The following is a 72,089-nucleotide window of genomic DNA, read 5'->3' as shown; positions in this document are numbered from 1 at the left end:
TCAATAAACTTGATTATCCAAAAAAATTGGGTTAGTCCTAACTTATCCATATATATGGTGTAGAAAGTACACCCAGGGCCTGGATGCTAAATGTAAGTGTGGGCTGAAAATCCGTTCCGCTCGCGAAATGAGCGATTTTTTGGCAATTTCGCGGTCCGCGAATCGCGGGAATTTGTCAAAAATTCGCAAGCTGGTGGATTTTTTTGCTTGGTCGCGCTTCAAAAATACAATCTTGCGCGCGCAGCGTTGACTTACCGTTATTCTGAGTTTGCCGAGTTGTTTTTCCTCCCGGTTTGCCTGCGCTGCGCCATTTTGGATCTAGCAGCGTGATTGTGCAAGACTTTTCGACCGCGAGTACGTCATAGCGGCCCGCCATCTTGCACTGCGAGAATTTGAGAACGCGACTACGTCATAAGGGCCCGCGATCACACATCACGGGAGTAAACAATTGCGAACACGTAGATGCGACGTGCAGCTGACTTCCGGCGGGAGATTTGAACAGCTCACTTTCCCGAACTTGCAAAAATTGCAATTCTTCAAAAGAAATCTACTGCAGGCAGCATAAACTTTCTGAAAATGATGATTTGGATCAGAATAACTCCTTAGATTGACATTTGGCTGCACTTTGTTGTGCAAGGATCCCATTTTTGGGGGAGTGGGAGGAAGGAAGTGACCCAGAGTCTCCAATTTCCTGTTCCTGTCCAGCAGGCTCCTCCCAGTGCTTTGTCCATGTCCTGGTCACTTTTCATTTGGATCTGGAGCTGGAAGGATTACTTTTTGTGGCTGCTGCTGGATTTGTGTTTGAGGACTTTTTGTTTGGATCACTTTTGGATTACTTTTGGATTTGAGATTTTACAAGTAAGTTGGTGTTGTTTGTTTGGGGCATTGCAGTTGCTGCAACTACAATTTTTAAACTTTTTTACAACTTAAAAAAATATATATTGTGGATAGGCACAGTATCCAGTAGGCCCAGGGTTAGTCATGGGTGCATGATACAACTGTTTCTGTGAGTTTTGTTGCACGTAAATATCATTTATGTCATGGAATTGAATAGCTCACTGTTATATGTGGATTTTTAAAAAACAATTTGGGGTGCGTGTAAAGCCGCACTAGCCAGGAGGCCCAGGGGTAGTCACCCAGTGGTGCATGGACCAAGTCTTTCTGTGGGGTCTCTTGACTTTAAACATCATTTAGGGCATGGATGGCATTGGATCGTGGTGATTTATGTGTGTTTTTCAACTTTTTGGGGTGTTGTTGGGGCCTGGCCATGTGGGTGTGGGCCATTTTGAGGCCTGGCCCAGGCAGGGCCTGGCCATGTGGGTCAAGGGGCCATTTTGAAGCCAGGCAGTGTGCTTTGTGCCATAGGCCGGCACCCAGTCTGCCTTGCTTTCACCCATTATGCCCAGGGGTACTCAGTGGTGCATGGACCAAGTCTTTCTGTGGGGTCTCTTGTATTTAAACATCATTTAGGGCATGGATGGCATTGGATTGTGGTTGTTTTTGTGTGTTTTTCAATATTTTAGGGTGCTGTTGGGGCCTGGCCATGTGGGTGGGGGCCATTTTTGATTAGAAATAATTGCAATTTTTGTTTTTGGTCCTTCTGTTTTTGGGAGTGTTGTAATAATAATAAATGCCTAGTTACAAATATTAATTGAAGCACGACATATGCAACATTTATTAAACTGATGTTCCTCTGGCTTCCTTTGCTTTTAGGTGCACAAAGAGAACCACAAAACATCCTCATCATTCATCATCAGTGCAAGGAAGAAGTCCTGCTGCGGTGTGTGCAGCACAACGTCACGTGACGTCACGTGTGGCCACAGACAACTGTGCAACTCGTGCAACTGCCGCCTGTTGTTCTGACATCTGAAGAAGATGGGCCCAAAAAAAGGTGGCCGTAGCTCCTCTACCAAGAAAGATGCCAGTGCCACTGCCAGTAAGAAGGAGCAGAAGAAGCAAGCAGCGCCACTTACCAAGGAGACAGGTGTGCCCACAGACACTTCTTTGGGGAAAAAAAACTACACCTGCAGCAGCGGTGCCCGCAGGGGACCAAGCTGGGAGCAGCACCTCAGCTTCATTGGTCTCAGAGCCATCACGCCAAGTTAGGCCCAAGGCCATGAGTGCCTCAGAGGCAGCCACTTTCATTGCTCAATCACCATCTACCAGTGATGTTGGCGTTGACTCATCGCAAGAAAGTAGCATCCAATCAATGCAGGGTTTAACTCATCTGACGAGTGTTCAACCACAGCCGCAACCACAACCACAGGTGCAACAAGGAGAGGTGGAAGGAGAGGCGGAAGGAGATGCGCAAGGAGAGGCGCAAGGGGAGGCGCAAGGAGTGACACAAGGAGTGGCGCAAGGAGTGGCGCAAGTAGCAGTGCAAGGAGTGGCGCAAGTAGAGGCGCAAGTAGAGCCGCATGGAGAGGCGCATGGAGAAGAGCATGGAGAGGCACAACTGCCCACAATGCTGTTCCTCCAGAAGTAGGGGCACATCAGGAAATCGAGATTCAAGCGGAGGTATCATCCAAGCAAGCCACTCCTCCTGATGAACCATTGTCTTTCAGATCCCCAGCAAGAAAAAGGTCAAGGAGGGCTAGTACAAGTTCTTCTTCAAGCCCCCTTCCTTCTGATGATCTAGATCAAGATTGGAACCCACCAATGCAGCCTGAGAGGGAGGCACGTCATGAGCCCACAAAGGTAGCTAAGCCTTTAAGGAAGGTTCCCGCAAGGCTTTCAATTATGGGTGATGACGACGAACAAGAAGTAGAAGTGGTGTATTCTGCTGCTGATAAACAGTCTGACGATGACGACCCAGTCATCACAGTCGTCACTCCAGCCCCAGCGGGCATGCAGCAGACAGACATTTTTACCCTATCCCGAATTGCTGCTGAGCGGGATGTGGGCGGAGTGGCACTGTACCACCACCAAAACAGGTAACCACTACACCAACATGACCTACAGCTGCCATATTTTCTCTTCAGAAGGGCCGGCAGGGACCTCCATCCACCTCGACCTCCGTTTCCTCAAGTAGTGGTGCTGTAACTGTAAGTGCACAGCAGGGTCAAATTCAGCCACTTCATCTGGCATTGAAAGTAGCAACTCCATCATCACCACCAGAAATCTTAACTCCCCAGTTTGGGACTTCTTTAGTATTAGCAAAAAGGCAGAAAACCTAGTTGTTTGTTTGATTTGTAAAACTATAGTTAGTCGGGGTAAGCTTGGTACCAACTATGGTACCGGAGGCCAGAGAGGTCATCTCCAAAAACACCACACTATCCAGTGGGAGGCGCACCTAAGATCCTGGAAGCCAAAAGTACAACAAATCCAAATGTATCCATTGATATTGCATCTCATGATGACGAGGGGTTGATCGTGCAGGGGGGAGGTGAAGCAGCGACAGACATTTCTTCACAGTACCCCTGGCAGCAGCACTGCCATGGTAGCACCCACACCCTCTACTCCAGCAACATCTATGAGGCACACTAAGAGTCTGGGAGAGAGACCAATGTAAAAAAGTACATCAATGAGCCTAACTGGGTTGAAGAAGTCCGGATCATCATCATCATCATGTATGAAAACAGTCCAGACCACCATTAAAAGCATGTTTTGGTCGGAGGCGCCATTTGTACACAACCACCCAACGGCACGTCTTTATAATGTAGTACTGGCTACAATGTTAGCACTGGGCCTTCTCCCTTTTTCTTTCGTGGAAGGGGTGGGTTTTCTAGAATTTGTGGCAACAGTCTGCCCTAAATGGAAGATTCCTAGCTGGTCCTATTTTGCCAGAGTTGCGGTTCCAGCAGGACATCAAGATGTGCTGGAGGTGATTGGGGCAGCTTTGCAGAAGAGTGCTGTTCACACTATCCACCTGACCAAAGACATGTGGACCAGTTGCCAAGCCCTTGATTACATGCGCATCACTGCACACTGGGTCTCTTTTGCAGGGGTTAGAGACAAGTTATATGCAGGTGTTGACAGTGACACAGTTTTTCAAGCTAGTCGGAAACATGCAACAGTAGCCATGTTTGCCATGGAGAAATCTCATACTGCAGTAAACATTTTGGAGGAGTTTAACAGTAAGGTCTTTGAATGGCTGCATCATAGAAATCGCATGATTGGTTATGTTTCCACAGATAATTGCAGTAATATAGTTAGGGCCATGAATGATGGTGGCTATTTAAGAGTGCCGTGTTTGGCGCACAGAATTAACATTGTTGAAAAAAGAAAACAAAGTCAGCAAGCTACTGACCACCTGCCGAAGAATCTGCACACATTTCAGCCATTCTTTTAAGGCCCGGAAGCTGCTGAAGCTCATTCAACATGTCCATAGAGTGCGAGTCAAATGACTCATCCAGGAGGTGGCAACACGTTGGAACTCAACCTTCTACATGCTTGAGCGTCTGACTGAGCAGTGTTTGGTCATCAATGAGTATGTCTTTGAACTGGGTTCTACTATGAAAGACATGAGGTTAGAGTTGGAGGAATGGGACCTAGTTAAAAGCCTGACAGATATGCTTCGTCCTTTTGAGGTCTTCAAGCGTGAAGTCAGCAGGGAGGACTGTATTTTGGGCAAAGCTATCCCATTGTTGCGCATGATAGAGCACCAACTGAACGCGGTGTCTTCAACGTTCAAAGGTGATACTGACAAGCAAGACGCATATCAGTTGGCGGAGAGCTTATTATCCCGCCTAGTTAACAATGAAAGGCTTAATAAAATACATACAGAACAACATTACATTTGTGCCACTATTCTGGATCCACGGTACAAAAAGGCAGTGGCCAGCAAAGCATTCCTTTTAATGAAGCAGATGTTTCAAAGTACAAACATTGGCTAGCTCTGTCTGCCACTTGGTTCGAAAAAGAGCGGCAGGAAATTGAAGGAACCGGCAGAAGTACTACTGAATCAGCAGACTATCCGGCGTCAAGGTCCACTTCTGTGGCCAAAAGCAGTCACTTTCCCTCACAGCTGTTACCAACACCAGCAACCATATCATCATCCTCACCTGCACCAGGCCCAGCCATAATATTGTCGGAAGCGGATTGGATAACTCATCAAGGGTTTGCTCGTTCCACTGTTGATGCAAAGGCCACAGATGGTACGCAAAGTGGAGCACCCCTGGAGGACCTTGAGTGCATGGGGCAGGTCTATCTGGATGACCCAACAGAGGTCTTCTTTAATCAGAACCCATTGCTGTATTGGTATGGGAAAAGGGCTCAATGGCCACTGATCAGCAAGCTGGCTCTAAATTATTTGTCTTGCCCACTCGCAAGTGTGTCTTCTGAACGTGTTTTCAATGCTGCTGGTGCCATTGTAACTTCAAAAAGGACCCGTCTCTTGCCCAAAAATGTGGAGAGGTTAATAATGATCAAGATGAATCAGCACTTCATACCACCAGATTACAAAATATGTGAATCCACGCAGAAAGAAGAGGATACCGACTTAGGTGACGGAAGTTCTTCTTTGTTAGCTGACCTACTCCCGTCTCAATTCACAGAGTTTGAGGATGAGCTCTACTTCCCTGACACCTAGGCCTGAACTGACTTCCTCTTTTTTTCATCCTGACTCCTTATTCACATTTACTCCTGTGTGTCTTTCTTTGATTTGCAACTTTTACCACAACAAAACTCAAATCACAACAAATCCATCAGCAGCACTGTCTTCGTCTTATTTCCTTATTGAAGGTGCCGCTGTCTGCAAACCTAAAGTTCAAAGTTCACACTCAGTCATGCGCCTCTATCCTCCTCCTCCTCCAGACTCCCCCTATGCATTTGCCTCAAGGCAGATGGCTTGATTACGCAGAATGAAGAAACTGTCGCTTCGTAGAAGAGTCGCCTCAAAAGAAGTGGGACTGGAATTACCGACTATATGCTTATTTCTGACAGTTACTTCTGAAATTGACACGAGAGGCTGCCCTGCAGGCCTTCACTTTAAGAACAGGATGCGGCTAAAAAGTGGAACAGTTAATGAATAATGAGATGGCATGCAGTGGACAGCACTGGCTGGCTGGCTCTGCTGAAAGCAATTGCTGTTTGTTTGTTGTGCATGAAATGAATCATATGTCTTCTGTTATAATTTAACCTTTTACACACTAAATGTAACTCAAGTCTACTCTGTTTTTTTACCTTGTTTAATTCAAGTTGTACTTCTACTGCAGGGGCCACTACGTTGCATTTTTTAATATGCAAAATGTCCTTGGACTCACTGTGTGTGTAGACTGCGACTGCATGAACAACATTGAGTTTGCCAATATACAATGATGATGATGAGTCTTGATGATCAAAGTTACATAATATATTTTTTCTTTACAGTCACTCACTGGGATGGATCATCAACGTCGGTTTACGGAAGAACTATGGCCATTTTGTGAGTGGCAAAAAGGTAAACCAGTCAATAACAACTACAGCAGAACTACATGTCTGTCTAGTCATGGTATGGAGTGGTCGAGCCAGTGTAGTGTTGTTATGCCAGAGTCCAGACAGCAGTTCATGTAAAAATGTGGCTATGTGGCTTGCTGCATACAATTAGATATGCTTTGTCGGTCTGTGTCAAAGAGGTATGCTACATCAGGTTGCTTCACTCAGTGGTACCTGCCTTGACCCTCTGCAAGGTCCTGGCCTGCTGTGTGCTAAATTTACTATCCTTGAAAAGGAGACTCAGAGTACGCACTCTAGAAATGATGTATGTATGTAATACTGTCGCCTTTGAAACGGAAAGTGTTATTTATGCACTACACACCGTACCTTATATTTTTTTCTCTGTGGTGTTTTAATATCACTTCCTGTTTTTCCATCAACAATTACAGGCCGGCTTTTACCCTGTACGATGGGAAAAACGATTAACTCAGGCTTACCATTACCGATCCGCAATTCCACATCCGCCAGGCAGGCAGTGGACAGTATGTCTGTCTGGTCACCAAGATTGATCGACGGAGCGTCAGATGGAATGGAGGAGTACCGCGAATAAGAGGAATAGCTGGATGCATGCAACTTCTCAAATTGAACAGGACAACGACAACATACAATTACAGTATCCTCTTCACTTCTCCTTATCTTTTAAATAATGTTATTGTTGTGAACTTCTATGAGTGTGACTTTGTTTGCTCTCTGCTTCAAATTCATCCCTCCAGCTATTTGATAAGTTTCTTTGCTATTTTTAAAACTAATTTAATGTACTAATAAGTGTTTATTTTCTCTGAGGGCAGATAGGCAAGTGAAATTGCGTAATTACTGCAGCCCTGTAATGTCAAATTGTTTCTTCATAGTAAGTGGTAGTAAGTACTACTTTTCAGTAACCTAACCATCCATTTAGCAAACAACTTCATGCATGCAGTAGTGCACTTCCTTTGTGTCCCTTAAAAGATTTATGGATATCTTCGTATCCAAAGATTTGGTTTTCTTCATTTGTTGTTTGTCTATGCTGTGTTTTTTTTCCTCTCTCCACAAAACTTTCCCAAAACCCCCATTCCCATCCAATTTTCAAACCCCCTAACCCTCTTCCCCCGGGCTGTGTGGTTTTCATTGAGGTGTGACTAAATGACAACAATAATTACACACACTTGCTGGGGAGGATAAGGTCAAAGCAACAGAAAAACAATTTCAAGGCTGGTGAAGGAATCCGAGGATATATTCTTATTCTGCTTGACACACACCCATGAGTAACAATTTGCAAATCAAATCAGAATTTCTTGTGCGCCATCAAGTGGATTGATCATCAACAACATCCTCCTCCTACTTGTGACGAATCGAATGCTTACGCTGCTGTGTCCTTCACCTTCAGTACTCTTTCTTGTAGTAGCCATACTCCACACAACTAGAACTTACATTTTGAATACTTTAGCATTGCTTAGGCTACAATGGCACTGTTCTTGTGTACTGTACTATCTATCGTACTGTTCTAATGCTACGCTCAGGCCACTCAATGTTTCATTTCCTTTTTTTAAAATGCTGCTACTGCCAGTGTGTACCACTACTACTACCACCACAACTATGCCATTTCATCCGTCCAGGATTCCATTGCCAACCTTAATCGCCATTTGCCATGCAGCCAGCCCTGTGCCTAGCCCTATTCTCAAACACTAATGACAAGTAAGATAAGCATTTTGTGGGAGGAAGAATAATGGAGTAGGAGGATAGGAGAGACTGACAGTAGTACTAGTAAAGTAGTAGGGCAATTGAATTCACTAACTCTGTCAGTGGCAATTTTGTAGAAATGTGGGCGATTACTTAGACAATTAGAATCAAGCAGCCAGTTAAGTTTCAGGAAAACAAATGTACAGTTGAGTTAACCTCAGCCTGCCTCCCCCACAAAACATAAAATGCGTATGCTATGTTTCAGTAGAAAATAAATATTTATTTTGTCCCTAACAAAAATAAACTATCCCGCAAGACCAAACCCACCCCCTCCCTAACCCCAACCAATGTCCATGAAATCAAATGTCTCAAAATTAAAAAATCCCAAAGCCCGATTCCCACCCCCCCAAAAGTCTTTAAAAAAGGGGCAAGGGACAGTCTCTCTATCTACTTTGGCCGGCGGTGTCCTGTGGCCAGGTGGTCGTGAAGCTCCCGATGGAGGGCCTTGAACTGGGCTTTCTGCTTCGACAGTTGGGCCACCTGCTGCTCAAGGTAGGCCACTCTCAGGGAGAAAGGGTGCATCCTTGCAGGCACTGTGGGGGGCAGCTGTTGTTGTCGTTGCTCGGCGGCTGCGGGTGTCTGCCAGACCACGGCGCCGTACCGTTGGAGTATTGCGCTGACCGTATGACCCAGGGGTAGCGGAGGAGGATGCAGCTGTTGTCGATGTCGACTGTGATTCCTCCTCCTCCTGGGCCACCAGCCGCCAACATTCTGCGACAATTGCCTCCAGCTTCCCCCGCCTGGCCCGGATAGCCAACTCCTACCGAGATAGTTTAGAAGAAGGAGTATCTAATTGAAGAAAAAGAAAAATACTGTAACCAAGTCCAATACACTTTAAGATTAACACAAAATAATTCAACAGAAAGTTGTGTCAGAGTAGCACTAGCAACTTGCAAGCACAGTACATAACATTTGTGTGGCATGTATCTATCGAACCTCCAACTTCGTCGGCCTCTGCTCTAACATTAGTGGGAGTTTCAGGAATTCTACTAGCACTATATGGACTCACTACATTATTAGACTCAGACAGTACACCAGTCTTCTTCTTCTCTCTTGTTTAGCAAAATTGGTACTTAAACTTGTGGAAGCCGGCAGAATGCCAGCGTAGTCAACTTGCACCCGAAAAAAACAGACGCAAGCCAAGATGACACAGACTTGCGTTACTGTTACCAGTCCAGTAAATGCAGGTGGTGAAGCTCTTACTTTTCTATTATGGGTGGCGCTGGCCATACTCTGTTACAAGGGCTACAGCTCAATTAATTTAGCTTTCACCCTGCCCTGCCCCTGACTACTACAAATGGAAAATGAAGAAGATAATATGATCATCTATCCCTTCACAGGATATTTGCTTATATAAGGGATGACTTTACGTGCTTTGTTTTTATTGATTGAGTGAACACCGATAGGCCACACATGAATGACAGAGTTGAAAAAAATTATTAACAGAGGTAGTGAGTGGTCCCCGTAATCGCCGGAGGAAGGCACTTGTGACTTGACTTGATAATGCGAACTATACACTCGAGATACACAATATATGCTGTGCTTGCAAACTACTGTTAGTCAAGGGAGTATGCTGAAAAATTACAACTTCTACTTTCCTCGGCTTTGCTACTCTGGCATGGACGTGCGGTGTTACATGCTCTTTAAAGTAACACTCTTCTTAGTCTTCATCCAGTGACCGTCTACTCTGTCTACTCTACATACACCTATGCTATCTATGAGGAAGATACCATCCAGGCATCCATCCATTCAAAGTAAATTTCAATCATTCTTCTTAATAGACAACCCTTACTTTTTCTCACCAAAACACCCTTTTTATTTGTTTTTTGAAAGCCGCCAGCCAAGCATCCGTGCTTGACTTGCATTTAAATTTGCACCAAAGGATATGTTGTGCACACATACATTTTCTGTTTCACCCACCCTGGCAGTCCTCTTTTATTTCTCCTTTCACCCATCCTTGCGTCAGCCTTCAACCGGCCATGCATCAGATTTACAGCCAACTGTGCCTGCATTCAAAAACACGTATCATTCTTTGCCAGTAAATAATTTAACTCACTCATTCTTCCTTACACCCATCTTTCCCTTTTCGTTCATCCCATCCATCAAGTTCATCCCTGATCTGACTTGACTTCTCGATAAAACTTTCACAGCTGAGTTGAAGTCAAATTTAGAGTAGGCCATTGGTTACTCGTCAACTCCTGCCGCTAATGCTAAAGTCAAGGGTGACTGTCTTCAGTTCTAAGTCCTACCTGGTTGACATAAACTTACTTCTAAATTTGTAAGTCTTCTTAACAGTAAAGTGTACTTACTTGTACTGTCCAACATATACACCCCTGCAGCGAGCCTACTCTGCAATCTCAATAAGGAAGGAATATATTAGCTTAAGCTTACCAATGCCTGCCACCACCGTGGCATCCCCCACAGCAGTTCCTGCTGGTACCGCATCCGCCCCTGGAGTGACCGCCTCCGCGCTCGCCCCGGCACTGGTGGTTGGCTGTGCCGATGGTGTTACGCCTAGAAAATACATGTGAAATTTTAAAATGCCATACACCACTCCCTATTTTGTCTAGGAATGACGATATATGTTACTAAACAAATTTATTATCTGTGACTCTCTAGTCTGAACTAAAAATTCCCCTTTCGGAAGGGCAGGGTGTTTTTTTTTATGCTTAGCCATGATAAGAAGCTACACTTTTTGGCACAACTGATGAATGCTTGCTTTTTAAAACACACCATTTTTCTCATAACAGACAGAAGCTTCCCTTCTACGAGTACGAACAAGAGCAAGATGTTACTCGGAGTCGACTCGTCATCATCGCCACCAAGACTTTAAGTTCCATCCAGGTGAGGGGTCTCCCACAATTAGGGGCTCATTAGGATGGCGGACGGAAGAGCCACCGCGGCCCTGGAGTAGGCGGAAAAACCCTTTTCCGTGTCCGCCTGCCGCGGATACTCCGTCCGCCATATCAGGATAGGAAAACGTGTCAAATTTCCGTCCGCGACGGTAAAGCACGCACCGCCGTCGAACTACACACGACCACGCGGCGAACGGAACACATCCGGAGTCTCCGCCGTACGTACTGACGTCTAAGACCGTCCCCCAAATCAAGATGGCGGAAAATACACATAAAACCGCTGCGGAAAAACAACCTGTCTGAACACGGCGGAATCCCCACAGCGAACATAGGTGACATAGCAGAGATACCCACCGCAAGCTGACCACCACCATGGACCCAGCGCTACACGCTTTCCCGATGCTCTTCGCGATCCACCACGTCCTAGTCATGGCCCACCATCGACGCCGACGCAGGTAAGGCACAAACCATTGGCTGCATGTAGGGGAATACCAGCAAGGGTCGTGACGTAGGGAGGGGGAGTGTCATGTTACGGAAACCACTGATGAGAAGCAAATAGAAATACACATTTGTAGTACGCAAGCATGAATGACAACGACAAACCACGACACATGATTGACTACCTTTATTGCACATAATAGGGGTATAATCACAGTGTATGTGTGAGCATGGGCAAAGTGTGCACCAGAGCAGCTACATCAGAGGCAGCATGTGAGAGGGCAGAATGCAGTATCAGAGCATCAACAGGGCATTGTGGAGTACAGAGCAGCTACATCAGAGGCAGCATGTGAGAGGGCAGAATGCAGTATCAGAGCATCAACAGGGCATTGTGCCCAACAGAGCAGGTACATCATTGGCAGTAAACGAGAGGGCAGAATGCAGTATCAGAACAGCAACAGGGCATTGTGGAGTACAGAGCAGCTACATCAGAGGCAGCATGTGAGAGGGCAGAATGCAGTATCAGAGCATCAACAGGGCATTGTGCCCAACAGAGCAGGTACATCATTGGCAGTAAACGAGAGGGCAGAATGCAGTATCAGAGCATCAACAGGGCATTGTGCCCAACAGAGCAGGTACATCATTGGCAGTAAACGAGAGGGCAGAATGCAGTATCAGAGCATCAACAGGGCATTGTGCCCAACAGAGCAGGTACATCATTGGCAGTAAACAAGAGGGCAGAATGCAGTATCAGAATAGCAACAGGGCATTGTGCCCAACAGAGCAGGTACATCATTGGCAGTAAACGAGAGGGCAGAATGCAGTATCAGAACAGCAACAGGGCATTGTGGAGTACAGAGCAGCTACATCAGAGGCAGCATGTGAGAGGGCAGAATGCAGTATCAGAACAGCAACAGGGCATTGTGGAGTACAGAGCAGCTACATCAGAGGCAGCATGTGAGAGGGCAGAATGCAGTATCAGAGCATCAACAGGGCATTGTGCCCAACAGAGCAGGTACATCATTGGCAGTAAACGAGAGGGCAAAATGCAGTATCAGAACAGCAACAGGGCATTGTGCCCAACAGAGCAGGTACATCATTGGCAGTAAACGAGAGGGCAGAATGCAGTATCAGAACAGCAACAGGGCATTGTGCCCAACAGAGCAGGTACATCATTGGCAGTAAACGAGAGGGGCCAAGTGCATCAACAGTCCATAGCACTGAACAGGTCCATCAGAGGCAGCACGTGAGAGGGGCCAAGTGCATCAACAGTCCATAGCACTGAACAGGTCCATCAGAGGCAGCACGTGAGAGGGGCCAAGTGCATCAACAGTCCATAGCACTGAACAGGTCCATCAGAGGCAGCACGTGAGAGGGGCCAAGTGCATCAACAGTCCATAGCACTGAACAGGTCCCTCAGAGGCAGCATGTGAGAGGGCAGAATGCAGTATCAGAACAGCAACAGGGCATTGTGGAGTACAGAGCAGCTACATCAGAGACAGCATGTGAGAGGGCAGAATGCAGTATCAGCGCATCAACAGGGCATTGTGCCCAATAGAGCAGGTACATCATTGGCAGTAAACGAGAGGGCAGAATGCAGTATCAGAGCATCAACAGGGCATTGTGCCCAACAGAGCAGGTACATCATTGGCAGTAAACGAGAGGGCAGAATGCAGTATCAGAGCATCAACAGGGCATTGTGCCCAACAGAGCAGGTACATCATTGGCAGTAAACGAGAGGGCAGAATGCAGTATCAGAACAGCAACAGGGCATTGTGCCCAACAAAGCAGGTACATCATTGGCAGTAAACGAGAGGGCAGAATGCAGTATCAGAACAGTAACAGGGCATTGTGGAGTACAGAGCAGGTACATCAGAGGCAGCACAAGTACGTGTCCCTACCAACCCGTCCCAGGGACCACAAGAGTGCAACGCAGTTCTCAATGGACACACCATGTGAAATAACATTTGAGTGAAGTGTTCAGCACCACACATCACAGAATCAGGGGGACTGCGTGAACTACCTGCCTCGGACACACTGCCAGCACCAGCAACAGGAGTGTGAGCCACAGCCACAGCCCGAGTGACACACACATGGGCCACGGACCCAGACACACTGCCAGCACCAGCAACAGGAGTGTGAGACACAGCCACAGCCCGAGTGACAGACATATGGGCCACACACCCAGACACACTGCCAGCACCAGCAACAGGAATGTGAGACGCAGCCACAGATGTAGTCACTGACACGTGACCCACTGACCCAGACAGACTGTCAGCACCAGAAACAGGAGTGTGCAACACAGCCACAGATCATCTAACTGACACGTGAGCCATAGACCCAGATACACTGCCAGGACCTGCAACAGAAGAGGGCACAACAGAGACTGTGCCACTACATGATGCATGACAGCCAACAACAGACACAGTGCCGCTATCTGATACATGAGAATCAACTGCACCTGCGCCACTGGGACAACTGAAATGATGAGCCACAGGGCTGTATGGGCCAGGAGGCAGGTAGGGCCTGGAAGCTGGGGATAGCTGACCTTGAGCCACATCGGGGTTGGTAGGTGTCAATGGTGTGTGTCTGCGTTTCTTAGGGATGTGTGAGTGCACCCTGGACAGGACAGGACTGCCAAGTGGTGGGGACTCTAAAGAATCACCACCCACCATAGGTGGAGCATCTGCAGCCGGGGATCGGGTTTCTGGGGACGTGCTGGAGCCTGCTTGTCGTTTGCTGTGTGCCTGCCGCCTGGACTCAGAGTCATGTGTAATGGGGGATGCAACAACAGGGGACTCCCTCCTCTGCTTCTGACTGGCCTGGATGGGAGTGGAGGTATGGGGGGACTCCGCCGCGGAGACATCTGTTTGGCGTTCAGTAGAAAACATCAGCCTCAGTGCAGCCAGGGGTGAAGTATGCCTGTCCTTGATTGCGCCATTGTCCATGCTAGAAGCCTTGTCCGTAGGATGTGCCTTATCCTTAGGTGGAGTGTTGTCTCTGGATTTAGCCTGTGCCCTGGTCGCCGCCCTGTTCCTGCCAGCAGACTTGTCGTCTGTGGTGTACCTGTCTCCAGTAGACACCTGCTCTCTGTGTGTGTCCCTGCCCTTGGGAGATGGACCTTGCTCTGTTGTGTGCCTGCCCTTGGGAGTCTCCCTGCTCTTAGGAGGTGCCTTTGTCTTTTCACTGTCCTTGGGAGGGTCCCTTTCCTCTGTTGTGGGCCTGCCCTTGGGAGTCTCCCTGCTCTTAGGAGGTGTCTTTGTCTTTTCACTGTCCTTGGGAGGGTCCCTTTCCTCTGTTGTGGGCCTGCCCTTGGGTGTCTCCCTGCTCTTAGGAGGTGCCTTTGTCTTTTGACTGTCCTTGGGAGGGTCCCTTTCCTCTGTTGTGGGCCTGCCCTTGGGAGTCTCCCTGCTCTTAGGAGGTGCCTTTGTCTTTTGACTGTCCTTGGGAGGGTCCCTTTCCTCTGTTGTGGGCCTGCCCTTGGGAGTCTCCCTGCTCTTAGGAGGTGCCTTTGTCTTTTGACTGTCCTTGGGAGGGTCCCTTTCCTCTGTTGTGGGCCTGCCCTTGGGAGTCTCCCTGCTCTTAGGAGGTGCCTTTTTCTGTTCACTGTCCTTGGGAGGGTCCCTTTCCTCTGTTGTGGGCCTGCCCTTGGGAGTCTCCCTGCTCTTAGGAGGTGCCTTTGTCTGTTCATTGTCCTTGGGAGGGTCCCTTTCCTCTGTTGTGGGCCTGCCCTTGGGAGTCTCCCTGCTCTTAGGAGGGCCCTTTGTCTTCTGAGTGTCCTTGTCCAAGGTACAGTCCATGGACATGTGAGTATCCCTTGCCTTGGGAGTACCTTTTGTGTTGAATGCCTGTGTAGCTCCTGAAGGCATGTCCCCCAACAACACTTGTGGATCGTGTGTGTGTACTCCAGTGTATCTGACATTGTCTACGTGAACAGATTTAGCTGATCTAGGGGATGGGGTCTGTGCCCTGCATGCCCTGACGTGCTGTCTGACGCTGCTTCTAGTGCAATAACCTGTATTTGAGTCCTGCTCAGAATACTCACTACCCCCTGAGACATCCAGTGGTGTAGATGGGGAAACAGAAGTAGCACCCTGTCCATGCGACTGTACTATTGCAGACGACACACTGCTTGCCAATGACTGCACTGTCCTGTGTAGACCTGCAAGATCGCCATGCATCCCTTCCATGAATGCCACCACCTGCCCCAACTTCCTATCATGGTCCTGGAAAGCATTTGTCATATTGGTCTGCCCCACACACAGCTGTCGCAGCAGATCAACGGCCTCAGCACACAGTGCATTTTGGCTCACCGTGGCAGGGGCAGCGGTGCCTGCACCGAACGCCACTCTGCTCCCCCTACTCCTGCGGCCACGAACAGCACATGGTGCAGTTGGCGGAAGTGTGGGCCCTGTGTGCTGTCTTCCGACAGAAGGTGATGATTGCCCACTCCCAGTCTGTGACAACAGTGCAGGCTCACCAAGAGTTTCCGACGAGGAGGACGATGGTGTCTCCACATGCGAGTCCTCAGGGACGGTCCTGTCCCTCTCTCCGGCGCTGGCCTCCTCTGTGTCAGTCTGTGTGTGTGCGAAGTCTGAGCCGGACTCATTTCCTCGACTAATCTCCACCGTCTGTGGCTGAGTGTCCTCTGTCATAGCTGAAATGCACATAAAAGAGGTGTAAGTCATGGGCACACTGACGTACAGAAGGACCAGGATTGCCAAATTCCATAGCTGACAAAGATTTTGTAGCCCCCATCCTGCACACGGCCCACCTCTACCAGTCATCCTCACATTTCATGAGCGTTGGTGGCCGTGACACATGTATAGCATGCGGACAGGGCAGGAGAACGTACATCTGCACACATTTCCTGCCATGGGGCCATGGACCACTAGGGGATGTGCTTCAACACTCAACTACTAAGCAAGTGGCGTGTCAACATGGCGGACCTGTATGTCAAATGACAACCACCCAATGGGACCAACATGGCATCACAGAGATACATACGCAACACGGAACTCAATACTGTGTCTGTGCACCAATACATGCATAGCACTCACAGGTTTCCTACACAGACAGTATGCTCACCGCTAGTTTGCTGTTGATCGACACTCAGACGTTCGGCCAGTTCAGGATGCGTCACTGCAATGATACGGTGCATGAGAGGGGTCATGGAGCGTCGGGCCAGACGGGGCGTCCTTGGAATCATCCCCAGTGTCACTTCCGCTACATTCTTGCTCAGCCTGGAAATGTCGTCCCAGCGTTTGTGGCAGTGTGTATGTCGTCTGTTGCACACCCCCAATGCCCGTACTTCCCGTGCTATGCTCCTCCACAGGTCCTTGCGAAGGTGCAGCTTGACCTACCATGATGGGAGACAAAAGGGTGTAAGTCAGTGGACAGTTGGCCTGTCACACACATAGGGGCAAGACGTAACTGTCAGCAGCCATGCACAATCAGGAACATATGTCTAGCCCACACTACACAGCTAAGATTGCAGTAGGCCTGATTATTTGGCCCCCTCATGCACACCAACATGTCCCACACTGCACTTACCACCCGTCCGGGTACGCCATAGAGGCGTCCATAGTTGTGGAGCAAACCGTCCACGAGGACATCAAGCTCCGCGGCGGTGAAGGGTCGAGACCGGATCTCTTTGCCTCTCGACATGGCAAGATCACGGAGTATGGCACTAGAGCAGCAGTCGGTGGTCAGCTCAGCAGCAGCAGCAGGTCGAGGTGATGGTCACAGGCAGCAGTCGGTGGTCAGCTCAGCAGCAGCAGCAGGTCGAGGTGATGGTCACAGGCAGCAGTCGGTGGTCAGCTCAGCAGCAGCAGCAGGTCGAGGTGATGGTCACAGGCAGCAGTCGGTGGTCAGCTCAGCAGCAGCAGCAGGTCGAGGTGATGGTCACAGGCAGCAGTCGGTGGTCAGCTCAGCAGCAGCAGCAGGTCGAGGTGAACAGGCAGCACTGGTCCCCAGAGTAGGAAGTCAGTGGCATACGTCGCCAGCAATTGGTCAGCCCTGGAAGCGTGTTCGTGAAATGGGCCAATGACTGGCCCTGTTGTTGCGGTGCACTGCTTCCGCTACTTGCGATTGGCCATATGCGGCCAGCGGCCCTCTTCCCATTGGCTGCATGTGCACGGACCGTCACGGGCACACATCGGCAACCACACGTGCAAGCTTCAGGCACGGATGCTTCAGTTGCAACAATGTTCTATCACTGGCGCCACCATGGCGGTGCAGGTACTCAGCGGGGGAGGTGCAGGCCTATACACCCTTCAGATGTACTCAATGGACATGCCAGTTCATGTCCCCTCTTACAGTCACATTGCATCATCCACCGTACACCGGCCGAAGCGGCCGGGCCAAGGACGGCCGTGCCGGCCATGTCCACAACCGCCGTCCTAGGCCCGGCCGTGCCGGCCATGTACAGAACCGCCGTGCCAGGCCGGGCCTGGCACGGCGGTTGTGTACATGGCCGGCCACGGCGGTTCTGTACATGGCCGGCACGGCCGGGTCTAGGACGGCGGTTGTGGACATGGCCGGCACGGCCGTCCTTGGCCCGGCCGCTCCGGCCGGTGTACGGTGGATGATGCAATGTGACTGTAAGAGGGGACATGAACTGGCATGTCCATTGAGTACATCTGAAGGGTGTATAGGCCTACACCTCCCCCGCTGAGTACGTGCACCGCCATGGTGGCGCCAGTGATAGAACATTGTTGCAACTGAAGCATCCGTGCCTGAATCTTGCACGTGTGGTTGCCGATGTGTGCCCGTGACGGTCCGTGCACATGCAGCCAATGGGAAGAGGGACGCTGGCCGCGTATGGCCTTTGGGAAGTAGCGGAAGTTGTGCACCGCCATGGCGGCGCCAATTATGTTATCTTGTCAGACGCTGCACCGTGATGTGTTGTGTGCATTAGCGTCATGAGGGTTGCGAACGTGATAGGGAAAGGTCATATGTCATACAATATAGCATGTGTGTCCATACTATGCCCATCGGTGGGCACACAATGGGCAACAGATGTGCATTTGGACGTGTTGACGTCGGGTGTGACCCTACAGACGTTATTACATCTTCACAACTGCACAGTACATCACGGCTGTATGGCCAAATTATCCATCTGTTGTCAGTGTGTGGTTCTGGCGAGGTGACTACAGTGGTGGTGGTACACATGCATTCCGTGTATGTGTTTTGGACGTTGTGTCACCATGCATGTAATTACCGTATGCACAACATTATTGGTGTTGGCATTGGTGCTTGATGACATGGCGTGTTTATCATTATCGTTTGTGTGCATGCTGTTGCATGTGTGTCTGTGATGTGGCTACTAAACATTAGGGTGAAGACAGACGTTTTGTCAGTAAGGTTCACATGTGACTACGTTGCGTTGACACACTTCCTGTTGCAAGTGGCAGCACTTTGTTAAAGGGGCACTCCGTATTGTATTGACTATCAGAGATGTCACACATATGACCATTCTCCCTAGAAAAAGTTGTTGTTGCTAATGTTGGCTCACATGTGATGGAGTTGTACACGTATGCGTCGTTTGTAAGTTGACCTAAGTTACATCTCTCTCCCACACAGGAGGGCTCCAAATGTGCATCGGCCATACACTGTGCTGGAGGATATGGTTGACGAGGAGGTGATTAGGAAATTCCGGCTGGATCGACGTCGGTTGCTGGAGCTTGTTGCACAATTGTCTCCTCATCTGCAGCCACGTAGGACGTTTCCTGGTTCGATTACACCCACTGCAAAGGTCATGGCGGTACTACATTTCTTTGCTACTGGCACCTTTCAGTACACAGTTGGACATGCCGGGGGGGATGTCACAGTCCATGTTCAGCACGGTACTTCGGGATGTCTTAACAGCTATGATGCTGTACAAGAATGACTACATACATTTCCCACGGCCGGAAGAGTTGGCAGCAGTCAAAGCTGACTTCTATGCACTGGGCCACATACCTCACGTTGTGGGTTCAATTGATGGCACACACATCGCTATCATTCCACCACGGGCACGTGAGCAAGTTTTTAGGAATCGCAAACACTTCCATTCGCTGAACGTGCAGGTGGTGTGCCTGGCAAACAACATCATCTCCCATGTGTGTGCAAGATTTCCTGGCTCCGCACATGACGCCCACATCATGCGGAGCAGCATTGTCCCACAACTAATGGCAAATCTGCGACCCGGTCAAGCGTGGCTTGTTGGTGAGTGTGCAGTGGGGATTCTTGTGATCTCTGTGTGGCATGGGGTACCCACCATATCTTGTTGTGATGTTTGTGTCTCTCATCCCCCTACATAGGCGACTCGGCGTACCCAAACCGGCCCTGGCTCCTCAGTCCCCTACGTAATCCTACAACAGCGGGTGAAATGCGGTACAATGATGCACATGGAAGGACACGGAGAGTCATCGAACGTACCTTTGGACTGCTAAAGTCTAGGTTTCGGTGCCTCGATAAGACCGGAGGGGCCCTGCCTTACTCACCAGGAAAAGTATGCAGGATCGTGATTGCCTGCTGCATGCTCCACAACCTGGCAGTACGCAATGACATTGAACTGCTCTTGGACCCTGAAGACGGAGAAGTTCCTCGGCCTCCCATTCCACCCATGTCGACTGATGAGGATAGTGGTAGGGAGGAAGGTGTGGACCAGAGGCGCCAGCTCATTGATCGCTACTTCCCTTGAATGTGAGTAACTACCTCTAGTGGCGGTTGACAATGCCTCATGTATGTTTGCTGGTGTTGTGTGGATGTGGGGTGCATCAGCTGTGTGTTGTTGTTTGTGATGGTTGCATATGTGTGTCTTCATTTCTTTGGACATACAAGTCTCCATGATGTGTGTGCTCTCATCCCATGCTTTAGTGATGATTGTAGTTTGTGTAATGTTGCTGTGCAGTGTGTTGTGATGTGTGTCAATCTTTTTCCTGACGTGTGTTTGCTGTCTCTGATTTTCCCTAGGTCACTCCCGCAGCGCCATGATCATGTACGACTATGATCCCTGAACCTGTTTACGTCTGTTTCTGAAGGCAATCATGTGAATAAACATGGAGGCAAAACATCATTGTGTGTGTAAGTGAAATTTATTTACAGGTTGTGCTTTTGTGCTGGTGAATATTTACAAGTAAGTGGGGTGGAGGGAGTTGGAGTTGAAGGTAATGGCAGATGAAATGTCCGTGCTGACACCACATTGGGGGGTGTCAGGCTAGTCCAGCAGACCAGTGGGAATGATTGTCTATGTGGGACAGGATACTTAGCAGGGTGAATGTCTGGCACAGGCAGTGACATTGTCATTGGCGGCCCCTCTTGGAGCGTGTGGATGGCGCTCCAACACTGCTCTCAGCCACTTCCAGCCTCGGCCGGCCCCTCCGTCTCTGAGGTGGAACAGAGTCAGCTGGGGGGGGGCAGGTTGTTGATGGGCCACATCCGTCGCCAGGGGCACAGGTGGTGGTGGCGGCGGTGGAGGCGGAGGTGACGGTGGCGGTGGAGGCGGAGGTGACGGTGGCGGTGGAGGTGGAGGTGAGGGTGGCGCTACGACAATTGGTGGAGGGGGGGGGTTGTTCCGGCCAATCCATTCCCTCCACATTGTTGCCTGCTGGCCCATGATGTGCACTATCTGGCCAAGGAACCCAGAGATTTCGTGCAACATGTTGGTGTTGTCCACTGAGTCCTGGTGTGCACGATCTGCATTTGCCTGGGACCGGTCGTATGACGCCTGGCACCTGGCAAGGGCTTGTAGGGACTCTGCCACTGGATGGGGTAGCTGTCCTTCCTCTGTACGGTGGTGTGTGGGTCGCCTGATTGGCTGCTGTCCCGTTGCCTCTCTTTGTGGCCCACTCACCCTGCTTGGGTGTGAGGCCGATGGACCAGCGTTGTGCGCTGGGTTAGGCTGGGTGGCACAGGCAGGAGTCGTGGTACTGGTGGTACTGGTGGTACTGGTGGTGGTGGGGACTCTGCAGATCACAGAGGCAGGTGTCGCTGGAGTCACACATGCGACGGTGGTCGGTCCCGGGAGTCCCTGTGAGCCAGATGGCCACGGCTGTGTGCTTGGTCCCGCTACATCCTCCGCACCGGAGCTGCCTGTGTCATCGTCACCAGAGAGTCCTGTATGTGTGGGAGGCGAGGCTGGCGGCCGGGTACTGGTTTCCCGATCACCTGAGGGACAAGATAGAGCTGGTCAGTAATGTGGACATTACATGTTCATATAGATTTGTAGACATTTCTGTTTCCTGTCGCACACACCCCACACACCCCACCCTCCACCACCACCACCCTCCCGTGAACATGGGGGCCTGTCGGGAGTTGTAGTTTGGACCTCTCACACACCCCACCCTCCACCACCACCACCACCACCCTCCCCGTGAACATGGGGGCCTGTTGGGAGTTGTAGTTTGGACCTCTCACACACCCCACCCTCCACCACCACCACCCTCCCCGTGAACATGGGGGCCTGTTGGGAGTTGTAGTTTGGACCTCTCACACACCCCACCCTCCACCACCACCACCCTCCCCGTGAACATGGGGGCCTGTTGGGAGTTGTAGTTTGGACCTCTCACACACCCCACCACCACCACCCTCCCCGTGAACATGGGGGCCTGTTGGGAGTTGTAGTTTGGACCTCTCACACACCCCACCCTCCACCACCATCACCCTCCCCGTGAACATGGGGGCCAGTTGGGAGTTGTAGTTTGGACCTCTCTAACACCCCACCCTCCACCACCATCACCCTCCCCGTGAACATGGGGGCCTGTTGGGAGTTGTAGTTTGGACCTCTCTAACACCCCACCCTCCACCACCATCACCCTCCCCGTGAACATGGGGGCCTGTTGGGAGTTGTAGTTTGGACCTCTCACACACCCCACCCCCCACCACCACCACCCTCCCCGTGAACATGGGGGCCTGTTGAGAGTTGTAGTTTGGACCTCTCACACACCCCACCATCATCCTCCCCGTGAACATGGGGGCCTGTTGGGAGTTGTAGTTTGGACCTCTCTAACACCTCACCCTCCACCACCATCACCCTCCCCGTGAACATGGGGGCCTGTTGGGAGTTGTAGTTTGGACCTCTCTAACACCCCACCCTCCACCACCATCACCCTCCCCATGAACATGGGGGCCTGTTGAGAGTTGTAGTTTGGACCTCTCACACACCCCACCCTCCACCACCATCACCCTCCCGGTGAACATGGGGGCCTGTTGGAGTTGTAGTTTTGGACCTCTCTAACACCCCACCCTCCACCACCATCACCCTCCCCGTGAATATGGGGGCCTGTTGGTAGCCATGTACATATTTGTGAGTAAGTGTCCGACGTGCATGGGTTGGGGCGTAGGTGATGTGTCTTCTCAGTTGTGTGAGCCTGACCATGTCGTACTGATCGTGGGGCTTGGTTTGTACTTACCAGCCTCTTCTCCTTCATCAAGTCCGTCTAGACTCTCTGGGTGAAGTATCACCAGCACCTTCTCCTCCCAATCGGTGAACGGTATGGGCTCCGGGGGTGTTCCACCGCCAGTATGATTGGCTCTTGCATTGTTTTTCGCTCGGATGCCCTTCACCCTGGTATTCAGGTCATGCCACCGCCTCTGAATTTCATGCTTGGTCCTCGGCACAGTCCCCGACGCATTCACCCGAGTGACGATCCTGTCCCACATGTGGTTCTTTTGCGCCACGGACGTCTGCTGGACTAGGGCCCGAAGATGTGGGGCTCAACACGGATTATTTCATCTACCATTACCTTCAACTTGGTCTCCGTGAATTTAGGTTTTTTTTTGGGTGCCATGGTGTGTGGTGCTCAGTGTGTGAGTTGAGTGAGTTGGGGGGTGCAGGTGTGTGGTGTGTGATGTGTAGGAATTGTGTGGTGGGTGTTTGTGTGGTGGGTGTGGTAGGGTGGTGGTTGTGTGTCTTCTATGTGAGTTAGCAGTATCTCGATTAGGGCCTCTTGCTAGCAGCAATGCTGTGATGCAAAGGATTGTGGTAGTGTGTGGGTGTCATTTTATAGTCGTGTCTCAATGGTTGTTGGCAGTCAGGTGGTAGGTGGGCGTGTTTACTAGTGTGCATTCTTGGGTACTTGGGAGGTGTCATGGTGGCTTGTGCTTGGTGTTGGTGTATGGGTGGGGGGCGTTGTCAATGTTCGTATGTTTGCTTTGGACTTGCGGTACACTTTCTAACATTTGTTTGACGCTAGGGATGTTGTGCGTGTTGCCCTTCCGCAGTGAAGCAGTGTTTATCATTGCATTCTTTCCGCCGCGGACGTGGATGGCTGTGCGTTCCTTGGTACTGGCAGATTTATCCTAATTGCGGACAAGGAGTATTCACAGGTATGGCGGTACATGTGTTATTTTCCACGGTCATTTCCGTCCGCGGCGGTGGTTGTTCATTGGACTCCGTCCGCCGCGGACGGAGTTGGATGTGTTCCGTCCACCGCGGACGGTGTTTGTTATGATCCGTCCGCCGCGGTCGGAGTTTCGTGACATGATTATCCTAATCCCAACCGTGGAATCTCCGCGGCGCTGCCGGGAGTTAAATTTCCACAACCATGGCGGACAGTACCCATTTCCGTCCGCCATCCTAATCGACCCCTGAATGTGTAAAATAAATCAGCCACTGTTCAGTTTCAAAGACTTCACCGTTTAACTTATATGAATGAATTTGATTGTAATACATGTTTTTATATAATGCACAATTGAAATGTAATGTACTGACTACTGAGTACATACAGAGCAGGTTGTTTTACTTTTAATAAAGCTTTAAAACTTACATAAACTCTGTGGTTTTTTGGTCATGAGTGAGTGAGCGAAAGGGTTTGCAATTTGAAAGCATGATTCCATGAATCTGAGAGGTCGGGAGTGGACTCTGACTCCATAGACTTATGTTCTGGGTTGTATAATCATTAGGGATCATCGCTGCATTCGGCAGCTAAATATAGACTCTGACACACTAGCTAGTCTCAGTATAAGGAGATTGGGGTTTCAACTTCTGTTATGACTGAGGTATGTAGAAACTGGAAAGTCTAACTGCGCCTATTATCACCAATGCCCTATTTCTTGTCCATAGTTCTGTATGTGCAGAATAGTCCCTGCAACAGTAGTAGTATGTCCTCATATCAAATCAAAATGTAAACTAGTATCTTATTCTTGGTAGCCACTGACATTTTATTGTTTGGAATTGTCAAAGCATAAACATTTAGAAGACTTCAATAGACATTATATACAACCCAGACGTCTGCACTCAGTACCTAGAGCTATTGCTGAATAGGAGTTTTGTTTAACACCTTTTGCCAACTGTGCAGGCTTAGCTAGCTACACGGACAGACTAATAATAATAATCTAGTAGTAGCACAGAGAGTCATGATAAGAATTTAGAAACAGTCTACAAGAAGATCAAAGACAATTGAGGAAAAAAAAGAATTATGAGGAACGTTTGGAATAAATAGGTGCTGTAAAAGATAGAGAAGTATAATAATAATATTAACAGGAAAACTTACTGGGGCCAGCAGAGGAGCCCTGGCGGACCTATCCTGGTCTTGCTGTTCCTGCTCCGCCGGCGCCGCTACCTCCTCCTCTGTCCTCTTGCCCCTGGGGGGAGCTGATGTACAACATGAAAGAAAGACACAAACATGGATGATTGTTGTCAGACAAATCAAACATTTCAAAAAAACAATAACAAATTATTTCGGGGAAATAGACAACAATTGCACTAAATGTATTGACCTATCTGATGTGGTCTACTAGGATATTAGTATTGCTGGATTTGCGGACCGTCTACTTGGAAAGTTATGTAACTCACTAAACCAACTACAAAAAGGTTCTACTAGGACTGGCAGGCAGCACTCCACAGCACTTGAAGTGACAGACACAGTCCGTCATGATGATTGCGGACCACTGAAAAGTTTCCTACTAAATACTAAATAACCAGTCATCATAATATACTCAACCTATCAACCACCACTATCTCTTCTTAGTGACAGGTGTACAAAGGAAGGACTGTACTTAAGTCTCTAGTGTCTAGCATTATGCAGTTCTGTAAAGTACACTCATACTCAGGCCAAATGCGCACAAAATTGAAAACAAGTAAGCATAGTAGCACCGCCAGTGAGCAGGCAAGCACCTGCAATCACAGAAGCTTTTGAAACATAATTTACCTGCAATGTAATCGGCAGCATTCTTTCTCTTCGGAAAAAACAAATATTTGCAATATCATAACACAGAGCAGGAGAAAACAAAGTAGTCATTAAATACTAGCTACTACTACTCACTAAGGCCTGGGATCTCGACTCCAAGCAGGTCGAGCAGGTCTTGCTCCCGGTCCAGGATGTGGGACCACCGATACGTCGCCTGGTTGTAGGTGCGCCGGACCCCAGACTCCCGATACATGGCCCGGCACACTTTACCCCATAGCTGGCGACGCTCCCGGAGCCTGTACCTGGTACCAGGCCTGGTGCCTGACGCGACGGTCTTGGGGAGGTGGCGCTGGACAAAAAAAAACAGTGCGGCCACCTCCACCGCGCTGAAGACCTCCTGCGCAGTTACTGCCTCCCCCCTTAAGCGCCCGCAAGGGAGCCGGGTCTCGGGGTGAGGGGCCCTTCCCATTAAGGTTCTTCCCGGCTCCCTTTGCCATGGTCCTGGACAGCTGAAGAAAAAAAATAGGAAAGAATAGGGAAAAAGTAAAGAAAAGAGAGTTAAAAAAAAGTCGGTTTAAAGTTACCAAAAGTAGAAAAAAACACAAAATATAGATGTACAAAAATAAAGAGATAGGTAATAAGTAAAAAAAAGTTTAAAAAAGTTCAAAGAAACAAAGGATTGCAAAGATTAAGGGAGGATTGAAAAAGCATGCCCAGAACCATAGCAATGAATGAAAAACAAGATGGCCATGCCCATTGCGACCACCGAGGTACGTTCGCGCGATATTTCCCCCGCGAGCACGCAAAAACGCACGCGAACACGTAATTGCGCCCCGCACATAGGAAATGCCCAACGCGAGCATGCAACTAGCGCCCGGAAACGGAAATATGCAACGCGAACATGTAAAAAAAGATGGCCGCGCCCATGTACAACCGCATGGGTAACTTCGCGGTAGCTGCGCTGAAAAAAACCCAGCGAACACGCAAAGCGAACACGCAAAGTACCCTGCGAACACGCCCAAAAAAACCCTTCAAATTGGCACAAATTTGCAGATTTTGCAGATCACAAATTCGCTTTTGTGCTAATTCACGTACCGCGAATTCGCAAATTTCGCCCATACTTAGCTAAATGTCACTTGTGGACTACAGCACCTATTGTGCCAGCCACTCCACTGGCAGTGCAAACATAGCTATGGCCCTACCCTTGGTGGCCTGACTGCTGCAGTGTCAAACCTGTAGTGCGACCTGTCAAAATAACCCTTTGGAACATACTAGTAAGCCCCCCCTGAGTAGGCCTTGTGGGCCAGAAGGAAGGATGCATAGGTATTTAAAGGTCTAACAGGTAGAACATTACTATCAGCATGTTGTTACAGTGGCAAGCCCCTAAAAGCTATTTTTACTGTGGCAGGTATAGCTTTACTATGTAGAAAGCCAAAGTACAGATTAACATGGGGAACATCCATTACAACGCAACTGTTACAACGCAGTACCTTTACAACTAATCCATTACAACGCAGGTGCCTTTACAACGCATGCCATTAAAATGCAGATGCTATTACAACGCATGTTATTACAACGTACGTTTTTTTATTTTTTGTTATGATTGTTATTAATTCTAATAATTATTATTATTAATATATTTTTTATTGTTTTTTTTATTTTATATTTTATTTGAATAAAATACTGTTTTAAAAGTATTACTCAAGAGAAATAATTCATAATAGTGTTTTGAAAATGGTGTAATTTATACAATAAAAAAAAATGTTTATATTTATAATCTAATTATTAGGAAATAAAAAAAAATATTAGTTTAAACTATTAGAAATTAATTAAATTAAAAAAAATACTCAATACTTTAAATAAAATAAATAAAATATTAAAAGTTATAATGAAAAAAGGTAAATAGTTTTATAGAATAATACTCTAAAAAATTATTTCATTAATTCTTTGAAAAGTTTATTAATTTAATAAATTAATATAATAAATTATATTTAATCTAAACATTTATTGTAAATGAAAAAATGAATTATTTTATGAAAATATACTGTTTATAAATTAGTACTCGTGAATAAAAAATGATATTACTTTAAAATATTGGGTACAGTTAATACTCTTTATAGAAATAGTAGTAGTTTAATTATTTAAATAATAAACTGTTTAAAACGTAATACTCGTGAATTAATTCATAATATAAAATTTGGTAAAATTTATACAATCAAAAAATAATAATTGGTTTAATTGATTATCTAATTACTAGTAATTTAATAAAAATTAATTAGTTTGAAACTATTAGAAATTAATTAAATTTCAAAAGTACTCATTACTACTTTTAGTAGGATAAATAAAACATTAAAAGAAATATTGATAAAAAGATAAAAAAGTATAATAGACTAATACTTGTAAAAAAAAAATAATTATAATTAATCTAATTATAAAAAATATATTTTTTGTTAAAAGAAGAGTATTTGCATTTAAAAAAATATTTAAGTAAGAATTGTTTTATTAAAAAACTTGTAAAATAAATATTGAAATTATTTTCTCACGCTTTACCATTGAGTTCTATGATAAGAATTGTCCTTTATTTATTTCCATAGCCGGCTGTATGTTTGCCCCGGGACTCTTTTTTATGGTCATTTGAAGCAAGATGCGGGACAGATCAGAAGCAAATGGATCAAGTTTAGAGGTAAGGACGTTTTTTCATTAAAATTAAAAGCATTACTTACATTATAACAGTATAATAAACATTTAATATTATTAAATACTACGGAATGCCCGATTGTTTATAATGAAGTTTATTTAGAAAATTAATAAGAAAATAAATAATAATTTAATATAATTTTTTTTTAATGGGAATTTCACAGTTAAAAATTTTTTTTTCATAAGTTTATTGTCTATTAATGTATAACATATATTATTTGTCAGTTTTTTCTTTTTGTTGCTCCAGATGACGTGGACGCGTAGACGTGCAGGAAAGCGGCCATTTTGAGGAGCGTTGATGGACAATGCAGCAGCAAGCAGATCTGCGCTCAGGTGGGAAACATTTTTAACTTTCTTTTTAATCAGTTTGCTGTTTTAAAGTATATATATATGGTAAGCAGAGAATAGGGAGGAATAATGTACTGTAGTTTTTAAGTGATTGTTACTGTTTTTGCATGTCGCCGATCATGTAGGTAGAGTATGCCGTTGTCGGGTCACATGATATAAGTATTAAAAATGTAAATGTTTTTGAATATAGTAATTTATTATTATTGTATAGTAGAAAAATGCATATACAAAATTATAGTATGTGCTAGAAAAACTGGTTCAAGGAGAAGATCAAAGACTATGTTTTGGATTCAATTTGGAGTTTTTTTTTAAAAGGAGTCTTTTGAGTAGTGGATTGCAAAGAAGATTTATTTTGGATTGAGGTATTTTCAAATTCTGAATCGTAAAAGATGAAAGAAGATCGATCGTGGATTACGAAGAAGAATAGTTGCTTTATTTTTTGGAAAAAAAAAGGTTTCAAACAGATCAAAGAAGATGGTTCGAATTTGGATTTGGAGAAGGTTTTTGGAAACAGTAGGATTTTTTTGTTTTTGGACTTGGATATCGTTTTAAAAAATGTGATTCGATCTTTTTTGACCAGTTTTTGCACATTTTGAGTGGATTATCGTCTTTGGAGAATGTTTTTTTTACAATTTGGACATTTTGGGGAATGCTTGTTTGAAATAAAAGAAGATTACTTTTTTCATGAACTGGAGTGGATATGTTGATGGATTACACCAACAAATGGATTTGTTTGGGATTCACAAAGAAAAAAAGAAGAAGATAGAAGACATCTAAGGTAAGGTGACCCGATTAATACATTTTGAAAAATGTTTTGAAAAAAATGCCAAATGAATAGAAATGATTTTTGAATTTAGGGCAAAACAGGAAAGTAAGGTTGTAGTTAGAATTAATAATGCAGTATGTGAGCAACATTATCAAGGTAGTCTAAAGCCACACACAACGAAAATTGTTGTAAGGTACCCACTAGTCTCTCAGACATTTCTTTTGATTTTTTAGAGATCCGTGGATTTAGACTACCTGTTGATGTTTGTGAGAATCACATTTCTTGAAAACTTTGCTCCTTCTTCAAAGTTTACAAAAAATGATAAAAGTTAGGGTGAGGTTTTCCAATTGTATGATTGAAGGAGTTATGCCATCCCTTTATGGCATTGTTTGTCTTTGCTTCTCCTTCTAAGCAGCTCGTGTAGCAGTTCCACCACTACACATGGAAACGTGGTTTCCTCCTGCGACACGACCTGCTTAGATGCCCAATCCATGTGTCCTCAAAATAATTTAGTAAGGGTGCCAATTTTTCTTCATTTACTGTAAACAATTCAGATTCTGTAATTGCAGTGCAGTATTCGTCTTCACTTTCAGGAGGAACAAAGCAAAGAGCTGTTAGTTTTTTTAATTCAAATTGTAGTTTGCTATCCGAAGAATAATCCACAACTAGCGATGTTTTTTGTAATTTACGCCAAAATGCCTGGGAAAAATGGAAAAAACATCCCTGAATTTGGGTATCCGTGTACGTTTTGGTAATAACAATAATCATTGCAAATTCAAAATCAACAATAATTTTCCTAGAACTTTTGTTTGATGTTTTGCTTTTAATCACTGTTAAAAGTTCAGTGTAGGTTGTGGATTGTTTGTCAGGTAGCAAACTGTACACTAAGGTAACTACATTGTTGTTAATTTTTGCATGAATAGTGTAAATTTGAATGAATGGATGGGGCGTGCTTTTAAATGTCCCATCCATCATCCATATTTCACTATTCTCTAATTTAACAAGGTTGCGGGGTGTACTGAAGATAAGTATACGTTTAAGAGGGTTTTGGTTATCATGCAGGAGGAAAGGTACATTAGAAAAAGATACAGTGAGTTCATAAGGAATGTGAATATCAGAATAGGTTTGAGGAGTAGATCTCTGTGGGTTACTTGCCTGTTTCTTTCTTTACATTATTCTTCTCAGATTAGGAATTATTGGCATACTGCTAGCTACATGACTAGGGACATGCTGAGCAACCTCCCTTAAAATTGAACCAGAAGTGTCATTGGAGGTGCATGCAATATCCTTCATTTCGTTTATGGTTTTTCTCACTTCAATGTCCATTTCGGAGGCAGAGTGGTTGTGGTCAGATGTTTTAATAACTCTGTCACCTAGAGTAACCGCTCTGCCTCTGCAATGGCTTGAGTAATATTGCAGACATCTTTAATGTCTTCTTGGTTCAGTTATTCTCTCCTTACAATATATATATCCAGCATGTTTTAATAATCTGTTTCCTCTGTTTGATGTGATGTATCTGGCAGTATTATCTGCTGACATTATCTAAAATGAAAAAAAAAGATTGTGTTAAAAAATGTTTTTGATTACTTTGTTTTAAATTTTATATTACAGTTTTAACCCCCACACTTTCCAACACTATCCCTATAGTTATACATCCCCGGAGTTAGATTAGTAATTTTAACCCCTAAACTATCCAACACTTTCCCTTCTGCTACACCTCACTGGTGTTTGAATAGTAATTTAAATACCTACACTATTCAACACTTACCCTACTGCTACACCAATCTTGAGTTAGAATAGTAATTTTAACCCCTACACTCTCCAATACTTTCCCTACTGCTACACCTCCCTGGAGTTAGAATAGTATTGTTAACCCCTACACTATCCATCATTTACCCTACTGCTACACCTCTCTGGAGTTAGAATAGTAATTTAAACACATACACTATCCATCACTTTTCCTACTGCTACACCTCCCTGGAGTTAGAATAGTAATTTCAGCCCCTACACTATCCATCACTTTCCCTACTGCTACACCTCCCTGGAGTTAGAATAGTAATTTAAATACCTACACTATTCAACACACACCCTACTGCTACACCTCTTTGGAGTTAGAATAGTATTTTTAAACCCTACACTATCCAACATTTATCCTACTTCTACACCTCTCTGGAGTTAGAATAGTATATTTAACCCCTACACTATCCAACACTTTCCCTACTGCTCACCTTTCTGGTGTTAGAATAGGAATTTTAACCCTACACTATCCATCATTTTCCTACTGCTACACCTCCTTGGAGTTAGAATAGTATCTTTTACCCCTACACTATCCAACACTTACCCTACTGCTACACCTTCCAGGAGTTAGAATATTACTTTTAAGCCCTACACTATCCAACACTTACCCTACTGCTACACTTCCTTGGAGTAACAATAGTATTGTTAAAACCCTTACACTATCCAACACTTACCCTACTGCTTCACCTTTCTGGAGTTAGAATAGTAATGTTAACCCCTACACTATCCAACACGTTCCCTACTGCTACACCTCCCTGGAGTTAGAATAGTATTTTTAACCCCTACACTATGCAACACTTACCCTACTACTTCACCTCCCTGGAGTTAGACTAGTAATTTAAACCCCTACACTATCCATCACTTTCCCTACTGCTACACCTCCCTGGAGTTAGAATAGTAATTTTAGTCCCTACACTGTCCATCACTTTCCCTACTTCAACACCTCCCTGGAGTTAAAATAGTAATTTCAACCCTTACACTATCCAACACTTACCCTACTGCTACAGAGTTAGAATAGTAATTTTAACCCCCTACACTTTCCATCACTTTCCCTACTGCTCCACTTCCCTGGAGTTACAATAGTAATTTTTGTCCCTACACTATTCATCACTTTCCCTACTGCTACACCTGCTTGGAGTTAGATTAGTGAATTTAGCCCCTACACTATCCATCACTTTCCCTACTGCTACACCTCCCTGGAGTTAGAATAGTATTTTTAACCCCTACACTATCCAACACTTACCCTACTGCTACACCTCTTTGGAGTTAGAATAGTGTCTTTAAACCCTATACTATCCAACACTTTCCCTACTGCTTCACCTTTCTGGTGTTAGAATAGGACTTTTAACCCCTACACTATCCACCACTTTCCCTACTGCTACACCGTCCTGGAGTTAGAATAGTATTTTAACCCCTACACTATCCAACACTTACCCTACTGCTTCACCTCCCTGGAGTTAGAATAGTAATTTTAACCCCTACACTATTCATCACGTTCCCTACTGCTAAACCTCCCTGGAGATAGAATAGTTATTTTTTGTCCCTACACTATCCATCACTTTTCCTACTGCTACACCTACCTGGAGTTAGAATTGTAATTTTAACCCCTACACTATCCATCACTTTCTCTACTTCTACACCTCCCTGGAGTTAGAATAGTATTTGTAACCCCTACACTATCCATCACTTTCCCTACTGCCACACCTCCTTGGAATTGGAATAGTATTTTTAACCCCTGCACTATCCAACACTTTCCCTACTGCTACACCTCCTTGGAGTTAAAATAGTATTTTTAACCCCTACACTATCCAACACTTACCCTACTGCTATACCTCTTTGGAGTTAGAATAGTATTTTTAACCCCTACACTATCCACCATTTATCCTACTGCTACACCTCTCAGGAGTTAGAATAGTAATTTTAACCCTTACACTATCCATTACTTTCCCTACTGCTACACCTCCCTGGAGTTACAATAGTAATTTTTGTCCCTACACTATCCAACACTTACTCTACTTTCCCACCTCCCTGGAGTGATAATAGTAATTTAAACCTATTCTCTATTCAATAGTCACATTACTGCTACTGCACTCTGGAGTTAGAATAGTTAGAAAAGTATTTTAAATCTCTACAATTACCTACACTTACCCTTCTTCAATATCTTCCAGGAGTTGGAAAAGTCAATTTAAAAAGGATTTTTATTTAATACTTTTAAATACTGATTCTTTTCTTTACCTTTATATTTGGTTGGTTGGCACTTTTAGAATATCTTGTTTTTGGGTCTTCTTATTTGCAATGTTCTTTCTTTAATATGTTGACCTGTTTGGATGGTAAAGTAGAAAAAATTAGTTTTGTGACTTTTTTATTTTTTGATTGCCATGTCTGAGAGGATTTAATAGTGGTTAATTTTTAAATATTTTCCTTAATGCTTCATTCATGTGCAGATTCATTTCAAACTTTTACTACTGCATTGATCACTTCTTTTCTAATCTTATTGTCTCTCTTGGCTTGTCAGAATATTTAATGCACATGCAATACTCTTCTCTTACCTTTATTTGATTTGTCTTTGGAATCAGAAGAACTTTCTTGTTTTTCTTCGCACTTTAATGTTCTTTGCTTTCTTTAGCTGTTTCAAATAAAAAAAAAGAGAATGTTTGTTTCATGTGCTTTTTTTAGGAGAGGTCACTGTTTTATGATTTAAAAGTGGGTCATTAATGACTGTGCACATTTTCCCTTTTAATTTCCCTTTTGTTTATTTTGGTTGTTTGGTAGATGGTTTCTCGTTTTGAAAGAGGTTGGTTTTCAGATGGTCCTTCGTTTCGGTTTTTCAAGTTTCTTTTTCTGTCAAATTATCTGTTGTGGGCTGTAGGCGAGATTCAAATGTTTTATTTATGTTTTAAAAAAACTTTTTTGTTTGGAAAAAAATATTTTCGTTAGAACTTGCATATGTTTACGTTTTGAAATGTTGTTTAAAAAATAAAATACATTTGTTATTCCACAACTTTTTTTTCATGGTTTAACAGTGTTTATTGGTTTCATCAGAGATAAACAAGAAGGTTAAACCGTGTTCAAAAATGATTTACTGCTTTACTGTTTAATTTGTTTACCTTTTTAAAAGATGTTGGTAGAAGTTCTCTGTGTTCTGTCTTCAAACTTTTTATGTTGAATCGATTTCTTCACAAAAAATTATTTAGTAAGCTGGAATATTGAAAATATTATACTGTTTAGCTTACTAAATATTTTTAGGTGTTTTAGCCTTTTAATCATTTTTTAGTAAAAATAGAAACATGTTACTTTTTATTGTTTCAAAAAATTCCGTTAAACATTGTTGCATGTTATAGTTCAAAAATACATTTAAATTATAATATTTTTTTAAAAATGTACTTACATCTATTTTCGCTTTATGATTGTCTGTATTTTCAAATTTGAAGAATCGATTTTCAAGTATGGTGTAATCTGAAATATGTTATTGATTTATTTAAAAAAAATGGTAAATTATTCACAAATATCCTATTAATTTAATTGCTATGACTTATACTTACTTGATTTTATCAGAGGATATGTATTCGTGTTTTTTGAGTTCTTGCTGTTGAAAAAGGTACGAGTGTCAGGTAAAACCGTCTGCTCTCTCAGGTAGTCAATGAACTACTGCTTTCAAAATGGTGTCTTAGTTGTATTTATAGCTTTTTTTGGGTGTCACCATAAATTTTGAGAAAAGTACCATTTTAATGTGTGTTTTTTACTGATTCGTTTTATGTGTGAACTTATATTTTAAATTATATATTTAAAAGTGAGTATTTTCTCCTTTGAATTGCGTTTGGTCCTCCATTTTGTTTTCATTGGTTTGGTGTTTGGGTCATGAAAAGTGTTGTAGGACTTCAATTTACCTTTGTTTTTAAAATGGCGGCTATGTTTATGTGTTAGTAAGTATTTTTCGGATTAGTTCCCTTTATGTCATTTGTTTAGGTTGGTTTATTACTAATATGTATTTTAAATGGTTTAAAACTAATTATTAATACTGTTTGTTTGAATTATAATACTCGTTTATTTATTGAAATACTCAAGTATTATTTTTGCTCACATGCTCATTTTTGATTAAACATGTATTTAGTGTCTTCCCGTATTTTAATACACTTCCCCACCCAGAACCCCTATTTCCTTAGCATCCCGTCCCAGGAGGTATTTTACAATTTTAATTTTTTAGTAATACTGTTTTTCACTTGAGTAATATTCGAGTACTTATTTTAATACCCGAGTATTATTTTTGTAAAGATACACATTTTTGTAAAAAGAAACTTTTAGTTTATTACCACTTTTTAATACACTTCCCCACCCAAAACCCCTATTTTCCCTGCATCCCGTCCCAGGAGGTATTTAAAAAAAAAAAAATGTTTTAAATATTTTATTTTGCATTGTGGTATGCGTTGTATTGTTTTTCATTGTAATGGTACATTTCTATCATTTAAATTACTTCGCGTTGTAATGGTATGCGTTGGTAAAACTTTCGTTGTAATGGTACTTGCGTTGTAAAAAATGTAATGCCATGCATTGTAAAAGCTTGCATTGTAGTGTCATACATTCGATTAAAATACTAGTACTGTATCTCCGGAATGGGACCAGCTGGGAAAATAATTAAATATATATTTTATTATATTATTTAAAAAACAATTCAATCATCAAGTCAGATGTTAAATAAATATGAAGGAAAATAAACAATTAAAGTTACCTTTTTCCCTACCTGAAGTTCCAGCAGGCTAATTTGCATTAAATGTTCAGTAACTTGGAGCTTGTGAAAGAGGTGCGAAATTCCTCCCAGGAGCATACAATCAGCTGACTTGAATGTGGAGAGAATGAGGTTCTGCGATTTTCGACTTCGTCCCGTATTTGGCTGCCATTTTGTGTCCTGCCGCCATTTTGTGTTGCCTTCACTCAAGCGACACGGCGAACGGAGTGTTTTTGCCTTTTCCAGCTGCTGCGTGTCTCTTCTGTTAAAAAGTAACCCCCTGCCCTTGTTTACGAAACCGATGTCAGGGTCTGGCCGAGTTTGCTAATCCATGTCCGGGCTGATTGATCCCTGTCTCGACTGACTATTTGGCTCTCCTATTCTTTCTTCATATTATCTTATCCGACTGGCCTTTGCTATTCTCTCCTTGTATTCTCTTGTTACACAACTATCCTTTGAGGCACACAAATACGTCCTGCCACCTGCGAATTAGATTATGGCACTAGCATTGATTAACTTGTGGGGAAGGGTAACACACAGGGTCTGAAAGAAGGGCGTATTTGGGACATTCGATAGCTTGTTTTCCAACTTCTCCTATTGGTTAGCTTTGTATGTATTGGGAGTCCATGTCGTAAATATGTGTGTTATAAAAGATAGTGTGCCACGGAATTGAAGTGGCAGTCTCCTGAGAACCTACTCTGTACTTCTGGGACAACTGTGCTTAGCTGCAGCTAATAAACCTGATTTTCCACGACCAACAGAGTGTCTCGTGTCTCTGTCCGACAAGGCAGGTGAACTCGAAGATTAAGGCGTGCCCTGCGCCGCCAGGCCCATAAGGCCCGGTTCTTCAACTGGCACCCAACATGGGGCGGGATCAGTGGTAGCAGTTCAGCCCGAGGGTCGTGAGGAGCCCCGCAGGAAAATTCTGGAGGATTCACAAACCACGTCAAGCGACCCCTGCATGTCGAAGTGGACCGAAGGTCTTTTGCAGTGTGGCTACTCCTTCTCAACGGCTGCTGACAACTGCTGCCCTGACTTCCGCCCCGCCTTGGCCCCTTTTGGTTACGATTGGTATTGTGAGACGTTAGACGGACCTCTGCTGTCGTGAGAAAACATCTAGTTAAGTATTCGTGGGTAGCGTCCACTTCTTTGTTTTTCTTTTGATTTATTATTCGACTGTTGCAATAGCCGAAGCCAAGGGATAAGTACGTTTGTGCTGTGTACTTTGCTCTAAAAACCCCGTGAAGTTTGCAAATAGACCAGTGACTTTAAAAATGCCTCGTTTTAGTAAGTTTAGGAAGTTCTGTTGTTTCGGTTGTGATAGGGATTCCCGGTTGGAGGATTCTTGTCCAATTCCTCCGGTTGGAACTCCCACTTATGAGCTCTATTCAAAACATGGTGTTGGTCCTATTGTCTTTAACGATGCATGGATCCGATACACAAAAAAAGATGGTGTTTTGCAATGGCCACGAAATGGTAGTTTTGAGTCTGACATACTAGATAATCTAGAAGCAATTTTGTTCAAAAGAAAAGCCCGGCCGGCAATGTTTGACTCTTTCCGCCTCTGGCGTAAGGAAACCAAACAGAGAGAAATTAAGCAGGCAAAAAGAGATATGAAAAAGAAAGATATGACGATTATTCAAGCTGCCCAGCAATTTAAAAATAATGAGATTGATCAGGCGATTGAAGTCTCTGACAGACAGCATTGTATGGCAATCGATAAATGTTACCCTGTGTTGCCTACTTCCCCACAGAGTAAGGATCTTGATGAAGATCCCTTAATGTCCCATTTGTTGAAATTGCCTCCACCTTATGTACAAGGTGCTAATGCACCCCCACTGTTGCCATTTGTTCAGCCACCTGTTGGTCTGCTCCCCCCACCTCCTTTGCCATTGACTCCCGTCCCTGGGACTCCTATACCTCAGTCTACTTTATCCTCGGTTCCTCTTATAAATGTCAGCCCTCCTCCTGCTCTGCCTAATGCCTTATCTCCCGTTCTATTGTCAGATTCTCCTACAGCTCGAAGACGATTGGTCGATACTGTCTCTGGCCTTTTCTCCCCCCTCTTTGGATCTTTTAACTTGACTCCTGCTCTTTCTCGAAGACAATCCCGTAGTCAGCTTCCAGGTACTGACGAGCAAACTGTGTTGGATAATCTTGCCCGCAAATGGATCACGAGTGATCCACAGTATAGTGTGCCCGATATCATGAGCACCTTTTCCCAGTGGGATGAGCCCAGACAGAGATATGCTTTTAATGTCATGTGTGACATTCTTGTTAAAGGTTGGGAGGATATGGAATTGGGTCTCGCTCCCCAGGGTCTGTTAGATGTACAGGCTACGTTTGATAAGGGACTTATTGTGGGTTCTGAGGTTGAGAACTCCGTACGGACTCTTGTCGCCTTTAGGTCTTTATTTTCTTCTCAGGCTTCTCTTTAACCTGATCCTGCAGTAAGACAAAAAGTGAAACATTATCCTATGAGAAAAGTTCCTCCAATATGGAGAGATGCGGTTCCACAGCCAGGCAATATTCCAGGTGTCCCTGCTCATTTCCAGCGTATATGGGTACATGTCCCCTGGAAATGATCTGAAGTTCTGGCGCTTAAACAGTCTTTACCGGATCCTCGTAAAAATCCTGCTGGGTATTATAAAGAGCTGTCCCAGACTGTTGATGCGTGCATCATGAATTAGGCCGATATTGATATGTTGATTGGAAATGTAGTCCCACAAGCATTATGGGCTCGGATTCGTAAGGAGGACCATGATCAAGCTTTAGGTGGTGTGTGGGCTGCTATAACTGATGCAGATGCAGCACAAGTAGGTGGTGCTAAACCCGATGCTTTGATTGCGGAATTGCCCGGTAGGATCATTACTTTAATGAAAACGATGATGCCTGTCTTACATGTTAACTGGGATAAATTAGCTGTGTGTAAACAGAAGAAAGATGAGAGTGTCTCTCTGATTTCTTTACCCGTTTCGAAGAAACGTTCATCGACCACAGTGGTGAAGACATGAGTACTGTAGGTGAACAGCGGTTATTTGTGGACAAATTCGTATTTAATTTACTTCCAGAACTGTCACATAAATTAAAAGACTCCGAGAGTTCATGGGCTGTTTCTTCGTCTGCCCAGATATTAGCCACTGCTCAGTATTATGAGAATAGGGATAAGGAGGAAATGGATAAACTCGAGAAAAACACTAAAGAATTAAAAACTAAGCTTCTTTTACAACAGGCTTATCCTCCTCGTTCTGCTCAGCGCCAATTTCAACATCCCCCCCAGTTTCAGAGGTTATTACAGAAACCTGAACCTTTTGTCCCGCGACCTTTACTCGGTCCTAATCAATGTGCCTATTGTAAAGAGGAAGGTCATTTTAAGAATAGCTGTCCGGTTTTATTGCAGCGTAATGGTGGACTGCCAGGGCCACGAGGCCGTGGTAGTTTTCAGTCGGCACCCAGGGGTAGAGGGCGAGGTGCGTTGTCACAGACACAGCGTCCCTCTCCCCCTCAGTTTTCCATGAATTATTTTGACCAACAGAATACTCAGTCTGCACAATATTACAATGACGACTATTGTGTTGAAGGTGAGAATCAGGATTTTCATACTAGCTAGGACAGCCATGGACAAGTAAGGGAGTCATATCAGTTCCAGTGGATCAGAATGGGCCTTATGTTGAAGTTGTTGCATTGGGTGTTTCAGAGCCATTTCTTTTGGATACTGGTGCAATGAGAAGTTTTATCATTGACTCTAAACTCCCTGGGGCACCTTTCTCTGGCTTAACACACGTTTCTGTGGGATTCTCTGGCGCCCCAGTTCATAACCCGGTTTCTTGCCCTTTGCCTCTTTCCATTGGTCCTTATGATTTAGAGGCCCCGCTCATTTTAACGACTGGTTGCGGTGAGAATTTGCTGGGTTTGGACTTATTGAAACGGCTTCATGCAACATTGTACTGTTCCCCTTCTGGTGTACATCTTACTTTAGATAAGAACTTGGTCTCTCCTATGTATTTGTCCAAAGACCAATTCCCACCTGAATTGCATTTCCTTCCTGCTACGCTTTGGGCCACAGGTCCGAATGATGTTGGTTTGCTCCAAATTCCACCTTACGTGGTTACTGTCAAACCTAATGTTAAGTTACCACGAATTCCTCAGTATAAAATATCCAGCGATGGTGAAGGAGCTCTGTTGGCTATCATCCATGATTTGGTTCAGAAGGGTGTGGTGGAAGAAACAAGAGGAAATGTTTGCAATAGTCCTGTTCTCCCTGTTCTTAAACGTACTGATGCTTCTCAGCCTCCTGTATATCGATTTGTGATCGATCTTCGGGAGGTTAACAAGATTGTTATCCCCCAGTTTCTTGTTGTCCCAGATATCACTGCTTTGCTCACAGTGATACCTGCTTTGGCTGCCTGGTTTTTGGTTTTGATCTCAAGAATGCTTTCTTCAGCATTCGTATTGCTGAGGAAAGTAGAGATATTTTTGGCTTCTCTCTCGGAGGCCGAAGTTTTAGATTTAAGCGTGCACCCCAAGGCTATTGTGAGAGTCCCTCCATTTATAGTCAGGCTTTGAAATCTCAGCTTGATGCTTTCACTTTGCCCTCAGATGCCACTCTTATTCAGTATGTGGATGATTTATTGATTGCTGCTGATTCGGAGGCTGTTTGTAAGAATGTGACTGTTGCGTTGTTGCGTTCTTTGTCTCACAAAGTGTACCCCTCTAAACTGCAATATTGTCGCCAAGAGGTTACCTATTTAGGTCATCTCTTGTTGAAGGAGGGAAGGCGATTGACCCCAGAACGTATTAAAGCAATTGCACAAATGACTGTACCATCCACACAAAGGGAGGTGCGTGCCTTTTTGGGCATTACCTCCTATTGTAGGCAGTGGATTCCAAATTTTTCTTTGTTGGCTAAACCTCTGCTGGCACTTACTTTGAAAGACACGCTCCAATCTCTTCCCTGGCCTTGTGTTCTGCTCCTGTGTTAGGTACTCCGGATTACAGTAAGCCTTTCACACTAAGGGGCACATTATGATAGCGGTTGGAAAACCACCCAGACCGCCATGGAGGCGGAAAACAAGCGCCCGCCATGCCAGCGGAAAAACCTATTGGTGGAATTAGGATCAACCGCCACAAAAAACCGACCGTGGCAGTAGCGGCTGAAACAAAACCGCCCGATGTGTGCGGTGATGCTAAAACTTCAACCGCGGCGGCCGGAAAAGTAGCGGAAAAGACATAACCGTCCACAGGTACAGCGGAGACACCACACGGGAAATTACGATATCCCCGAGGGTGTCGCGGCCGGAACCGCCGACACCGACCGCCGCGGTCGCACCCAGGAGTGAATGGGAGGAATGGCGGTCAAGCAGCTGCAAAGCCACCGCTGCGGACGAACATGATAAACATGGCGGTCGATGTGAAAACACCGCAGTGATGCCTAACACTGCATAAACAAAGTAGCCCTGCACCCAAAATATACAACACACCTACACAGAAACATAAATAACGATAAAAAATATACAGAACCACAGAACCACTCCCACAACACACTTGACAACCTAAATCCTATTGGACACACCCACACAACTGAGTACAAAGCCACCCCATGCACTGACCACAATCCTTTGCATCACTCCAGAAGAGAAGGCCATACACCACATCTGACAGGAGAGGCAAAAGAGCACAGCACACCCACCCACCCACCACCACCATCAACACCACCATCACACCATCACAAACAAACCCCCACCACACAACACACCTCACACATCATCACCACACCCCTGCACCCACACACCCCTGCACCCACAAACACCTCAACCCCCACACACCATGACATCACAAAAAATGCCCAAATTCACCGAGAGTGAGTTGACAGTCATGGTCAACGAGATTGTAGGAGTAGAGCCACAAATATTTGGTAGCCTGGTCCAACAGACACCATTAGCCACCAGGACACAAATGTGGGAAAGGATAGTCCAAAGGGTGAATGCAGTAGGGGCCACCCCAAGATCCAAGAAGGAGATCATGAAGCGGTGGCATGATCTCAAGAGGGTTGTCAAGGAGAGGAGGAGCAAGAACTGGATGCTGGCAAACATGACTGGCAGTGGCCCTCCCATCCCACAGAAGACATTCACACCATGGGAGGAGAAGGTGCTTGACATCCTGCTTCCTGAGAGTCTCACAGGAGTAGCCGGGGGAGCGGAGGCTGGTAAGTACAGACAAATGTTTAACACCACAATGAGAATTACCTCCTTGCAATACCCAAACACCATTACACTGTCCATCCCCACCCAACATGTAGCCAGCCACCCTGCTTAGGAGGCCTGTATGGGGGAGGGAGGTCTGTACAACAACTCACACCATAGCCCCTGTACCACAACCGAGCAGCATGGAGGCCTCCCCCACCCAGGAGCATGTGTCAGCCATTGCACTGTTTAACAAACAGACTTACAGGTTGGTAGCCATCTTGCATTGGAGCACAGTTTGGGGGTGGGAGGGTTGTAACACAACTTCCAGAATACCCCCTGACCCACACCCCAGCAGCATGGAGGCCTCCCCCACCCAGGAGCATGTGTCAGCCATTGCACTGTTTAACAAACAGACTTACAGGTTGGTAGCCATCTTGTATTGTAGCACTGTTTGGGGGTGGGAGGGTTGTAACACAACTCCCAGAATACCCCCTAGCCCACACCCCAGCAGCATGAAGGCCTCCCCCACCCAGGAGCATGTGTCAGCCATTGCACTGTTTAACAAACAGACTTACAGGTTGGTAGCCATCTTCACTGGGAGGGTGTGTGTGCGATGGAGGGAGGGAGGCCTGCACTAACTACTACCACCATTGCCCCTGGCCCAGACCCCAGCAGCATGGAGGCATACCCCACCCAGGAGCATGTGTCAGCCATTGCACTGTTTAACAAACAGACTTACAGGTTGGTAGCCATCTTGCATTGGAGCACTGTTTGGGGGTGGGAGGGTTGTATCACAACTCCCAGCATACCCCCTGACCCGCACCCCAGCAGCATGGAGGCCTCCCCCACCCAGGAGCATGTGTCAGCCATTGCACTGTTTAACAAACAGACTTACAGGTTGGTAGCCATCTTGCATTGGAGCACTGTTTGGGGGTGGGAGGGTTGTATCACAACTCCCAGCATACCCCCTGGCCCAGACCCCAGCAGCATGGAGGCCTCCCTCACCCAGGAGCATGTGTCAGCCATTGCACTGTTTAACAAACAGACTTACAGGTTGGTAGCCATCTTTACTGGGAGGGTGTGTGTGGGATGGAGGGAGGGAGGCCTGCACTAACTACTACCACCATTGCCCCTGGCCCAGACCCCAGCAGCATGGAGGCCTCCCCCACCCAGGAGCATGTGTCAGCCATTGCACTGTTTAACAAACAGACTTACAGGTTGGTAGCCATCTTGCATTGGAGCACTGTTTGGGGGTGGGAGGGTTGTATCACAACTCCCAGCATACCCCTGGCCCACACCCCAGCAGCATGGAGGCCTCCCCCACCCAGGAGCAGGTGTCAGCCATTGCAATGTGTACATTCACCTAACAGGTACGTACCTACCGTAAATCTTCATGAAGTGTGTGAGGGGGACCTGCATCTAGAAAACCAACAACAACTGCACGCAATGCATCGACATTCAACATGTATGACTTCATGTGGTCCCTCTGCACTATGAAATGTTACACGGTGTTGCCATAAATTGTACTACTGATGACTGCATATATAACTAGTGTACAGACAGATGATGACATGCAGATGACACAAACACTGACCACTCCACATCCACTCCACAGGTGATGAAGAACTCACTGCTGAGGACCACACCAACGACCAGCAGAGCCAGTCTCCACCCCCGGCACATGGACTCTCAGATGTGGACTCCCAGGACAGTTTGGATGTTGAGCTCCAGCCCGGCCCATCTGGTGTGCCACAGACCCAGAGGTCCCAGGCCCCCATCCTCCCCACCACCACCTCTGCTGCAACAACAACGCAGCAGACCCCTGCTGTCACGGCCTCTGCCTCCACCACAACAACCACCGCCACCACCGCCACTGCCACTGCCACCAACACCACCAGTACCACCAGTACCACCTGCAGCACCCTCCCTGTCCCTAGGGATGACCATCCCACAGCAACACCTGTGGAGACCAGGGAGAGAGTGCGTGGCCCCCCCAGTGGCGAGGGAAGATGTCCGTGGCAGCAGAGCAGGTGGGAGGGCCAGGGACAACACCAGACCTCGGGAGGAATGGACACCATCCCTGGACCACTTTCACAGAGTTGTGCAGGCCTATCAAGAGGTCCAGGGACAAAGTGGCCGGTCTGATGAACTATTAAGGGAGCTCATCCTGCTGATGAGCTCCATCGATAAACGCCTGGGACAGATGGTGGACCTCATGGGCCAGCAAGTGGCGTTGCAGAGGGACAGGCCTGTGTCCCAACCACCACCTCCGTCCCCTCCTGTTGTGCCGCAGGATGACAGTCCACCATCCTCCCCTGCGCCAACAGAGAGGGGCGAGTCCTCTGATGCCGCTGGCCATTCAGCAGGCCCCCTGCCAAAAAGATCTTGGGGGCGTCCAAAGAAGAGCCTGGGAGTCTCTGGAGGCAAAGCACCTGCCACACGCCAGTCACGGAGCCAGCCGTGAAGACAACCCTCTCCCCAACTGCATTCACTGTTTGGACTGTCTTTCCCCACATTGCCTTGGCAATGGCACCTCTCTCTGTTGGACTGGGTCACCACATCCATGTGGTGTCTACTCTTGCATCTCTGCGACCATGACTGTCAACTCACTGCTCATTCCCCACCTTCCTGTAAATATTCCCGCACAATTCACATGTCCACTCCCAAAATAAAATACCTGACACTCCAGATTTTGTGTAGTGAATACTTTAGTGCAGTTTTTACACTGTTGAAAATGTTCATGATGTGTAAAAATGATGTACAGTATGCAGGGCAGGAACACTCTGCAGCACCGAGGGAGACACAACAGGAAAACAGTCACTGGTCTCATTGTGGCAACACACACAGATCACTGCACAAAAAATATCCAAGACATCACAGGCATACTACACAATGTCTAGCAGATGTGCACAAATACGGTACAGCATACATCTCCGTACGGAACATCTATTTCACCAATACCACACATAGGTGACAGAACATGTGCCTATCGGTTACATCCGCGCATAGCCATACACAACAAAAGCAACCACACCAGACAATGTACACGTTGTACCTCGTCACCCACCTTCAAGTGAAGTAGCGTTCGATGAGCTGCTGGTGCAGGTCAACTCCTTCCTCCTCTCCACTGTCCTCATCACTGGATTCAGGTCCCTGAGCAGGCTGTGGCCTTGGTTCCTCACCATCGTCCAGGAGCAGGGTGATCCCCTTGTGGATGGCCATGCTGTGCAGCATACAGCATGCCATGACGATCTTGCACACCTTCCCAGGCGAGTATGCCAGTGCGCCTCCGGTCCTGTCAAGGCACCGGAACCTTGACTTCGCAGGCCAAAAGTCCACTCGATTACCCGTCGGGTCCTGCCATGGGCATCATTGTAGCAGATGTCTTATGGTGTCCTGGGATTCAGGACACCAGCTCAACAGCCATGGCCGACTGGGATATGCTGAGTCACCTGTGAGTGACAAACACACATTGCAATGTTGTACAGCCAGAGTGCAGAAAGTGACACACAGCACGCCATAGCAGTAGTGAAACTCACCCACAATCCAGGCACGTTCGGGATGCAGATTCTCCATCATCCGTGGCACCATGCTGTTCCTCATGATGTACGAATCATGGGCCAAACCGGGATACTTTGCACACACATGTGATATGGTCATGTCCGCAAGGCACACCACCAGCACATTCATGGAGTGGTAGTGTTTGCGGTTCCGATAAATGTGCTCCGTCGCCTGCGGTGGCAACAGACCTACATGGGTGCCATCGATGGCACCGACTACATGTGGGATGCGCCCAAGGGGATAGAAGTCATCCTTCACAGCAGCCAATTCACGTCCCCTGGGGAAATGTATGTAGCGATTGAGATATAGCATCATGGCCGCAAGAACATCCCTCAGCACCATGCTGAACATCCCCCCAGCGTTAGCCACGGTCTCCTGGAAGGAACCAGTCGCAAAAAAGTGGAGTGCTGCCATCACCTTGTAGGTGGGTGTGAATGCCGTAGGATAGTGACGGCGAGGCTGCAGGTGGGGCTCAAATAGATCACACAGGATCTTCAGTGTTGGTCTGTCCAGCCTGAATTTCCTGATGATTGCCTCATTCTCCATGTCCTGCAGCACTGTCAGGTGACGTAGTTGATTCGGCCTTCTCCTAGTTGAGGAGTGAAATGAATATGTCAGTGACAAGCATCATGAGATGAGCATAGCACAAAGCATCAATGATGTAATGGGAAAACAACGAGTTCCAGAGAGATGCATGGCACATCAGGTTAAATGGCTGGCCAATAGCTACACACAGAGGGCACGCCTCTCCAGTGACAAAACACAAGTGCCCACGAACACATCAGGGACAGTGAATGCGGATATAATGGATGAACAATTCACATGTGCAGACAAGGTGCAGCAAGAGCCGCAAATGTATTGTGAATTACCATGTATATCATACCCATCTGCTGTACCTGCCACACCTCAATGCATCATGTAAAGTCGGAACACATTAATCAACACAATGATCACAGTAGCAGGGACACTTCCGGTTGTGTGCATGAGCAGTTGTGAATGCACACGTCTGGTCCGATACTATGCAGTGACACCATCCAGGTCATGGTCTGCACTGACCCACAACACATTAAACTTCACAACATCATTTACACCAGCTGAAGTCTGTCAATCATCATCAGCCATCAAATTTCTTACTAAAATAGCTGAACCACAGGCCAAAGTGTCTCACACTGAACGTGCGTCCACCTGTGGATGACATGACTGTGTGGCATCGTGTGTACAATGATGTGCCCTTCAACATGTTGCTGCAGGGTGCTGATACAGTGTCCTTGATTGACATACACAGCAATGTGTACGAACATGGCAGTACCTACCGTCGGGCTCCGGCGGTGTGATCCCAGCACCACCCCCTTCACAAGTGCGGTAGCCATTGGCATATGGACATGTGTATATGGCGGTGGGTATGCTCCGCCGCATGAGTCGCGGTACCTACCGCCGGGCCCCGGCGGTGTGACCCCAGCACCACCCCCTTCACAAGTGCGGTGGCCATTGGCATATGGATATGTGTATATGGCGGTGGGTATGCTCCGCCGCATGAGTCGCGGTACCTACCGCCGGGCCCCAGCGGTGTGACCCCAGCACCACCCCCTTCACAAGTGCGGTAGCCATTGGCATATGGACATGTGTATATGGTGGTGGGTATGCTCCGCCGCTTGAGTCGCGGTACCTACCGCCTGGCCCCGGCGGTGCATCCCCGCCATGGGGCATTGCATACAGCCAATGGCAGCGACGATCGCGGTGGCATGATGCATATTTGAAAATCGCGGAAGGTGAGCTCCGCTACCGCGGAGGCGGTCATTGGATGCTTTTAAATGATGCACCATCGCAGTAGTGCACCCCGGGCACCCGCGGTGCGTCACCGCCGTGGAGCATTGCATACAGCCAATGGCAGCGATGATCGCGTTGGCATGATGCATATTTGAAAATCGCGGAAGGTGTGCTCCGCTACCGCGGAGGCGGTCATTGGATGCTTTTAAATGATGCACCATCGCGGTAGCGCACCCCGGGCACCCGCGGTGTGCGTCATCGCCGTGGAGCATTGCATACAGCCAATGGCAGCGATGATCGCGTTGGCATGATGCATATTTGAAAATCGCGGAAGGTGTGCTCCACTACCGCGGAGGCGGTCATTGGATGTTTTTAAATGATGCTCCATCGCGGTAGCGCACCCCGGGCACCCACGGTGCGTCACCGCCGTGGAGCATTGCATACAGCCAATGGCAGCGATGATCGCGGTGGCATGATGCATATTTGAAAATCGGGGAAGGTGAGCTCCGCTACCGCGGAGGCGGTCATTGGGTGCTTTTGAATAAGGCAGACCTGGACAACCAATTGTAGCAGCTTTTAAGCTTCCTAATGACCCCAGGGGGCTATAAATCTGTGGGAGTGAGCCTCACATTCCCACTGCTCACAGAGCCTGCTGCCTGGGACCATCTCCTGCTGCCGCTGCTTCAAGAGCCTGCTGCCTGGGACCCTGTCCTGCTGCTTCAAGAGCCTGCTGCCTGGGACCCTGTCCTGCTGCCTGGGACCCTGTCCTGCTGCTTCAAGAGCCTGCTGCCTGGGACCCTGCCCTGCTGCTTCAAGAGCCTGCTGCCTGGGACCCTGTCCTGCTGCTTCAAGAGCCTGCTGCCTGGGACCCTGTCCTGCTGCTTCAAGAGCCTGCTGCCTGTGCTGCTTCAAGAGCCTGCTGCCTGGGACCCTGTCCTGCTGCTTCAAGAGCCTGCTGCCTGGGACCCTGTCCTGCTGCTTCAAGAGCCTGCTGCCTGGGACCCTGTCCTGCTGCCTGGGACCCTGTCCTGCTGCTTCAAGAGCCTGCTGCCTGGGACCCTGTCCTGCTGCTTCAAGAGCCTGCTGCCTGGGACCCTGTCCTGCTGCCTGGGACCCTGTCCTGCTGCTACAAGAGCCTGCTGCCTGGGACCCTGTCCTGCTGCTTCAAGAGCCTGCTGCCTGGGACCCTGTCCTGCTGCTTCAAGAGCCTTCTGCCTGGGACCCTGTCCTGCTGCCTGGCACCCTGTCCTGCTGCTTCAATAGCCTGCTGCCTGGGACCCCTCACAACTCACTTCCGCCACAGGTCTGCCATATCCACAGGGATGGAGTGAGGAGCTGGATGTCCTTGTGGACGAGGTGCTGGCACAGTACCCACGGCTGTTTGGTGGTCCCAATGTTGTGGTAAGTCACCATGAAGGGAGCTGTAGGGCAGGGTGGTGTCAGACGTGTAGTCGTGATGCTGCAGTATATGCTTGTGGATGTGGGGTGATGACATACACTGACAGACAAGCTGTATCCAGGTCGAGGGAGTGTGTGTGTTGCAATGTGACTCTTTCCTAGGCCTGTACTCATATGTGTGAGTGGGGTGTGTTACATTCCCGGGCATACAGAACCAACGGTTGTTAGCCTTTTAGATGCCAGGACAGTGAACACTTGTGAGGACATTTCAGGGTGCCCCTCTAGTCAGAGTGAGTGTGACCCGCAGAGAAGGTTCAGTGGCTGCACAGCCAAACGTTGAACATCTGCCAAGTTCCGTGCTACAGTTGCTTCACACTGATTAGTAGATATGCCCCATCAGTGCCCTGTACAATTTCTGAATTACACACTGCTGTCCATACATTTGTGTTGAGGCATCAGGCATTTGTGTGAATATCATGGGGACTAGGAACCACAATGTGTGCATTCATTCACTAATGTTTATGCCATGCAGAGTGCCCTTGTGAGGGTACCCCCAGTTCTGGAGGGAGGGAGGTCACTGTGAGTCCTGAGTCTGTGTCTGGCTGCTGTAACGATAGATGCTGACATCTGACATTGTGTTATTGTTCATTTGCCTTTCTTTACTCTCATACCTGCAGCTCAAGGTACACCAACGTAAGGCCGTGTGGAGGGCCATAGCAGCAAAGGTGCGAGCCCTGGGGGTATCAAACAGACGACACACACACTGTCACAAGCGGTGGGACGACATCAGCCGGCTGGCTAAGCAAGTGGCAGAGATGACCTTGGGACGGGTACCACGCACAGGGCGTTTGGTACGGCGCAGCATGACTCCGCTGATGGGACGCATACTGGCAGTGACCAATCCAGACCTGGATGCACGTCTGAAGGTGCATCAGCAGCAAGATGGAGATGGTGAGTATCTGGGGAGGGAGAGTTTGTCTGGGAGTGGATGCATGTGTACAGGGCCTGTGGCAGCGGTGACACATGTGATGTGCGTGTGTTGCCATGCTGTGATATGTGATGTGAGTGGCGACTGTGATGTATGCCTGTATGAGGCATTGGGCCACCATGGCCTTACTGTGCTGCTCATGCATGCAGTTCTCAGTCCTTGACAGATTTTTTGTGTACACATGGTCACTCTTCTTTGTGATGGTGTGGGGAGTCCATATTGTGGTAAACTGCAGTGTCCACTTAATGAGTGTTAGACCATGTCTGTCTACTTTGCATGCACCATGATGATTGAGGCCCACACATCCAACGACAATGTGAACCCTGATTGGCACATGGTGATTGCTATGGCCTAGTTGGCATTGTGGCATGTGTAGTCAATACAGGTGTGTGTGGTCCCCTCTGGTTCCCTGTAGGGCTGTAAGCGGTGATGTGTTGTGGCTACATCATGTCCATGGGGCAGGTCAATGTGGGCTCGGGGAACACCATCCATGGGCAGGGTGTGGTGCTGTGTGGCATGGACATGCCTCACTCATGGCAGTTTGTCTACATGACAGACACTGTTGTGGTCTATATAGGGTGTAGATGCACAGTGATTGCAGGGTGTGGTGGTTACCATGTAGCTCTAGGACTCTACTGTGCTGCATTGATCTGAAATTGTGTGACCAGATGATGACACTTACACAACCCTGTTTCTCTCACTAATGCAGATTCTCAAGACGCCACAGCGGTACATGACCCTGAAACAAGTGGTGGCGAGACCAGCGCGGCAGCGGAGGCGAGTGAGACTGAGCCAAGTGACACTGAGCACACCAGCGCTCCTGAGGGTGACAGGAGTGTGCATGAGGAATCTGTGGCTGAGACACAGAGTACCACTTCATCTGATGCCAGCCGGGATGCGTCCCTGTTGGCAGGAACAGGGGATGGGGAGTCTGCTGCAGCATCTGACACTCAGCGGCCACTGCCCAGCCTCCCATCCACTTCCTCTGGTACTGGCCGTATCCGTGTTACTAAAAGGGGACGTGTAACATTCACACATGGCACTGCTGCCCCTGCACCTGTCCCCCCTGCTGCCCTCAGTGCAGAGTGCGTAGAGCTCCTGCAACAACTTTGCGTGGGCCAAACCGCCCTGCTCAATGCTTTCAGTGCCCACGAGCACAAATTAGGCCAGGTTCTAGCATTCATGGAGGGCATACACTCTGACGTGGGTGGGCTACACCGTACAGTCCAGGCATTGTCAGCCACAGTCACGTCAGCCCTCCAACAGGAACTTGGTCCCATTGCACCTCAGGTGCCTGTGACGATCACCCATTCAGTGGCCACATCAGATGACAGTGACCACTTGGGACCTACGTCAACTAAACGTTACAACACTAGGAGCACAGGTCAGACCCAAACCAAACAATCCCGTCCACAGACTCCATCCCCAAAGAAGAGCAGGCCCCCCCCAATATGCACAGACATGGTGAAGTCACAGAAGAGCAAGGCCAGAAGATCATTGTGGCAGACATCAGGCAAACATGATGCAGAGGCATCACCAGAAATGGACTCACCTATGCCCACAGAGGATGTGTGGCATGTCATGGCTACACCTGGGGAGAGCACAGGGACACAACCACCCACCACATCAACCCCAAAACAAAGTACATCGAGGCAGGTGGAGGAGAGCCCTGCTGTGACCAGCCCAGTCATTGAGGCAGCGGGGAGCCCTGTTGTGACCAGCCCAGTCATTGAGGCAGAGGAGAGCCCTGTTGTGACCAGCCCAGTCATTGAGGCAGAGGAGAGCCCTGTTGTGACCAGCCCAGTCATTGAGGCGGAGGAGAGCCCTGTTGTGACCAGCCCAGTGATTCAGGAAAAGGAGGGCAGTGTAGACACCACCGCTGGGGGGAGTGGGAAGGTGGGCACTGTAGGGGGCACACCTTCCAGAGGGGGTAAGGTGGTCCGGAGGCATAGCCAGCCCAAGCTTTCTGCGGGATCAAGCACATCACCAGAGGGGGTGCCAGTGTCTGCCCCTGATGTGGGACAGTTGGTGTGTGTGCCTGTTGTGTCCTCACCACTTCCCATCAACCCGAAGTCAGGGAAGCCATTTCATGTTCCCAAAAAGTGGAAGGGAACCCCTCCAACCTCTCCCACCCACACTGTTTCAGGGGTGTGCATGACTCCACCTCCACGTGCCACAGTGCCACCTGGTCCACACAGCCCTCCACCTTGCAGGCCCTCTGTTATTACCACATCACATGAGCCTCTGTCACACCAGTCAAGTGGGCCTGCTGTCCCTGACACACAGCCAGGTCCCAGTCCGCATGACAGCCAGGAGTGAGTTGTCAACACCCTCATACGCCTGAGCCCCACACAGGTGTGCTAGTCAAGACCATTGTTTGCGACTTGGGTGTGTTGCTAACCCTGTTGCTCTGATGTGCTGTACTCTCCCCTGTGCAGCGTCTCATGTACTTGCTGTCTCCCCTGCCAAGGACTCTGGGCCTGTTGCTCTGATGTGCTGTACTCTCCCCTGCCAAGGACTCTGGGCCTGTTGCTCTGATGTGCTGTACTCTCCCCTGCCAAGGACTCTGGGCCTGTTGCTCTGATGTGCTGTACTCTCCCCTGTGCAGCCTCTCATGTACTTGCTTTCTCCCCTGCCAAGGACCCTGGGCCTGTTGCTCTCATGTGCTGTACTCTCCCCTGCCAAGGACTCTGGGCCTGTTGCTCTGATGTGCTGTACTCTCCCCTGCCAAGGACTCTGGGCCTGTTGCTCTGATGTGCTGTACTCTCCCCTGCCAAGGACTCTGGGCCTGTTGCTCTGATGTGCTGTACTCTCCCCTGTGCAGCCTCTCATGTACTTGCTGTGTCCCCTGCCAAGGACTCTGGGCCTGTTGCTCTGATGTGCTGTACTCTCCCCTGTGCAGCCTCTCATGTACTTGCTGTCTCCCCTGCCAAGGACTCTGGGCCTGTTGCTCTGATGTGCTGTACTCTCCCCTGCCAAGGACTCTAGGCCTGTTGCTCTGATGTGCTGTACTCTCCCCTGCCAAGGACTCTGGGCCTGTTGCTCTGATGTGCTGTACTCTCCCCTGTGCAGCCTCTCATGTACTTGCTGTCTCCCCTGCCAAGGACTCTGGGCCTGTTGCTCTGATGTGCTGTACTCTCCCCTGCCAAGGACTCTGGGCCTGTTGCTCTGATGTGCTGTACTCTCCCCTGCCAAGGACTCTGGTCTTGTTGCTCTGATGTGCTGTGCTCTCCCCTGCCAAGGGCTCTGGGCCTGTTGCTCTGATGTGCTGTACTCTCCCCTGCCAAGGACTCTGGACCTGTTGCTCTGATGTGCTGTACTCTCCCCTGTGCAGCCTCTCAAGGACTTGCTGTCTCCCCTGCCAAGGACTCTGGGCCTGTTGCTCCGATGTGCTGTACTCTCCCCTGTGCAGCCTCTCATGTACTTGCTGTCTCCCCTGCCAAGGACTCTGGGCCTGTTGCTCTGATGTGCTGTACTCTCCCCTGCCAAGGACTCTGGGCCTGTTGCTCTGATGTGCTGTACTCTCCCCTGCCAAGGACTCTGGGCCTGTTGCTCGGCCTGTTGCTCTGATGTGCTGTACTGTCCCCTGCCAAGGACTCTGGGCCTGTTGCTCTGATATGCTGTACTCTCCCCTGCCAAGGACTCTGGGCCTGTTGCTCTGATGTGCTGTACTCACCCCTGCCAAGGTCTCTGGGCCTGTTGCTCTGATGTGCTGTACTCTCCCCTGTGCAGCCTCTCATGTACTTGCTGTCTCCCCTGCCAAGGACTCTGGGCCTGTTGCTTTGATGTGCTGTACTCTCCCCTGTGCAGCTTCTCATGTACTTGCTGTCTCCCCTGCCATGGACTCTGCCCTTCCTGTTTGTGTTTGACCTGTGCATAGTCTCTTCCATTTGTACATGATTTTGTGGTTTGCTGTTGTCTACTAATGTTGTATTGCTACATCTGTGCAATATATGAATAAATACAGATACTTCTGGTGTGTGTTTTGTCAGTCTCCTTGCTGATTAAAGTCCTTTTCTTGTTTGCATTTGCTTGACTGTGTACCATGCTCTATTTTTCAGTTCACCATTGGTAGGCTCTTTGTGGCCATCTCATTTTTAGACAGGGGTGACAGGGTCTTCAGTCCATTCTGGCCCAGCTGATGTTGTACTCTGTGATGGCTGTTTTACAGGCCATGCAGTTTTCTTGTTGGTGATTTGCTATTTCTGCATACACTGTTCACTGGTCACCTTGGGGGACACTGGCAGCACAGGGTGTGCAGCTGTTCAGTAGTTTTGTACCTGTCTGTGATGTCATGAGGTATGTGTGTGTTTTCCTTTCTGTGTGCCCAGGCGTGTATGTGTATGGTCATCTTGTGTTGACCCTTAGTCCTGGTGGCATGGCTTACATGGCATGTGTGGTGTTGGGTGTGGCAGAGGTGTGCAGTGTGAAGGGTGTTAGTTTGTAGTGTATGTATGTGTGCCCCTGTATGGTGTGAGACACACATGTGTCAGCCAGAAGTTGTATGCCTGTTGTTTGTTTTGTCTTGCCCGGTGTGGATGATTGTATGCAATTGTGTGGGCTGTGGGGAGTGCACTGGTGTTGTGTGTTCCTTGTCAGCCTGTGTCCCTGGTTGTATGTTGTGTGTTGCAGTGTGTGTGTATTGTGCTTGTTGTTACAGTGCTTGTTGGTGTGCCTGGGGGTGTACGGGATAAGCACCTGGCCTGTGGCTAGCTCGGGTGGGGTGCAGTGTGGTTTGGGGTGGTGTGTCCCTGTGATTTTGGTCCCTGCCCATGCCTTGGTGTGGCCTTTCCGTCTGCATAGTGCGCATGTGTTGACCGCGGCGGTGACGTGACCGTGGCCGGAACGTTGCTGCTGGTTGGCGGACGTTGTGTGTTCTGGATGCTGTGGGGTGCCTTGTTGTGAGGTGGGTGATGTGTGGGTGCCCATGTGGATGTGTTGTGCCCCCCAGCAGGATGCCAGTGTGGTGCTTGGGCCCTGTGTCGGTATGTGTGTTGTGTGGTGCATATGTGTAGTGGCTTACCTGCGGTGGCATCCGCGGCGGCCCCTCTGGCGATAGTGTTGCAGCAGGTACATGACCGGATGCATGTGGAGGGCTGGGTCCATGGGGTTCATGTCGGGTCTCGGCGTTCGTGCTCCGCTGTCGACTTTCCGCCTGCTTCAGCTGTGCGGTGTCTCCGCTGCGGTGCGTCTGCTTGTTTGGGCCATCCTAATTTGTCGAGCGGGGCGGACGTCATCGGGCGCGGCAGAGGGTCTCGATAGGCTCCCGCCGCCACAATGGCGGGCGCACTTTGATGGCGGTGCGCGGCTCTCCGCGGCGGACGGGAAATTACCTGTGTTTACCTATCCTAATGTGGAGGATGTGAGTTCCGCTGCTCGCGGGCAGAAAAAGCTGTTTTTCCGCCCCGCCACCACCTCGGTGGTGCCACCGCCCGACATCCTAATGGACCCCTCTATGTTCATGAAAGAGAAGGTTGTGCATTGTCAGTTTTAACACAACAATTTGGAGACAAACAGCGGCCATGTGCCTATTTTTCGGCTACATTGGATCCAGTAGCCAAGGCATTACTTAGTTTTCTTAGAGCTACAGCAGCAGTAGCAATCTCCATTCGTCAATCCGCTGGTTTGGTACTGGATAACACCCTTGTGGTTATGGTACCACATGCAGTGAACAGAACGAAAACACAACATCTCATGAGTGCTCGTTTGTCTGGGTATGAGCTGATGCTTTTGGCTAGACATATACACATCACAATAGAATATGAAGAGTGGTTGATGTGGGCATTAGGTAAACACCACTGGGACAAACTGTGCATGACAAGTCTGTTGAGGCACAGGTAACAATTTGCCAGACTCAAAAGGGAGAGAACAAGATGTCAGAACAATTCTTGTTAGTCTGCTGTCCGGTTGCTAGAAGACCCTGCTTTTTTCATTATAGGCGCCTGTCTTAGGATTTGTTTTGGGTTTAAGCACCTACTTCAAAATCGATTTTTAGTGTTACATGGGGTAAGAAACTAGTGATTACAATAGTGCACTCCCCAAAACATCCACAACCCTTACAGCCCAAGTTTTGGACTTTCACCATTTTGAAAATGCCCTGAGAAATGCTTATTTGCAATAAAACAAACTGGAACTACTGAAATATTGTTTTGGGGAGACACCATAGACTTTTACTCCATTGGCTAAGGCATGCCCAGAAGTCACATCCACCCACTAGCTAGTGCCAGGGATAAAAGTGTCACCCAAGGCACACTATCAGAACACCTTCTGGGCCTGTGGAATACCCGAAGACCACTGGGCTTGCTGTCTGTAATATGAGAAGAGCTCTGAAGGACTGGACCTGTTCTACTTTGTACCCAGGGAAAAAACATGGACTCCAAGTGTGAGTTGCCTAGTTTCATATGTGGCTACAGGAACACTAGAATGCTGGAAGAGTCTTTGTCTCTACAATGCCAAGCTGACTGTGGGAACTTGGACTGGACTTTGTTGGTGGTCTCTGCCTGGCCCCCCGAGAGTTTCCAGGTGTCCCCTAAGGTCATGTGGGGCTCAGAAGTGTACGACTGCTATTTTGTGGCCACCAGAAAAGAGTTTGGAAACTTTTTGTCACTTTTGTTACAGAGATCAAGTGCCAAGGGGGCCTTCTGCGAAAACTACATGAACAGCAGTTCCACGGCATTGGTTCAAATTTCAGATTTGTTCTCCAAAGAGGCTCCAGCATCAATAAAAAAACTGACAGTCACTTTCTGTTTTGAAATTAGAAACTTTTTCAAGCAAAGACCTCAAAATCTCCAGAAACTTAGTGTGACCACCGTGTGCAAGGTATAAAACTGACAGTTCCATGGCAACAGCTACAATCCCACATTTGTCCTGAGGGGAGGCTGTTTTTTTTACTCGAGTGACAAAATCCTTATTTGGATTAGAACCTAGAAACTTTTTCAGACTTTTTTGGCTTCCAGAGTTTCAGTAGGACACATTCACTTGTTGTATTCAACCGGGGTTCCATGGGGTCAGCCCCAAAACTTGCCTCGGTCCCAGTGTACAGCAGCCATTGACTGCCACTGACACTTTGCACTTTTTGGTACTATTTTCACTTAATAGTTTAAACATATCATATCTCCAGTTCCCCCTGAAGTACATTTGTCATTTTGGTGTCATTTTGTTAAATAAATGTTGTCTACTTTTCAAATTTGTTTTGAGATTGCTATTGCTTGGTGTTTTTACTTTTTTACTGTTTTGGTACTGCATGAATTCTTTACACATTGTCCTATGGTAAAACTGTCTGCTATGTCCTATCACTTTAAGGATGTTGAAGTCAGGTTAATTTATTTACTGTAAGGGTCCACCCTGGCAAGAGTTGTGATTGTTAATTGGGGTGGGCATTCTCCAACCCCAAATGATAATCCTATTTCAAAGGATGAAGCAACAGTGTATTAACTGAATTGGAACATCCTAAACTCAGTGCAACACAGAAAGTTGCCAGGCACCTTCTTAAGGAAAGTTGAGGTTTTATTCAACACTGCTGCTTCAAGTGCCCCAGATTTCAGACTCACTCACTTATATTCTGCATAGTGCTACAATGTTGAATCTGCCATAGACCAGTCCTGCACAACCTAGTACAATCATGACTCACAATGTTCCTATTCCATGTCCCTATTCCCTGGAACACACGCAAACCTCAAATGTCCCTAATTATTTGCTGAGAATGTGGGTGTGTGTTTTGTGCACGCTGACATACAATTAGAATCCATAAATGTATCGAACTTTAGTAGATAAAATAACACATATCCTAATACCCTGCATTTCTAATCTTCTCCAAAGAAAAGCAGTACCCTACATGTGAATGGGCCAGTAGCGAAGGACCAGAAAGGGTAATAAACTTGACTATATGGCAAGAGCAAAGAGCGTTTGAACAATATTGTTTTTTGTGGTGGGATTCCCTGCCATATTTGGCATTAGTGAAACCAGGCTCACAAAGAAATGTGTCTTTCCTAGTTATTTCTGAAAATTAGAAACCAGGGAGGCAAGACTTGCATGGATCCCACAACTTTTTCTGACACAGAAAGTCCTGCAAAAGTTAAACTTTGCCCTAAAAAGCATAACAACTAACATTTTCTGTGGTGGGAATGTCCTGCAGTTTTCAGTAGTTTCAAGTTCTATCATCCATCATTCTCACACTGCTGTGAGTGGTTCTATCACCCAAAAAAGGAAAAGACAAAAAATGCACTTCAGTTGTTTTTCTCAAAAGCCGTTTTTTGGGACGTGGATAGCTTCAGTATTTATATCCAGGGACAGATGGCGCTTAGTGGGAAAAAACAGAAACCCTAGACATGTATACAAACTAGACAAGCAGGGGGATGCAGAATGGTGAGGCTTTTGTGGATTCCTCTACTTTTTATTACCCAGATTGCTATGGAAATGTTAGAACCTTGTGTAAAAATACAGAATTTCATTTAATTTCTGTGGAAGTAAATTCTCAATTGTATAGAGAATTACAATAACCCTACCACATAGTATTTACAAATGTCTCCTAGCACCACACTTCTCTAGGTCAAAACATCGAGAAATTAACTTTGAATTCAGATTGATTCTGGGAGTGTGATAGATGCTGTATTTTGCCCCAGGGCTGAGGTGCACCCAACAACAACCCAAAACCCAAGATGTTTCTTAATACTATATACTTGGAAGGGTGCATGATAGTGTTTATTGAGTCAATACTGCTCCTTTTTCATTAGCCAGAATACTCTGGAAACTCCAACATTTGGGCAAAAATTCAGAATGTCTTCCCATTTACCCACCAGGATAGTGGAGTACATCCCTCAGCTACCCTGGTGACCAGCAGGCCAGCCGCCATACTCAAAATCAGCCCTAAATCATCACAGTGGATATGTGACCTCAGTGGTTACATAACTCACATAAACATTTTATTTGTGCAATTCTATATGCTTGCTTTGGTTATCACAGACTTTCTCTTCCTTTTTCCTGTCATTAACCAATCAGAACAAGCAATCTGTTGCAAAGGTACGTGCACCAGAGATATGTTCTACGTCAAATGTGTACTCTTGTAGAATAATGACCCATATTTTAATTCTACTGGAATTTGCCTCAAGCACCTTTTTTGCAAATACCTCCTTAAGTGGCTTGTGGACTGTTCTTAACATAAACACAGTCCCCCAAAGAAAGTTCTTTAATTTGTTTAGCACCCAGCACACTGCCAATGCTTCATTTTCAATTACACAATAGGTGTCATCAGATTGCCAAAGTGCTCTTGAGACAAATGCAATGGTTTCCTCACCTTTTTCACTTTCTTGCCGAAGTACAGCCCCAAGCCTTTTGAACTGGCTTCTGTTGTAATGATTTTGCTTTTCCTGAAGCAGGCACTTTCAATCCTGGTGCAATAGTCAATGCATTCTCGCAATGCCCATCCCACTCAAAGGTTACCCTATTTTTCAACAATTTTCACATATGGCACTTTTGGCTGGCTATTTGCTGATGAATTTACTATACAACATCATTCCTAAAAAGGATCTGAGCTCGACTTTAGTTTTGGGTGCCACTAATTTCATTATGGTATTAAGCAAGTCTGCTTTGGGTTGTACCCCTTCAGAAGTGAATTTCTGCCTAAGATAGTTTATTTCAGTACATTGAAGTTTACATTTGTCTTTCCTTACTGTAAGGCCATACTCTTAGAATCTGTCCACAACTTGTCTAACCCCCAGATTCATCATGCTCCTCTTTTGCGAGTCCTTAATAGCGATTATTAAGGAATCGCTATTAAAGACTCGCAAAACGGGATGCATGTAGAAATCGCAAAATTGATAGCGATTTCTACATCTTCCTTATTTGCGATTCGCTAACTGCTAATTGCAGTTAAGGAATGACTCCATATTCATTCCTATGTGCCAAAGGCCTATAGGAATGAATGGGGAGTCAATCCTTATTTGCGATTAGCAATTAGCGAATCGCAAATAAGGAAGCGATTTCAAGGGTGCCAGGGTGTTCAAAGGACCCCCTGTAGCACTCCTGAAATGGTGATTTTCACTGGTGTTGCGCACACACATGTCCAAAGGACATGTGTGTGTGTGTAACATCCGACATAGAAAAATGCACTAAAGTGCATTTTTCTAAGTTTTCGCTATTTACCACGAAGTCACGAATGCAATTCCTCGCAATTTAGCGATTTCAAAATCTGCGATTTTTGCATTTGGGATGATGAATCCCAAATGCAAAAAAAGCGCTCGCAAAGGGCCAGATTCGCAGAATCTGGCCCTTTGCGAGCCGATTTCTGCTTCATGAATCTGGCTGTAAGTCTTTGATTATGTTGTGCCTGAGTGTTCCCAAATATCAGCACATCGCCTTGATAACAAAACACCCCTGGAGTATCAGACAGTATATTAAACATTTCTCTCTAAAAGAACGACACTGCCACTGCCAGACTGAACGGTATGCATTTAAGTTTGTCTGCTCCCATATGGTGATGAAAGCAGGAAGCACTTTTGAGCTGGGGAGTAGATAGATATGGTAATAGGGGGATGTTAGATCTAATGTTGAGAAGAGTTTTGCTCCAGCTACAGTTGTGATCATCTCTGTTATGTATGCAAAGGGAAGTTATCAACAACTATGTCTTTGTTGAGGGTCCTAAGGTCAAGACACATGCAAATCTTGCAATCTGCGTTGCTTGCCTCTACAATGAGTGCTAACCATTCAGTTGCTTCCACAGGTTCAATTACATCTAGCTTGCACAGTTGTTTTAATTCTTCTCTCACTGTGTTCAGTACACTCAAGAAAGAATGTACTTTAGTTGACACTGGAACTGCTTTCTCTTTCAACTTTGTTTTGTGCACATATTCTTTGAGCAGCCGTGGCCCATGCAGGTAGGAGCAGTGGTGCCGGGTGGGGGGGAATTTCGACAGACGATTACGAGGGAAAATTAAATAAATATTAAATGTTCCCTCGTCATTGTCCATCAAAACTCCCCCACACCTGGCCTCGCCGCCTCACTGCTTTTACCTGCATGAGCCGCGGCTGTTTTTGAGGCATCTTGACTTTTCTGTGAATACTTCAGAATGCTCTTTCTCAAAATAAGATCCCACCTCTACATCCTTGTTAACATTCTAGATCAATCTTTGAGGTTCAGCAGTGGGTTTCAGATAAACCTGTCTTTTCATGCTAGACATTCTAAAATGTTATCTCCTTTACTTGAAACATAAACTTTGCATACTGTATATCTGTTTTTATGCTTGATCTTTCCTACAAAGTATCCTATCATCTTTATTGGCTGACCACCATACCCTCACAGGTGTATATACATTTTTGGTAGTTTCATCTGTATCTTGAGTAGTTTATTAAATATTAAATACCTATTCTGAAATTATTGTTAGTCTAGAGCTTGAATCAAGCATGAATTCAAATTCAAGTCTTCTATCCTTACCACATCTTTGGAGTTGCTAGACCCACCATCAGCCATCTGCAGTACAATTTCTTCCATAAAAGAGTCCACAAATCCATCAGCAACTGGGAACACCATAAACACCTCACAGGAGCTCTGCAAAACCCTTGCAGTCTTCTTCTACAAATAAATCACCATCATCTACAAACATTTTGACCCTCAACCAACTAGCAACAACTTTGATGGACTCTCATCAGTAAGGATCGCACCACCATCCTCAACGCATCCATCAGCTCTGCCTCCTTCCCAGAATGACAGAAACACGCAGAAGTAAAACCTGTGCTAAAAACAACCTACAGCTGTCCCAGAAGAACTCAAGAACTACTGACCCATCCATCTCCCTGCTCCCATTCCCATTCCCGGCGAAGTTTGGAGAAGACAATAAACAGCTAACTCTCAAACCACCTCTAGATCAACAACCTCCTGGATCTATTCCAATCGGGATTCTGAGCTAATCACAGCACAGAAACGGCCCTAATCACAGCCACAGATGACATCCGATCTTTCCTAGACCAGGGAGAGACCGCAGCACTAATCCTCTTCGACCTTTCTATGCAGGTTTCGACACCATGGCACACTACACCCTCCTACATGGACTCCATCAGATGGGGATAAAAAGGAAATGCCATTAAATGGATTGCTTCCTTCCTCACCAGAAGAACCCAGAGCGTCCACCTCCCACCTTACACCTCAGGCCCTGAAGAACATTATCTGCAGTGTTACGCAAGGGTCCTAACTGAGTCCAACCCTGTTCAGCACATACATGACCCCACTGGCCACACTGGTAAAATTCTATGGTATAAGCCTCTCATATCATATGCTGACAACACTCAGCTCATCCTCTCCCTATCCTCAAATCCTACTAACACCAACACCAATTTTCATAGGGGCATGGCCAGCATAGCCAGCTGGATGCAAAACATATGCCTGCGGAGCTCATGTTTGTGAGCAACACCTCATTGGATGACTCCTCATGGCCAGAGGAACTGGACCCCTCTCCCACTCCCACAGACCACGCCGGAAACTTTAGCATCATAATCAACAACAAGCTCACCATGAAGAAGCAGATCCATGCCATGTAATTCAGATCAGTCTTTTTCACAGAAAGTTTTGTGCAGATTTGTCAAACGATGCCAAATATATAGTCAGACCAAAAAATGCTTGTCCAATGGATATACACACTGTTTGACATTTAGTCACTGATCACTGTGCCGCTTGCATTCTGTAAGGCATGCGTTGAACCATTTTGATATTTTGCAACCATTATACATGTTCCAATGGTACAAAGCATCACAAAACACTAGAGTACTATTAACTGACAACAAAAATACAGATTTCTTTTTTAATTGATTGTATTTCTGATGAAAATTATCGGGTTTGATCAAAAATGATTAGCCAACATTAGGGGATAAAGGAATAATCAATGTTCAGAAAATCTCTGGCTACTAAAGGTTAGAGCTATATGCTAGAAAGGACCCTCAGAGATGCTATGTAGAGCGGGCCAAGACTAGTGTACTAGAGGTCTATCAGGGTTCCTCTGAGAGTGGGCTAAAAGCTACCACCCTGCATAAGTGACAGGGCGGGATAGAGAGCAAGAAGCCATCACAAAGAGAATTTGGGGAGAGGGGTCTCTGCTAGAACGTTTTAAGAAAAAATGCAAATATGGTGCTTTTTCAATAGATTTTCTATTACCGAGCTTGTTCAATTATTGACTGGGTGGGTGGAAATTGGAGGCAGAGCTGTACGACTCAATAGATAAATATTTGGATGGTGAGCAGTGGGTAGATGAATTATTTCAAGAATGGATGATGATGAATTAAAACTTTAGCTACGTGGAACCGATGGGCTCAGTGCACTGACCAAGGCTGGATTATCTCTTTTTAGGTTTCGGCTACCGTCCCACTGCGTAAGCAGTAGGTGGGCGGAGCCGAAATCTTTTGTTAGTAGTATGGGGGCCTGAACACGCCCCTCTTCGCCAATGGCTGGCCTCGTAAATGCTGGCCAGCCATTGGAGGAGAGGAGCGTCACTGAGTTCAGGGCCCGCCTTGACGCGATTCGGGGGCGTTTCCGTGTCTTTTTTTAAGTCACGCCCTCTCCTCTTCCCATTGGCTGGAATTTTACCTTCCAGCCAATGGTGAGGGGAGAGCACGCCCCCGAATCCCTACAGGACGCTGTGCTTTCCGAGCAGCGTCTGCCGAGGCCATGCGGTAAGCCTCTGCCCCCCTGTTTGTGCTGTTGTTTCTTGGTTTTTTTTTTTTGCATTAGGGGCCCCCGGCAATGCTCTCAAATCATCCCTGTACCTCCACGGGGGAATCACAGCGTCCGCCTTGTGAAGCGCCGCAGGCGTTTGTTTGGTATGGCTCCAGGGTGCAGCTTTCGGCGTGTGTGGCGCAGCTTGCAATACCTTCCGTGTGTCCTTCTGTCTCGCCGGGTTGTTGCTAGTGCCCTTCTATAATTAATCACCTCATCCACGGCACCGGGTCATGTCTCCCTTCAGCGCACCGCAGTTAAGTTGGGGTCAGTTTTATGCACGCAGCGGGTCTCTCTCCCAGCACCGCATTGTCTGTGCCTCTGAACCGGTGCTTCAATGATATTGGGCCATGCACCTTAGTGTATGTCCTCTCGCATCTCAGCCCATGGCACGCGTCATGTGTAGTCCCTAGCCTCCTATTTTGTATTAGGGCCCCCCCGCAATGCTCTCAAATCATCCCCGTTCCTCTGAAGGGGAACCGCAGCGTCTGCCTTGCATAGCGCCGCAGGCGTCTATTCAACGTGGCCCCAGGGTGCAGCTTTCGGTGTGTGTGGCGCAGCTTCCAATATTCAGCGGCAGCAGCTGATATCTGCTCTTTTTCTCGCGCGCCTCTGTCTCTGCCCCTGAATCTTATCTGGTGCCGGCTCGAAGTCCAGAATCCAGTAGCAGGCGGGTGCATGCTTGCGTTGCGCTAACATCACTGAGCACTCTTCTTCCCCCACATGTGGAGGCTGAAGTTTCCCTCTGTGACCATGGCCCAAGAACCGCGAGCAGGCTGCTGAGTGAGCAGAAAGTCGCAGGTGACAAGAAGCTGCATCATTTCATCGATATCACGAAGCAGGGCCAAAAGGACAAGCACTGAAGCTCCTGCTGTGCAACTGGTAGGTTTTAATACCGCTTCTACCACCCAATCAACCCCGAGCAGAGCACTTACGAGCCGTTTGGAAAAAATGACTTGGCAAACATCGCGACTTCAGACTGTCAGCCCGACGTGAATTAAAACCAAATTCTGCAAATTTGGGCTCTGACTAGGGCCTGGGTACCTAAAGTGCAACAAACTGTAATACCTCAGAAGATGAAGGAAGTCCTGGCTACACCTGTCTCTGACTTAATGCTGAATAGTATTTTCATACCATTTCATTTTGCTTTGTGACAAGACAACGGTGCATGCACCTGCAATGTGGATTCTGATATTACAGTGTTGCTGTACAAATCTGGGCAACACACTCCCCTCCCGACTCCCGCCTCAGATGTTGAAGCTGCCTGCTCTGAACCATAGCGGAGGTGAGAGATGTCGCACACTCCTCTCTGGGGCCCGGTAAGTTCACTTCATTTTGCTCTGCTTCAGGATCCGCTGCTGCCAGTCTCCCTCCACATCTGCGCTGCCTAACCTACTGCTGCTCCTGAGAGCGCCACCTCACACCTCCTTTTCCCTGTCTGGATCCCAGTTTGGGCTGTCACGTGCTCCTATATTATGTACTCTGAATATTTTTTTACTTTTAGTGTGCACCGACTATGTGTACATGCTTTGCATGGTTATAGTCAGTCACTCAGTGGGAAGGTGTGTCGCTGGTAGAAGGCGGCCCGCAGCGTGTCGGGTGCATGGAGAAGCTTTAACTGCGTCCTCTTTTACGCAACAACCCTCACGTTTCGTGTCTACAAAAATACAGCGTGTCCGCCGGTTTCGTATGATTATGAGAAGAAGTGATCTAGTAACTAAACTGCACTCTTCGGAACCAGAGATCCGAGTTTGCAAATTGGTTGCTTCTGCTCTGCGTTATGTGATCCTGCCCAAATTACCCGAGTGTCTTCATCTGACCCGCGTCTCTTGCCTGGCAAAAATAAATGAGATTGCCTCAGTGCATTATGTAAAGTTTGCATTGTATGTTCTCCATGCAAAACATACTTGTAATTAAAAAATAACTTAATGATGGTAAGTGATGAGCATTATACGTGGTAGGTTGTATATGAGGCGCACTTGTTTACAAGTTGGATTCTGAACCAAACCGACACATCGGTGATTGCTGGCCATTTACTTAACCCTCAGATGTCTTTAATGCGATTCAATTGTGCGAATGACTCGGTGAAGGCTTGTATCAGCTGTGCTCTTCTGCTTCAGTTGCAGTTATTTGTTTGATGCTGGGACGATTCTTGCACGGTGCTTCAATCAGACAGTGTGTTTGTGTGTGTGTCTGTGAGTTTTTATGTGTGTTTATGTGTGACAGGTGTATGTGCCTGATGCGATCTTAAAGATAGAGCAACATTATTCTTTATTAGTTCCAACACAATATGTTTTCGTACAGGTGGTGTTGTAAACCCATGTAAATAAGAAGGTGCTTTCATTTGTAAGAGTGAAGAAAAAGGAAGATCAGTAAAATAACATATTTGCCCAAGATCACACAATTTAGTTAACCCAGAAGCTGCGATGGATGCAGGCTTTCTGGTTTTACTTTGTCCCAAAGGCAAGACATATTGGCTATGCAAATGCTTGTTATTTTAAGTAATAGTTTCAGTATGCTATAAAGGATGCAAATCTGTTTTCACCACGCACCTTGCATGCAGTATTAATTAGATCATCTCAGATTGAAGATTCCAGCATCTTTGTAGCCTTTGGTTCTGCAGAGTACTTCCTAAAGAAAGATGGGAATGGGCAGGATTTCAGGATGTTGAAGAATAGTTATTTCTGTCTCCGTTTCATTTTCAGCTCTGTAGCAAGAACTCTAAACATAACAAGCATTTACAATGCAACGGTTTCGCCTTTGGAAAAGTTAGAGCTATTGGCAATGTAAATGACAATGCCATTTATTTATCTGTTTTCAAAACCAACACATAAATACAAATTTTGTCATTTACAATGCCAATAGCTCAAACTTTTCCAAAGGCGAAACCGTTGCATTGTAAATGCTTGTTTTATTTTTGCTTCCATTTTGAACCTCACCCTCCACAAACACCACTACTATCAATCCTTATTAAACATGCATACCTTAGTGTAGTTAACACAGTGCACTGATTTAGCACATTAAAGAATTAAAAACAAAGCAGTACGCCTTGATCTAAAATTGGAGAGAGAATGAGAAAACCATGTAGTCGCTGCATTGCACAAAAACATGCATCAATCCCAGCGTCCATTTGACCACATTGTGCGATCCTAAGCAATTACTTTGTTTCCAGTGTGACCCTTTTCCTTCATCATCACCAGAGTGCACCTTGAAATATATCAGTTCTGGCTAACCACTGCACAAAAGCAAATGACTATAATGTCATTCCATTTATAAGAATCCCATATGCCACTAATAGGGAATAAAAACAGCTTTCCTCTTTGTTCACCATTAGAATCGTTGTCAGGGTGGTGGTGGAGACATGAATGTTTCTCACTTCAAGATTAGAATCTAACAATTGCCGCTCAATGGAATGGTATAGTTAAATATATTAAAGTGAAATCGTTGCAAGGATGACATTATAAAGAAATACATTGTTTGAATTTTGAAGAGTCTTTATCATATATACTGGACACTCTGTGTCAAGCAAAAGTAGTAACTATTCCCCATACCTGCCAAAGCATGCATTAAAACCATTTATTTTGCATTGTTTATTTATAAGCTCTGCAGGCAAGAAACAGAGACAGCGGATCCCCTGCATCTAATCTGGCCCACACCCTGCCAGCCCAACAGGAAAATGCACCACGCCCAGAAGCGCAAATAATCCAGGCATGATGATTAAGTATGTTTCCTGAACCAGAAATTCAGAAGACCAAGGGCGGCCATTGTAGATATTATGAAATCATATAGGTCATATGTTCAACATAAAAGCAAATATTTGACAGGCGGACAGGTTTTTTTGCAGTTTTTACTAAAGCATTCACTAATATATTTGTATGCCTTGGCTCTTATAACCAGGAGGAGGCACCTATTTATATTTAGTATACCTCGTCCTCAAAAACACATTACCAAAAAAAAAGAGATTTCCCAAAACAAAAAGACTGCGAACTGTTTCTTCAGGAAATCGACTTTCAAAACTGCTGTTTGAGCCCTCATACTCTTTTATCTGCTCCATGGCACCCAGACTTCACATTGGCAGCCCACTAAGGCATCCTACATGCCACAGCTTGTCTCATCTAGGGCTGGAACAAATATGAGCATATCACCTCTATCCTGGTGGAGCTGCTTTGGCTCCCCTTGTAAGGCTGAATCATCTTCAAAACCTAGTGCCTAATTTACAAAGTCATCATGATCAGCACTCTTGCTTATCTCGAGGATAAGCTCAACATCTGTGGAGGTTCTCGGCATAGCATAATCTAGGCCACCATCAGATATAAGGCTAAGAGGTTTAAAAACAAAAAATAAAAACCACAGCATCCCTTTTCATTCATGCAACCCCATGCACTTTATCCCACTGCACGTTACCGCAGAGGGAAGAATATTAATTATGTCTTTGTGGTGAAATGCCTTGTTTTGCTTGTTCAATCCCACATTTTTTGGACTGATGCTGCTGTTTTTTTTTTTACTTTGAGAGGGCACTTAGGACTGCTAACAAGACCTTAGTCACTGTGTTCTAACACTATACAAAGATATGTTCAATTAGATGCACTCAATTGTCAAATATTGACTTACTTATAAGTCCCTAGTTCATTGTTCCCAGGGTACCCAGGACATGTAAGACAGAGTGTTCACACAGAGCTGCAAGACTATTTGTGCCACCCTGAATTTGACAAGGACAAAATGGACCACAAGCCTTCAGGCTGAGAGGACATTATTTACACTGCTAGTTTGACTTTGCCATTACAACTAATGGTAAAGCACCAATTTTCTTTAATATTACATGTAAGTCTCCCCAAAGGAAGGCCTATAGAGCCCTATAGCAGGGAACTATATATTATTAAGTAAGAAATGTACTTTTCATATGTCTTGACAGCAACTTTCCAAATTGTCATTTTGCTGTGGAAAGGTTAATAGCCCCATTGGCCAAAAGAGGGCTCCCACCTGGCATCCCAGCCTGGCTAACTTCTGTATTGGATTACCTAAGTGAGTCAAGTAATGTATCACATTAATGGTGGCATTTAGCCCGACCTGATGCCCAGGTTGAAATGAATGAAGGAAGTAACTTTTAGAAAGTTGGCACTCTTAACGCCAGCTAGTCCAGTGACCTCGCAAAGACCGGGGCACACAGACAGCTTTCTGCCTGCTGAGATGTGTGAAAGACTCCATGGCTCAGAAACAAAGGCCATTGCAGCAGAGCAAGTTGTTACCTCCTCTTGCAGGATGACCACTCGGCAGTAGTGGTCGGTGGCGGGAGGTCCGTGGGGTGGGGAGGCGGGCGGGGGAGGGGCAGGGTGGGGGTTAGTAAACACTGGAATATGGATGCACGGAGGTAAGTAAACATTTAAATGAATAAAATGAATTTCGTTGTGCGGTGCTTTGCATTTTGCGAAGCAGCGCACGCAACGAAATTCGTTTTATTCATTTAAATGTTTACTTACCTCCGTGCATCCATATTCCAGTGTTTACTACCCCCTGCCCCGCCTCACCGCTCCACGGATCTCCCTCCACGGACCGCTACTGCCACTCGGGGTGTTAGCCCAATAGGCGAGCTTCAAAGTTTAAGCTACCTTTGAAAGGCCGATTGCAACAACATCCCTGAGCAGGATGCCTTTTGTTCCTGGAGACAATACAGAGCCAGAGAGGAAAACCCGTCCTCAAACTGTTTTTCCCGTGGGTGTATGGCCCACTGGTAGCCACACATCTAGGGTGGGCTACTGCGCTCCTGAAGACTAAGAAAGAGTCATGCCATTTTTAAAGGGGCAAGAATGGGGCACTCTGGGATAGCTGGATGCCACACATTGCAGGAAATACATCAATAAGTATGAGGGGATCCAGTAGACCATTGGCTAGTGACTGTGTGGTCCCCTCAGGGCTCTTTCCTGGAATACATGTGTCACCCCTGGCACCCTGCCCATCAAATCACTCTGGAAACAAAGAAATAAGTGAACAAGAACTGCTAATATGCCCCTAACCTAAACTAAGAAAGACATTTTAATCTAAACTCAATTCATGATAGCTATGGCACAGAGCGTACAGGCTTAATTTACAAAAAAGTGTAAAGCATTTAGAAGTACTAAAACAGGTAAAGAGTTGATAATACAATACAATAAAGTACAATTTATAAAAATGGAGAATACTGTAATCAACAAAACAACACCAAAATGACAAATATCCAATAAGGGGATGTGTGAAATTTGTAATTTTCAAATGAAAATAGCTCCAAAAAGCATTAAGTGCCAACAGGGGATATTAGATTTTGTCTGACCGGGATCTAAGCACGATTTAAGACTGACCACAATAGAGCACAAGTAAGATACAGAAAGATGTTTTGCCCCAAACAGAAGTTTTACTCTCTCACTTAGACCCTTTTTTGGAGCATGAATTCCTCCAGCGGGGAAAGACCGAAAGCAGTAGCTGAACTGGACTCCACAAGGTCGATTAGTCTCACTGTAATATTCTGCTGAAATGCAATTTGCTGCAGTGGAAAAGTTCAGAGCTGGAGCAACCTGAATATTTAGCTCAATGGCAACACACCTTCGTAGGATTAATTTGAAAGGTTTGTCTCGGTTCCTAGGATGTTTTTGGGGCCAAAACATTTCTCCCAGGACCTCGGAAACAGCACTTGGAGGTTCAAACCTCACTCCAGCAGCAGCCACCAGCCAGATTTAGGGTAGATCCAGATGAAACTTTTCACTTGAGCAGTTCAGGAAAGGGATGCTGGCAGCTTTTTGTCTCCCTATTGCTTAACATGAGATTTGCCAACATTAGCTGTAGTCCTTTTTCTGTCTTCCATTGGTCCAGTACTGTTCTGAATGGGGGCATTGAGATTTACTTTAGGGTGATTTATTTATGTTGAGAAGGCGGGTTAGGCCTCTCAAACGAGTTATCTTTGACAGGCTACATTTGCAATTTTAAAACTGCCTAGACAGACTTCAGTAGTAGGCCTGAAGTCATGTTTTACACTCTCACTCTAGTGGTGGCACAATGTGTGCTGTAGTCCACTAGTGACATTTAAGTCACAGGCCCTGGGCACAATTTGCAACTTATACTGCAGACTTATAGGTAAGTCAAATATGACTGGCAATATACAAATTCAACATGTTTTATGGGGTCACAGCATGTACACTGGACTTTGGACAGCAGTGTCCTAGGGTTCAGAATCCAAAAACGTGGAATAAAATCTAGCGAAGAGTGGGGGATACCACACTAAATGAAGCAAAACAGGGCATTTTAATAAAAGTATGCTACCAAATATGTCCTGATGGAACAGAGACAATAAACCTGTGGGCACATATGGTACACTGACCAAACGTGTCCCTTGAATCAATTAGCTGGCCATTTAACCGTACTGAATGGTTGCACCACTGTTTTACATGCATTTTGTAGGAGTAAATCTCTCAGGCGACTCAATTCCATTTTTGTTGAGGGATTAAATTGGCTACCCAGATATTCATGAATATCAATATTATTTTTAGGTTGGTTGTGCAGCAGCTTGCCTGCGCCTCCAGGTATGATTTGGAGTGGGTTTCAAACTCCCCTCAGCATCAAAAGCCTTTTTAGTCTTACTGGTGATTTCCACACAAGCAAGCACATGTTGCAGCATGGATATGAGGCTTAGTTGAGTTATGAGAAAGTCAGAAGACTGTTGTCTACACACTCAGGAAGTATCAGTTTAGCAGGGTCCAAGTCCACGAGATAGGCAGTACTGCTGGGCATTGCCAGCATATATTTTCAAAGGAAGCCAGATGACCACTACTAATCCATGTTTAGTTTATCCTTCCAGTATAAAACGGCAAGCTAATCTGGTTGCCCCATTTGTTTCCTCCCCAGGCAGGAGTCTGGGATTGACATATTCCCAAAGGGCGCTGCAGGGGCCCAGCCATCATATAGCGATTCCGGTGACCCCCCTTGGGGGTTGCTTTAGCAGGAAAACATTTGAAATTCTACCAGTCAGACTTATACACAAAGAAAGATCAGGAAGATGCAGTGGTGGATGGCTTTGTCCTCTTTGGATAGTGTTCACACTCAATCTTTCTAAAGCTGCCATACTCAGAAGTAAATGATTGCAAACAGTTATGGTTAGCCCTAACAACTGGGGTACCAACAATGTCTCCAAACTTGGTACAATCATAGTAATGTAATTTACACTTGTCCTTATCTAATGTTTGCAGTCCAAGAGCAGTGACTGCAGGTAATAGTCATGAACAAAAAATAAACAAGGAGATCAGTCTCTGGATTTCATTTAGACAAGAAGGACAGTAAGCACTTCTGCTGTGTGCCACAAGCTAAGGCTCAATGTGATTGGGCAATGAGAGCAACAGAGGGGAGACTATTTAGTCATCCAATTAAGTCTAGTTCGGTCACAAATTAGTTGCTTCCATTATATTGTCAACAGTACAGTCAATACTAAGGGAAGATGTTCCCCTTAGTGTTGACTGTAGTGCTGACACTACAGTCTACACTGAGCGGAGCACAAATTGAGCACCATGGTACAAATTGTACCATGGTGCAAAGGAGCAAACTTTTCTTGGATATGATGTAGTGTCCAGCCACACCCTTTTCATTGACCAAACTGGTTTTCATTGAC

Source organism: Lissotriton helveticus, chromosome 7, assembly GCF_964261635.1.
Source record: "Lissotriton helveticus chromosome 7, aLisHel1.1, whole genome shotgun sequence".
NCBI lineage: Eukaryota > Metazoa > Chordata > Amphibia > Caudata > Salamandridae > Lissotriton > Lissotriton helveticus.
The sequence above is the reverse complement of the archived record's forward strand: the minus strand, read 5'-3'. Positions refer to the sequence as shown.